We start from the raw sequence: 72,089 nt of genomic DNA, 5'->3' as shown, positions 1-72,089 counted from the left end.
CTTCCCCTTCCCGTGCCTCAGCATCCCTGGTTTCATCTGTCCATTGATTTTGTCACTGATCTCTCCTCCTCTGATAGTTTCACCACGATTTTGTTGGTTGTGGACAGATTCTCAAAATAATGCTGTTTTATCCTTCTCTCTGGTCTCCCTACCGCTCTCCAGGTTGCTGAGGCACTGTTCCAGCAGGTCTTCTGGCACTATGGCCTTCCTGAGGATATTGTCTCCGATCATGTCCCCCGATTCACATCACTTGTATGGAAGGCTTTCATGAAGAAGCTGGGAGTCACTGTCAGCCTCACGTCAGAGTACCGGCCTCAATCTAACGGGCAGGTGAAGAGGATGAACCAGGAGCTGGGGAGGTTCCCGAGGAGTCACTGCCAGGACCGGCCGGGGGAGTGGGCCCGATTACTTCTTTGGGCTGAATACGACACTCCTCTACCGAGCTGACTCCTTTCCAGTGTGTGCTAGGCTATCAGCCGGCCCTGGCTCCGTTGACTCCGAGCCAGACCAAAGCAACTGCAGTAGACGAGTGGTTCAGGCATGCAGAAAAGGTATGGAACGATGCCTACGTGAGTCTCCAGCGCGCCGCCACCCCGGTGAGGCTCCCGTGTTCCATCCTGGTGATCGCATCTGGCGCTCTACCAGGAATCTGGTTTTTGGGGCCATTCATGGTACTTAGGAGGGTCAACAATGTAATTTACAGATTACAACTCCCCACTAACTACCGGATCTCACCATCTTTTCATGTCTTTTCATGTTTCCCTCCTCAGGCCGGTGGTTCCTGGTCCCCTGGTTGATGCCATCCCCCACGACACCCCTCCGCCTCCCTTGGACATCGAGGGGAGCCCCGCCTATGCCGTTTGCTCAATCCTGGACTCCTGATGCCGTGGGGGTCCGCTCCAGTTCCTGGTGGACTGGGAGGAGTACGATCCCATGGAGCGGTGCTGAGTTCCGGCGGACAACATTCTAGATACCAACATCATCTGAGAATTCCACCTTCGCCGACCGTCCTCCTCCTCGCCCTCGGGGCCATCCTCCTGGCCGGTGTCATATGTTAAGCACACAAAGTAACCAGTGATCTAAAGTTTAAATGCAACAATGTTTCCCACAAGTTATTTTCAAAGAGATGGCTAACAGCATGCGAGCTGCAATAACAAAAAATTACACTCACCATATGATGATCATTTGAAACTTAGCTTCTTCCTTTTCAAGAATAACTTTCAAAATAAGTTAACAAATCAGCAACACCATCCTCTTCGATAACACCTGCTACAGCCGCTGCAAACTGACCCACAACAAAAGCTAGCTAGCTAGACCATGGTAAAACTACTGCTCGCTATTGCACAGTGACCTGTTGGCCTTCAAGAAGGCAAAAGTTTCAATTTTTGTGGAAACGGTCCCACTTATTACAAGTAAATATGATTGGTTGATTCCACTCTCACTCCAAAATCTTCCCCTCATACAGTTAAACCTTCTATCAAGGTTCTGATGGCCTAGCCAATGGCTGACTTAGCTAGCTAGATTTATCTCCCCAAAAAACGCCAAAGAAAAATGCTGATTGGATATTTTTCTCTCTTCAGTGTTAACTCTTTCCTTTCTAACAAAAATTGAAGATTAAATCAGAACATCATTGAAAATAATAATATAATAATTATTATATAAATCCTTAGCCTTTCTATTAAAGCGTAGAAGGCCCTGATTGTTCCCCACTGTGTTTTGGTTAGTAAAGATTTGTGGCCCTATTTGCCCTCAGCATGCCTTCAGAATGTCTAAAGAATCCATGTGTTCTTCTGAAATATGAACACAGAAATACTGGACACTTTGAACTCATATGGTGACAAAATTACAATCAATCATGGTCTTGAATTGGACTTGCATTTTTCTGGTCTTGACTCTGTCTCAGACTTCTCTTCCCCCTCCCGGTCTTGACTCGGTCTTGCCCCTCCCCCCTCCCTCCGGTCTTGGTATTGACACGGACTCGGTTTGCTCTGGTCTTGAATCGGTCTCGCTTTAGGTGGTATTGAACACCACACTACTAAATAGCCACTGCAGCTAGCTAGACTGGTTCTTCCTAGCTAGCTGACTTGCATCACCACCTACTTATGTTAAGGTTACATACATTAATGTACATACAAATAGCTAGCTAGCTAACTACCAAACATACTTTCCCATACTTATGTACTCAAATACCAGTCTGAAAATCTCATGGATTTGTATAGAGGAATGGTCATTCAAAGTTTTGTGTGGAGGATGCAGCATAACTGGAAAGAATGACTCCATATTTTCACCCTACCCATGCATTTTTTGGAAATTCCCCCAGCTCCACATATTACACTAGCAATGGCATTGATGGTATTGGGAAAGACAGTACCTGTTACCAGATGGCTAACATGAATGACTTGCTATCTATTGTACTTTGACAGATATTTGTTTTGTTCTTTTAGACAATTCGTCCCTGCTTGGCGAGCGGCAGGGGCCACACATCAGAGGTGGTGCTGCTGGGTCTCCCTGCGAGGAGAGTGGCTGGGGCTGGGGGCAGACAACAGAGTGGTTCTGCCGGCATGTGTTGTCAGCTCCACCAGGAGTAGTCACAATATATAATATCTATTCAATGTTTAATCAAACAAATGTTGTTTGCTACATCACTTGCAGTTGAACAGGTTTAGAGGTTTAATATATCAGAGGCCACAAAAGTAAAATGCTGGCTTTATTCAGTTATATGGTTGTCTCCAAATAACATTTTATTTGTCACATGCACCGTACACAACAGGTGTACCGTGAAATGCTTACTTAGGAGCCCTTAACCAGCAATGCATAGTAAAAAAAAAAAAGTAAGAACAAGTTGTAAATAAACTAAATGAAAAATAGGAACACAATAAAAAAACAACAACAAGGCTATATACACAAGGGGTACCGGAACCGAGTCAATATGCAGGGGTACGGGTCAGTCAAGGTAATTCAGGTAATATGTACATGTAGGTAGGGGTAAAGTGACTATGCATAGATAATAAACAGAGTAGCAGCTGCGTCTGTATGTGTGTCAGTGTGCGTGTGGCATCAACATGCACGCATGTGTGTTTTGGAGTGTAGTTTAGTATGTGTGAACATCAAGCCTGAGTCAGTAGAAAAAATTCTAGTAAATAAGAATGCAAATAGTCCGGGTAGCCATTTTATGAACTGCTCAGCAGTCTTTTACCTTGGGGGTAGAAGCTGTTAAGGAGCCTTTTGGTCCCAGACTTGGCGTTCCGGTACCACTTGCTGTGTGGTACCAGAAAGAACAGACTATGTTCTTTCTGGTACCAGACTACTAATTTTTAAGGTGGTACCGGACAACGCTTGGTATAGAAGTCCTGGATGGCAGGAAGCTCGGCCCAAGTGATGTACTGATCCATACGCACTACCCTATGTAGCGCCTTGCGGTCGGATGCCGAGGAGTTGCCATACCAAGCGGTGATGCAAACAGTCAGGATGCTCTTGATGGTGCAGCTGTATAACTTTTTGAGGATCTGAGATCCCATGCAAAATCTTTTCAGCCTCCTGAGGGGGAATAGGTATTGTTGTGCCCGCTTCACAACTGTCTTAGTTTGTTTGGCCCATGATAGGTCCTTAGTGATGTGGACACCAAGGAACTTGCAGCACTCAACCCGATCCACTACAGCCTTTTCGATGTGAATGGGGGTGTGCTCGGCCCTCCTTTTCCTGTAGTCCACGATCATCTCCTTTGTCTGGATCACGTTGAGGGAGAGGTTGTTGTCCTGGCACCAGGTCTCTAACCTCCTCCCTATAGGCTGTCTCATTGTCATCGGTGATCAGGCCTACCATCGTCATGTCGTCTGCAAACTTAATGATGGTGTTTGAGTTGTGCATGGCCACGCAGTCGTAGGTGAACAGGGAGTACAGGAGGGGACTAAGCACGCACCCCTGAGGGGCCCCCGTGTTGAGGGTCAGCATGGCAGATGTGTTGTTGCCTACTACCCTCACCATCTGGGGGCGGCCAGTCAGGAAGTCCAGGATCCAGTTGCACAGGGAGGTGTTCAGTCCCAGGGTTCTTAGCTTAGTGATGAGTTTGTAGGGCAACTACAGAGTTGTGCTGTGAACTGCAGGTAGCCACTATTCGTGGAGGAGGGCAGGATAACCGCAGGGTGACCCTAACCCTACTGTGACGACCAGAGGTACCTACAGGGAAGAAAATGCAAATAGAGAGAAAAGTCAGGTGGTAATAAATGAATGAGTCTTACCAGGTTCCATGGGTCAATCAATCCATTCCGTCCTCCATCCTCATCTGAGACCGGGTAATCAATACATTGATGCAATATGTAAGCTAATGAAAATATTTTTATAACAGAAAGTTGTATAGAGTATTTGTATCAATCAGTTCATGAATCATTTGAACTTTAACAAAAAGTAACTGCCCAACTATACACACTTCAGTTGTAACACTGTAATAACTCACTCAGAGAAGTCACATGTCTGGTCAGTGAGATTAGAGAGGAATGATATGACTAAAATGAGATTCTCAATAATGTAGGTAGAGGACTAAAAAAGTAATTACCTGTTGATGAGGAGCTCACAGAACTTGTAATTGCCCGTCTGCAGTGATGGTGAGCGCAGTGTCTCGAGAGTTCAGCTTAGCCATAGGTCAGCATAGCCACCCAACTATGCTTCATGAGAAGAATCTGAGCAAACGTTTGGGTCAGTGACGTACCGTGTCACACCTACACCACTCTGTCTAACACCACAGTTAATGTCTTTGACTCTAGCCCAGATAACATGACATGTCAGGTTCACCTTGGTGCGGTGCTCCACGCTGGCCTTGCGGTCCAACACTAGACTGACCACCTTTGCCTGGCCCTGGAAGCAGGCCAGGGTCAGGGGGTCAGTGGTTCCTGCTTCCTGCTGACTAGAGTAAGGCAAGATTTGTTTCTATAAAAAAGCCCACTTTAAATCTTAGCTTAATAACAAGCTCATTAGTATGCTTGTTAAACGTTAAATCATTGTCAATCCAAGTACCGTGGAATTGTATGCAGGGGCTCGTTCGGTTATAGAACCATCCGATGAGTGAAGATGTAATCAATCTGAGACAATCTTATGAGAACTTCAAAACAGTATATATTTCGTTTTGCCCGTATTAAATCAGCAAGGGGTTAATGTACAGCTGCAAAATCAGACTGTAGCCTCGTCACAGCCAGGACAGCAGTCGGGGCAATTCACATATTGCAGTGATGTTTTATTGTCCTTAGCACAAGTTGCACCTGTGTAATGATCATGCTGTTTAATCAGCTTATCGACATGCCACACCTGTCAGGTGGATGGATTATCTTGGCAATGGAGAAATGTTCACTAACAGGGATGTAAACAAATTAATGCACAACATTTGAGAGAAATAAGCTTTTTGTGACTATGTGTCACGTTCCTGACCTGACCTGTCTGCCAAGCGCCATCTGAGCCATCCGTCTGCCACGAGCCATTAGAGCCGCCCGTCTGTCCCGAGCCGTTAGAGCCGTCCGTCAGTCAGGAGCCGCTAGAGCCGTCCGTCAGTCAGGAGCTGCCAGAGCCGCCAGCCAGTCAGGAGCTGCCAGAGCCGCCAGCCAGTCAGGAGCTGCCAGAGACGCCAGCCAGTCAGGAGCTGCCAGAGACGCCAGCCAGTCAGGAGCTGCCAGAGACGCCAGCCAGTCAGGAGCTGCCAGAGACGCCAGACAGTCATGAGCTGCCCTACGGTCATGAGCTGCCCTACAGTCATGAGCTGCCCTACAGTCATGAGCTGCCCTCCAGTCATGAGCGGCCCTCCAGTCATGAGCTGCCCTCCAGTCATGAGCTGCCCTCCAGTCATGAGCTGCCCTACAGTCGTGAGCTGCCCTCCAGTCGTGAGCTGCCCTCCAGTCGTGAGCTGCCCTCCAGTCGTGAGCTGCCCTACAGTCGTGAGCTGCCCTACAGTCGTGAGCTGCCCTACAGTCGTGAGCTGCCCTACAGTCATGAGCTGCCACCCAGTCATGAGCTGCCACTCAGTCCGGAGCTGCCACTCAGTCCGGAGCTGCCACTTAGTCCGGAGCTGCCCCTTATCCCGGAGCTGCTGCCCCTTATCCCGGAGCTGCTGCCCCTTATCCCGGAGCTGCTGCCCCTTATCCCGGAGCTGCTGCCCCTTATCCCGGAGCTGCTGCCCCTTATCCCGGAGCTGCTGCCCCTTATCCCGGTGCTGGCCCTTATCCCGATGCTGCCCCTTCATTTAGGTGGGTTGAGTTGGAGGGTGGTCATTGGGAGGGGGATACGGAAGCGGGGAGTGACTATGGTGGGGTGGGGACCTCGCCCAGAGCCTGAGCCACCACCGTGGTCAGATGCCCACCCAGACCCTCCCCTAGACTTTGTGCTGGTGCGCCCGGAGTTCGCACCTTAAGGGGGGGGTTATGTCACGTTCCTGACCTGTTTTCTCTTGTTTTGTATGTCTTTATTGGTCAGGGCGTGAGTGTTGGGTGGGCAGTCTATGTTTTATATTTCTATGTTGGGTTTTGTGTTCGGCCTGGTATGATTCTCAATTAGAGACAGGTGTGTATCGTTTGTCTCTGATTGAGAGTCATACTAAGGCAGCCAGGGTTTCACTGGTGTTTTGTGGGTGTTTGTTTCCTGTGTTAGCGTTTGGGCCACACAGGACTGTTGCAGGTTAGTCACGTTTGTTGTTTTGTTAATTTGTTAGTGTTTGTTGGTTTGTCATTAAAATCATGAATACCTCCTACTCCGCATCTTGGTCCGATCCATGCTCCTCCTCGTCTGAGGAGGAGAACGACATTGACAGCCGTTACAGAAACACCCACCAAACCAGGACCAAGCGGATTGGAGAAGGACGGCAAGAACCAAAGCAATGGAGAGAAGAGGAATGGACTTGGGAGGAGATCCTAGACGGTAAAGGACCCTGGGCACAGCCAGTGGAGTGTCGCCGCCCCAAAGCGGAGCTGGAGGCAGCGAAAGCGGAGAGGCGGCATTATGAGGCGCTTGCAAGGCAGAGTGGCTGGAAACCCGAGAGGCTCACCCAAAAATTTCTTGGGGGGGAGCTAAAGGGGAGTGTGGCGAAGCCGGGTTGGATACCTGAGCCAACTCCCCGGGCTTACCGTGGAGTGAGAGGGCGTCGTACTGGTCAGACACCGTGTTATGCGGTAAAGCGCACGGTGTCCCCAGTACGCGTGCTTAGCCCAGTGCGGGCTATTCCACCTTGCCGCACTGGGAGGGCTAGGTTGGGCATCGAGCCGGATGTCATGAAGCCGGCCCAACGTATCTGGCCTCCAGTACGTCTCCTCGGGCCGGCGTACATGGCACCAGCCTTACAGGTGGTGTCCCCGGTTCGCCTGCATAGCCCAGTGCGGGCTATTCCACCTCGCCGCACTGGCAGGGCTACGGGGACCATTCAACCTGGTAAGGTTGGAGAGGCTCGGTGCTCAAGAGCGCGTGTCCTCCTTCACGGTCCGGCATATCCGGCGCCACCTTCCCGCCCCAGCCCAGTACCACCAGTGCCTACACCACGCACCAGGCTTCCAGTGCATCTCCAGAGCCCTGTTCCTCCTCCCCGCACTCGCCCTGAGGTGCGTGCCCTCAGCCCGGTACCTCCAGTTCCGGCACCACGCATCAGGCCTATTGTGCGTCTCAGCCGGCCAGAGTCTGCCGTCTGCCCAGCGGTGCCTGAACTGCCCGTCTGCCCAGCGGTGCCTGAACTGCCCGGCTGCCCAACGCCGTCTGAACTGCCCGGCTGCCCAACGCCGTCTGAGCCATCTGTCTGCCCAGCGCCGTCTGAGCCATCCGTCTGCCCAACGCCGTCTGAGCCATCCGTCTGCCCAACGCCGTCTGAGCCATCTGTCTGCCCAACGCCGTCTGAGCCATCTGTCTGCCCAACGCCGTCTGAGCCATCTGTCTGCCCAACGCCGTCTGAGCCATCTGTCTGCCCAACGCCGTCTGAGCCATCCGTCTGCCCAGCGCCGTCTGAGCCATCCGTCTGCCAAGCGCCATCTGAGCCATCCGTCTGCCACGAGCCATTAGAGCCGCCCGTCTGTCCCGAGCCGTTAGAGCCGTCCGTCAGTCAGGAGCCGCTAGAGCCGTCCGTCAGTCAGGAGCCGCCAGAGCCGCCAGCCAGTCAGGAGCCGCCAGAGCCGCCAGCCAGTCAGGAGCTGCCAGAGCCGCCAGCCAGTCAGGAGCTGCCAGAGACGCCAGCCAGTCAGGAGCTGCCAGAGACGCCAGCCAGTCAGGAGCTGCCAGGGACGCCAGCCAATCAGGAGCTGCCAGAGACGCCAGACAGTCATGAGCTGCCCTACGGTCATGAGCTGCCCTACAGTCATGAGCTGCCCTACAGTCATGAGCTGCCCTCCAGTCATGAGCTGCCCTACAGTCATGAGCTGCCCTCCAGTCATGAGCTGCCCTCCAGTCATGAGCTGCCCTACAGTCATGAGCTGCCCTCCAGTCATGAGCTGCCCTCCAGTCATGAGCTGCCCTCCAGTCATGAGCTGCCCTCCAGTCGTGAGCTGCCCTCCAGTCGTGAGCTGCCCTACAGTCGTGAGCTGCCCTACAGTCGTGAGCTGCCACCCAGTCATGAGCTGCCACTCAGTCCGGAGCTGCCACTCAGTCCGGAGCTGCCACTTAGTCCGGAGCTGCCCCTTATCCCGGAGCTGCTGCCCCTTATCCCGGAGCTGCTGCCCCTTATCCCGGAGCTGCTGCCCCTTATCCCGGAGCTGCTGCCCCTTATCCCGGAGCTGCTGCCCCTTATCCCGGAGCTGCTGCCCCTTATCCCGGAGGTGCTGCCCCTTTTCCCGGAGCTGCTGCCCCTTATCCCGGAGCTGCTGCCCCTTATCCCGGAGCTGCTGCCCCTTATCCCGATGCTGCCCCTTCATTTAGGTGGGTTGAGTTGGAGGGTGGTCATTGGGAGGGGGATACGGAAGCGGGGAGTGACTATGGTGGGGTGGGGACCTCGCCCAGAGCCTGAGCCACCACCGTGGTCAGATGCCCACCCAGACCCTCCCCTAGACTTTGTGCTGGTGCGCCCGGAGTTCGCACCTTAAGGGGGGGGTTATGTCACGTTCCTGACCTGTTTTCTCTTGTTTTGTATGTCTTTATTGGTCAGGGCGTGAGTGTTGGGTGGGCAGTCTATGTTTTATATTTCTATGTTGGGTTTTGTGTTCGGCCTGGTATGATTCTCAATTAGAGACAGGTGTGTATCGTTTGTCTCTGATTGAGAGTCATACTAAGGCAGCCAGGGTTTCACTGGTGTTTTGTGGGTGTTTTGTGGGTGTTTGTTTCCTGTGTTAGCGTTTGGGCCACACAGGACTGTTGCAGGTTAGTCACGTTTGTTGTTTTGTTAATTTGTTAGTGTTTGTTGGTTTGTCATTAAAATCATGAATACCTCCTACTCCGCATCTTGGTCCGATCCATGCTCCTCCTCGTCTGAGGAGGAGAACGACATTGACAGCCGTTACACTATGAAACATTTCTGGGATTTAAAAAAAAATTCAGCTCATGAAACAAACACTTGACATGCTGCATTTATATTTGTGTTCAGTGTGCAGTGACCCCTGCGGAGCACCTTTATGTACTTCAAGAAATTCGGAGTTAACCACATTAATCACGATGAACTGAGTTCTATCGCTAAGATAATCATGAAACCATGAACGGGTGTCAGAGGCCATGCCAATCGAGGACAACTTGTTCAATACAATTGCATGATCAACAGTATCAAAAGCGTTTGACAGGTCCACAACAAGGCAGCACAATTCATTTTAGCATCTAAAGCATTGACAATATAATGAACAACTAATGTGGTTTCTGTGATACTGCTGTTCCCTGGCCTAAACCCAGATTGATTTATATTCAAAATACCATGGTCAGATAAAAAAAAGGAGCGAAGTTGCTTATTTACAAAAGATGAGAGAATCTTAACTAGATATGGAAGCCTGGAGATGGGACGATAGTTATCAAGATCACTACTATCCTCGCTCTTATGGAGTGGCAGCACATAAGCTGTTTTCCCGATAACAATGTTATATTTTAGATATGGGTTACAGAGCCAGCAATGAAAGGGGCGGAACATTTGAGCATACCTGGCTCCAATTGGTCAGCCCCTTTATATGTATCAATAGCTAGTAAGGCACCAAAGGACATATTTTTCTGTGAATTGACAAAATGCTAAAACTTGACTACCCTTCTCCGAGTGTCACGCCCTGACCTTTTGGTTGGCCAGGGCGTGAGTTGGGTTGGGGTGGGCATTCTATGTTTTGTTATGTGTGTTGTATTTCTATGTGTTTGGCCTGGTATGGTTCCCCAATCAGAGGCAGCTGTCAATCGTTGTCTCTGATTGAGAACCATACTTAGGTAGCCTGTTCCCACCTGTGTTTGTGGGTAGTTGTTTTCTGTTTTGTGTACTGCACCTTGCAGAACTGTTCGTTTGTCGTTTTGTTGTTTTTTGTTCAAGTATTCATATTTTATTAAAAGTATTATGAATACTTACCACGCTGCACCTTGGTCTTCTCCTTCTCCCGACAACAGCCGTTACACCGAGTCAATCTGCAAAATACCCGAATCAGCATTTAGTCTACTCTTATAAATAGTAGGGCTTCACGCTCTTTCAAAAAGGTAGTCTGCTGCAATAAAATGATGATTAAAATTATCTCTGATGGCATTTTTGTCCATAATGGGGCCAGAGTCTAAATTAATTTGTTGGGGCACAGAGGAGGAAGTACAACCCTTTAGAGATTTGACAGTTTTCCAGAATATAGCCGGATTCCCCGTACAATCAGAAATAGTGGTTACATAATAATCAGATTTAGGGCTTTCTGATTCGTCTTATACATTGAAACCTCAGTTGCCTAAAATATTGCCAATCTGGGCCTAAGCCTGTGTTCCTGGCCTTGACCTAGGTAACATTTCTATTACGAATGACTTCAGATAATTTTGTTTCTCTTTGTGATGACACGAGGCTTAGATTTATGCATTCTCACATCTCCAACACAACTGGGCAATCGTCACTGATGTCTTGGGTGAAGACACCAGTAGAAACTATATTTCTCTGGTCTGTTCGTTAAAATAAGATCAATTTGAGTAGGCTTGAAAGGATCTTTAGGGTTGGGCCGTGTAGGCTTTGTCACTAGCTGGGTTAGGTTTCAAATCAAATCAAATTTTATTGGTCACATACACATGGTTAGCATGTGAGTGTAGCGAAATGCTTGTGCTTCTAGTTTCGACCATGCAGTAATATCTAACAAGTAATCTAACAATTTCACAACAACTACCTTACACACACAAGTGTAAAGGAATGAATAAGAATACGTACATATAAATATATGGATGAGCGATGGCCAAACGGCATAGGCAAGATGCAGTAGATGGTATAGAGTACAGTATATACAGTACATATGAGATGAGTAATGTAGGGTATGTAAACATTATATAAAGTGACATTGTTTAAAGTGACTAGTGATACATTTATTACATCCAATTTTTAATTATTAACTTTTACTGCCTCAGAAACCCGGATCCGGGAGCACCCCCCACCCCCCCACACTGATTAGCATAGCTAGCATAGCTTCACAAGTAAATAGTAGCATCTAAATATCATTAAATCACAAGTCCAAGACACCAGATGAAAGATACAGATCTTGTGAATAAACCCATCATTTCTGTTTTTTAAAATGTTTTACAGGGAAGACACAATATGTAAATCTATTAGCTAACCACGTTAGCAAAATACACCATTTTTCTTTGTCCACCATTTTTTCTCAACACCACTAGCTATCACCAATTCGGCCAAATAAAGATATTGATAGCCACTAACCAAGAAAAATCCTCATCAGATGACAGTCTGATAACATATTTATGGTATAGGATAGGTTTTGTTAGAAAAATGTGCATATTTCAGGTAGAAATCACAGTTTACAATTGCACCCACCATCACAACTCGACTAGAATTACTACAGAGAGCAACGTGTATGACCAATTTACTCATCATAAAACATTTCATAAAAATAGACAAAGCATAGCAATGGAAAGACACAGATCTTGTGATTTCAGACAATATTTCAGATTTTCTAAGCGTTTTACAGCGAAAACACAATAAATCGATAAGTTAGCATACCACATGTGCAAACGTCACCCAGCATGAATTCAAGCCAAAGGGAGCCATATCGTTATCATCGCCAAAAGATATACATTTTTCACTAACCTTTTCAGAATTCTTCCGATGACACTCCTGGAACATGATATTACAACATACATATATTGTTTGTTCGAAAATGTGCATATTTAGCCATAAAAAAACGTGGTTATACAATGAAAATAGTAGCAAATCAAGCCTCAACATGTCGGACGCCATCTTTCATAGTGATCTAGTTTAATCGAAAGCTAATCATATACTTGACTAAAAAATACAGGGTTGACAGGAATCGAAAGACAAATTAGTTCTTAATGCAATCGCTGATTTACATTTCTAAAATTATCCTTACTGTGCAATACAGGGTTCGCCAAGCGAAGCTATAGCAAACAAAATGGCGGAATATGCGTTTAAAATATTTCGACAGAACAACGATTTATCATATTAAATATTTCTTACTATGAGGTGATTTTCCATCAGATTCTTGGGCAATGTATCCTTTCTTGGGTCTAATCTTCTTTTGGTCGAAAGATGTCCTCTGTCCGTCGAAATGCCCACTAACGTTCGACCGGGACCCCGAAACGTGCCCAAAGCTTCAAAGAGCATCACATAGAAATTCCTCAAAATCGCACTAAACGGATATAAATTGCTATAAAACGGTTTAAATTAACTACGTTATGATGTTTCTAACTCCTATATCGAATTAAATTACAGACGGATACATTTCACGTTGATAACCGAGCCTTTGAAAATGGCATCCCGAGGTCCTGTTCTGCGTAATGGTCAGAGTCGAAAGGGGGGCTACCCTCACTCCTTGGCCTTTTATAACCTCTGAGAGCTATGCAAAAAGCCCATTCCACTTCTCATTGGTTACTGACATCCAGGGGAAGGCGGGTGCAGTTCATGTCGTTCCATAGGATACACACAGACCTTAAAAACTGATCTGAAACCAGAGCTTCGCTCTCAGACCTTCGCACTATCTGTCATGGATTTCGCTGTAGAAAGAGTTCTGGGTCACCCACAGACATAATTCCAACGGTTTATGAAACTAGAGAGTGTTTTCTATCCAATAGAATTTATAATATGCATATTGTACGAGCAAGAATTGAGCACGAGGCAGTTTAATTTGGCGACACCCAGAAAAAATAAATGCTAACTGCTCCCCCTATTGACAAAAGGTTTTAAAGTGGCTAGAGATTTGAGTCAGTATGTTGGCAGCAGCCACTCAATGTTAGTGATGGCTGTTTAACAGTCTGATGGCTTTGAGATAGAAGCTGTTTTTCAGTCTCTCGGTCCCAGCTTTGATGCACCTGTACTGACCTCACCTTCTGGATGATAGCGGGGTGAACAGGCAGTGGCTCGGGTGGTTGTTGTCCTTGATGATCTTTTTGGCCTTCCTGTGCCATCGGGTGCTGTAGGTGTTTCCTGTAATGGTATGTTAGTCTTATGGCCTTTTTACAAAGGATAGATTTTTCAATCAGTTTGGCTTCAGGTGAAGCCAATTTACTGGAGAATATATTAACCTTTTTTTATCTTTGGAAAATCTGTCTTTATCGCAAATGTGATGTCTCACCCTGGTGTCTTTGAGCTGATAAGGCACAAACTGTTTCCTAGACCTATCTATTTGTAGCTGTGTGTGTGTTTGTGTGTTTGTCATACATCACAGGTGCTGTGTAAGACAAGGAACACAGAGACACACTGGGAGCAAGGGATCAGGAGATAATTGCAAAACAGACTGGGAGAAGAACAGAGGATGAAAGAAAGAGAGCAGTGGAGGCTCCTCAGAGGAGCAAAGGGAGGACCATCCTCAGTGAAGTTCATTAAAAAAAACAGTGAAACATTAAAAAAGTTATCCTTTTTAGATAAAAAAACGAAATATATTCAAATCACCAAATAATTGGTTAAAACACACTGTTTTTCAATGAACGTCTACAGTAGCCTCAGCAGCACTCAAGGGTAGTACCATGGTGTAGTTGGAGGACAGCTAGCTTCTGTCCTCCTCTGGTTACATTGACTTCAATGAAAAACCTAGGAGGCTCATGGTTCTCACCCTCTTCCATAGACTTAGACAATAATTATGACAAGTTCCGGAGGACGTCCTTCAACCTGTCTGGGCTCTTGCAGCACAAACTGACATGTTGTTCACACAATCAAAGGATCAGAGAATGAATCTAGTACTGAAAGCATAAGATACAGCTAGCTAGCACTGCAGTGCATAAAATGTGGTGAGTAGTTGACTTAAAGAGAAAGACAATAATTTAACAGTTTTTTAAAAAGTATTTCTTCCAAAATTTTGAAGTGAGAGAGAGATAGCTACAGTATATTTCTTAGTATTTTTTAAAACTGTAACTCTTTCTTAGCTAGTTAGCTAGTCCAACTGAAACACCCGGCTCAAACAGAGAGGGATGTTATGTTAGCTAGCTGGCTATGGCTATCCAACACTGTAACTCTTCCAAGTCAAGGTACGCTTTTGGTTTCATTAATTTATTGCCACTGTGGTCCATCGGTGTACTGCTAAACTGCTTTCTGACTGTACACTGTACTGCATTATTATAGTGTGTTTACTAACGTATTAGGTCTGGTAGCGATGTTGACTAAGATGTGACAACGATGTAGTCTGTGTGTAGTGGTTAGCTATCATGAAATGAAGGTGGTCACAGACAGCTGATGTGTTGTGCACTAAAGTCCACAAGCGAAGCGGAAAAGGAGAGAGGAGGAGAGTGCATGGATGGTTGTGAGATGGAATAATATATACAACGAGTGAGTATGCTGTTTTGTAGCTGCTATGAAAGTGAACTGTGTTTGCGTATGATCAGGAGTGAATTTATTTAGCCGATTCTGTTGAAAAACTTTTATTTATATGTATTGTTTGTTATTAAGATCCCCATTAGCTGTTGCAAAAGCAGCAGCTACTCTTCCTGGGGTCCACATAAAAACATGACATAATAATAGACAACAGTTCAAGGACAGAACTACACTAAAAAAATGTTTTTACAAAAGGCACATGTAGACTACATATCAATACATACACACAAACTATCTAGGTCAAATAGGGGAGAAGCGTTGTGCCGTGAGGTGTTGTTTTATCTGTTTTTTGAAACCAGGTTTACTGTTCACTTGAGCAATATGAGATGGAATGGAATTGGAATGCAATAATGGCTCTATATAATACTGTACGCTTTCTTGAATTTGTTCTGGATTTGGGGACTGTGAAAAAAAAACCTGGGGGCATGTCTGGTGGGGTAAGTGTGTGTGTCAGAGCTGTGTGTAATTTGACTATGCAAAAAATGTGTTTCTTATAAAAAGAAGTAATGCAGTCAGTCTCTCCTCAACTCTTAACCAAGAGAGATTGGCATGCATAGTATTATATCAGCCCTCTGATTACAATGAAGAGCAAGATGTGCCGCTCTGTTCTGGGACAGCTGCAGCTTAACTAGGTCTTTCCTTGCAGCACTCGACCATATGACTGGACAATAATCAAAATAAGACAAAACTATAGCCTGCAGGACTTGCTTTTTGGAGTGTGGTCAAAAAAGCAGGGCATCTCTCTACTACAGACAGATCTCTCCCCATCTTTACAACCATTGAATATGTTTTGACCATCACAGTTTACAATCTAAGGTAACGCCAAGTAATTTAGTCTCCTCAACTTGTTCAACAGCCACACCATTCATTACCAAATTCAGCTGAGGTTGAGAACTTAGGGAAGGATTTGTACCAAATACATTGCTCTTAGTTTTAGAGATGTTCAGGACCAGTTAATTACTGGCCACCCATTCCAAAACAGACTGCAACTCTTTGTTAAGGGTTTCAGTGAGTTCATTGGCTGTGGTTGCTGATGCGTGTATGGTTGAATCATCAGCATACATGGACACACATGCTTTGTTTAATGATGTTAATAACATCAAATGATATTACTAATGCCTTAGATAAAAGAAAGTACTGTGTTGCCTTGTTCATAGATTTGTCTAAAGCTTTTGACAATGTAGACCATGCGATATTTTTGGGTAAGCTGTCTTTAATAGGACTGGGATTGGATGCCTGTCGTTGGTTTCATGACTATCTAAAGGATAGAAGTCAGGCTGTTAGAGTCGACGGCATCCAGTCGGAGCCATTGGAGTTGGTTAAAGGGGTCCCACAAGGTTCTATACTTGGTCGATTACTGTTTACTCTCTACATAAACAATATCGGTGATGAGATAAGAAAGTGTAAAATGTATTTATATGCTGATGACACTGTTATGTACTCTATCGCTTCAACGGCTGACCAAGCATTATCACTATCGGAGACAGATTTTAAAATATTACAAGGGTATTTTATACAGCCAAAACTGGTTTTAAATGCAAAGAAAACACATTTCATGATTTTTCATAGATTCAAAAAGTTGGTTGAAAATACACTTGCACTTACGAGCTTAGATGGCTCTCGAATTAATCAGGTCTCGGCATATAAATACTTAGGGATATGGTTGGATGATAAACTGTCTTTTAAAATGCATGTTGAAGAACTTGTAAACAGCTAAAAATCAAGCTAGGCTTCCTTTATAGAAACAATACATGCTTGTCCTCTACAAATAGAAAACAAATGGTGCAAGCTGCTTTTATGTCTGTTATAGATTATGGGGATATTATCTACATGCATGCTACGGCATCAACACTTAAATCGCTGGATGCTACTTATCATTGCGCACTTAGGTTTATTACGGGTGCTAGCTACAGAACTCACCACTGTGTTTTATATCAAAATTTGGGTTGGACTTCGCTGTCCATGAGATGAGAACAACATGCTCTCGTGGTTGTATATAAAGCACTTCTGAATAAACTACCTTCTTATTTATCATTACTCATCAACATTCGAATTATAATACCTAAAACCAGGTCTCAAGCATTTATTACACTTGAGGCCCATGTGATTTCCACAGAGTTGGGTATGGCTGCCTTTTCCCGTTATGCTCCTTGCCTATGGAATAGCCTGCAGACTAAACTTAAACTTGAGACTCTTGTCCCCCTTGCCCATTTAAACATTTATTGGAGGATTTTAATTTTTGTATTGCTTGTAACTGTTTCGGGTAATGCAAGTTATTGTGCTGTTAGGGGAATAACCTATGTGTAAATTTAACAATCTGCTGCTGTATTTTTTGTGTTATCTGTGATCATTTTGTTTTGTTTTTCTTGTGTAGTTTCTTAACTTCTTGCCGCTTTGATCCCTTTAGCGGGATCATTTTCGTAAACAACCGCTGAATTGCTGAGCTCCAAATTCAAAGAAAATACTAAAAATATTTCTAATCATGAAATCACAAGTGAAATATACCAAAACACAGCTTAGCTTGTTGTTAATCCACCTATTGTTTCAGATTTTGAAAATATGCTTTACAGCGAAAGCAATCCAAGCGTTTGTGAGTTTATCAATCACTAGACAAAACAGTAAGAACAACTAGCCTCAAATTAGCTTGGTCACGAAAGTCAGAAAAGCAATAAAATTAATCGCTTACCATTAATAATCTTCGGATGTTTGCACTCACGAGACTCCCAGTTACACAACAAATGTTCTTTTTGTTCGATAAATATTACTTTTATAACAAAAAAACGCCATTTGGGTTGCGCGTTATGTTCAGAAAACTACAGGCTCGTTCCGGTCCTGAAAGGCAGACGAAATTCCCCAAAATATCCGTAATGTTCGTAGAAACATGTCAAACGTTTTTTATAATCAATCCTCAGGTTGTTTTTAACATACATAATCGATAATATTTCAACCGGACGGTAACCTATTCAATACTACAGAGAAAGAAAATGTCGAGCTACATCTCTCGCGCGCATGAACTAATCAAAGGACACCTGACGCGTTTTGAAAAATCTTGCTCATTTTTCAAAATAAAAGCTTGAAACTATGTCTAAAGCCTGGTCACAGCCGGAGGAAGCCAATGGAAAAGGAATCTGGTTGATACCCCTTTAAATGGAGGGGCAGGCAACGGAACAGGGATTTTGCCAAATAAAAGGCACTTCCGGGTTAGATTTTCTCAGGTTTTCGCCTGCAAAATCAGTTCTGTTATACTCGCAGACAATATTTTGACAGTTTTAGAGTGTTTTCTATCCTAAACTGTCAATTATATGCATATTCTAGCATCTGGACCTGAGAAATAGTCTGTTTACCTTGGGAACGTTATTTTTCCAAACATAAAAATTCTGCCCCCTAGCTGAAAGAAGTTAATCATTGTACGTGTAAACATGTATACACAGGGCCCAGCTGTAAAAGAGACCTTGGTCTCAGTCTGTATTCCTTGTTAAAATAAATGTATAATAATAATAATGCTAGTGGCAGGTCATTGGTAAAAATAGAAAACAGTACAGGGCCTAGAGAGCTGCCCTGCAGTACACCACACTTTACATGTTTGACATTAGAGGAGCTTCCATTAAATAAAACTCTTTGAGTTCTATTAACCTTTCTAGGACACACGTTCCGCTAGCGGAACCCCCTCCCAACATTCCGCTGAAACGGCAGCGTGCGAAATTAAAACATATTTTTTAGAAATATTTAACTTTCACACATTAACAAGTCCAATACAGCAAATGAAAGATAAACATCTTGTTAATCTACCCATCGTGTCTGATTTGTAAAATGTTTTACAGCGAAAACACAACATATATTTATGTTAGATCACCACCAAATCCCAAAAACACAGCCATTTTTCCCAGTCAAAGATACAAAGGAAGAGATAAGCTTTTGTGAGTGTATCAATCAATGCTAGAACAGTTAGCCTTATATTAGCTTGGTTAGCTTGGTCACGAAAGTCAGAAAAGCAATAAATCAGTTCTGTTATACTCGCAGACAATATTTTGACAGTTTTGGAGTGTTTTCTATCCTAATCTGTCAATTATATGCATATTCTAGTATCTGGACCTGAGAAATAGTCTGTTTACCTTGGGAACGTTATTTTTCCAAACATAAAAATTCTGCCCCCTAGCTGAAAGAAGTTAATCATTGTACGTGTAAACATGTATACACAGTGCCCAGATGTAAAAGAGACCTTGGTCTCAGTCTGTATTCCTTGTTGAAATAAATGTATAATAATAATAATGCTAGTGGCTTTTATTTGTAAAATTTCATTTTACAAATACGAATTTCACAAAGGAAGAAAGAGATAAAACTAATCACTAACCTTTGATAATCTTCATCAGATGACACTCATAGGACATCATGTTACACAATACATTTACGTTTTGTTCGATAATGTGCATATTTATATCCACAAATCTCGGTTTACATTGGCGCCATGTTCAGAAATGCCTCCAAAATATCCGGAGTAATTACAGAGAGCCACGTCAAATAACAGGAAATACTCATCATAAACTTTGATGAAAGATACATGTTTTACATATAATTAAAGATACACTGGTTCTTAATTGCAACCGCTCTGTCAGATTAACCCTTTCACACGTACCATCACACGGGTGTGATCGTTCTACAGTGGTCCCTGAAGCGTACGATCACACCCGTGTGATTAGAACACTCATTTAGAACGCTCGTTTAGAACGGCCAGTTTCGAATGACGCAACAATCAGCGTTTGAGCTGGCCACACTTTTTTCAGAAACTATTTACACAAACACAGTCCTTACAAAGTTATGTCCAGAATGTGAGCAGTTTATTTTTGGATTCAATGTTCAGATATTCACAGAAGAATATATAGCATAACACAATCATCCTAACCGGAAAAATGTAGGCTACATTTGTCCTAGCGCTGAGGAAAGATTGACCCAACACAAGCAGTCATATTTTCTAACTCTCGGCTGACATAAACTACAATATGAATTAGCTAATAGCAATTACTATGTATAATTAATCACATCACGGGTGAGCACACCATTGATCGAAATAATTAGGTAAAGCATTTTTTAGAAATCGAAAGTAATCCGACGATTAGTTTCAGCGCGCAGCCATGCATTTTTTTTCCTCACAGAAACCGAAGATAATAAGAGAAGACGAGATGAGTTTGGTCTGTTTATAGTATGCATGTTGAAGGGGTGTGTCGTCTACCGTCGTTCACATCCCACCATTCATTTCCGGAAGTCCTCAAAAAACGAGTGAACTCTTACTCACCTCATTTTGTTATAACATCTTTGGTCAAACAGACGATTACGTGAACCCAGAATGCATTGAATGTCAACAAACATGACTACACAGCTGGAATTAGCTTAGCTCATCATAATCAGTACAACCTTCAAAAAAGTATTTTACACACATAATATGTGCCCATTACAATCTGTGCAAGAATCGGAATGCATGATTTGTCACCTAGATTTGAAAACATGTGAATAAAACCGTAAATACACAAATAATTGCCACACAAAACATTTTCTGATAGTGATTTATTGATACAAGTGGCGCGTGCCGGCAGTCAACCACGTACCCTCTCACTCTAAACCATTCAGTGTTGTTGTTTATGTATGTAGCTAGTGAGATGAGCTGAAGCATTAGCAATGTCTTTCAAAAGGAGACAACAAACAAATGTGGAAATTCTGGAGATTTTTTTAAATTCTGACAATGAGTCTGAGTATGAAAGTCAGGAATCAGATTCTGACAGTGACAGTGAGGAGCTGCCCCCCAACCTTGTAGCCATTGAGAACCCTGAATCTGAATTTCCCTTGTCCACTGACAAAGTCCCAGTTCCCTTTGAAGATGCTGGTGGTGATGGAGGCATACCAACAGTGGATGAAGTACAGGAGTTCTGTGGTAGCTGGAAGGCCACCAGTCATTTCACCCCTCCTGGCCCTGCTGTTTCACCCCTCCTGGCCCTGCTGTTTCACCCCTCCTGGCCCTGGTGTTTGCTTTGATGAGTCCCAGTCTGGAGTGCAACGCCCCTTGCCATTTCCAACTGAGGCAGAGTGCTTCAAGTTGTTTCTGACAGAGGAGCTGGTGGGAGACATAGTAGAGACCAATCGCTATGCCTTGGAGCTACAGGATAAGAGAGAGCCAGGAGTGGGGGACAACCACAATTAGTGAAATGTATACATTCCTGGTGACAGTAAAGACTGCTTTCTAGTTCTGCTGCTATGACTGCATTTCATCAACGCTACTACCATCCTAAATAACCCGTTATACAAAATAAGAAATGTTAACAGCTGGCAGTAAAGTGGCATGACAAACGAGACGTCCATGTCCGGGTGGGTATAATTTGTGGAACGTTCCAACAGGAATCTGTTCCAAAAACGTAAAGTACAAGGTTGCCAACAAACAACGCATACAAAGTAGCACGATCAATTCACCTGGCTAACTAGCTGCCGAATAGGCATCAACCCACCACGTAGCTTATTCTTAATGTTTGTCCACAGGCTACCAGAGTGAGGACAGACATTTTTCGGAATAAACGTGGTGAGTGAAAAACGTAATGAAATAGCCCACTCCATACCCGGTATTTTATTCTGCCGCTATACGACTTTGTATGTGTTGTTTGTTGGAAACCTTGTTATTTACGAAGTTTTCGGGAACAGATTCCTGTTGGAACGTTCCACAAATTATACCCACCCTCCATGTCCTCTCCACTGTCCATACAGCAACCATGTCGGCCACAGGGAAGGTGGACCACCTGACGGGAGAGAGAAACAAACCAGACAGAGAAACATGAAACCAGACTGCGTGCTTGACTATTACCTCAAAATGGGGGCAGTGGATGATAAACAGCTTTGTGGAATGCACTCAGAAAACGACCAAGTGGTATAAGATATTTTTCAATTTTTCCAGGGTAGCGTCAAAATACAACATGCCAATACTTCTGACGCATTTAGCATTGTTTTACAGAACTAATAGAATAATGTAACTAGCTACATAAGCACGATTGAATATAACACCATAAAAGGTGAGTAACGTTACCTCGCGTGTCCGCGGTTATAAGGAATATATACAAATATATTATGCTCCATTCACACAGTGAGCTGTAGTAGAAACGGTATAACACGACACAATAACGTAATTAGGCACTTACTTTGATAGAAACGCAGTCTTGATTTGAAGATGGGTGTCTGGAGTGACGCCTCTAGCACTGAGACGCTGTGCCACTTGGGAGTCATAAGGCCAGGGTAGCTTCAAAATTCAACACATGCTAATACTTCCCTGACGCAATTAGCATTGTTTTCCAGAGCTAATAGGAGAATGTAGCTAGCTACCTAAGCATTGAGTATAACACCATAAATGTTATGAAATGAGTAACGTTACATCGCGTGTCCGCGGTTATAAGGAATATACACAAAAACATGATGCTACAGTAGAAACGACATAACACGACATGCAGAAACTATTATAACGTAATAAGGCACTTTGATAGAAACGCACACATTTCCAAAGGTATTATTGGTAACGAAAACAACTTTGATTTCGATGCAGGCGACAGGTGGAATAATATGAACACGTGTATGCAGGACGGCAGATGAGTAAATGTCCTGCACAAACAATTGAGAAGTGTTTGGGGAATTTTGTCCGGGTCAGAAATGTCCAAAAAATTAATTGGTCCGCAAAAGTAAAAATGACTACTTTTATGTGAATGAATGAGGCGGAACACACCTCATTTCAAACTGTTATTAGAAAATAAAAAACTTGTTAGAAAATAATTTAAAATTGACAAATAAAAACAGGCTGCGTGCTTTTGTTTGAGGGCAGCGCGGATGAAATGTACTGTTACATAACAAACACATTCTGGAATGGAGAGAACTTTCTAATATCACGTGCATAAAAAAACTCACGCTGGGGCGACCGTTAGAGATATTTGGAACTCACGCATGAAAGGGTTAAAAAAAAACTTTTGTAAAAAGCACACCATGCAATAATCTGAGACGGCGCTCAAATATAAATAACATTTCTCCGCCATGTTGGAGTCAACAGAAATACGAAATTACATCATAAATATTCCCTTACCTTTGATTATCTTCATCAGAATGCAATGCCAGGAATCCTATTTCCACAATAAATCGTTTTTTTTGTTCGATAATGTCCATTACTTATGTCAAATTAGCAACTTTAGCTAGCATGTGTAGTACACGTGTCCAAACACTGGCGCAAGTGAAGGCAAACGTCGGACGAAAACTTCAAAAAGTGATATTAAAAGTCGAATAAACTGGTCAAACTTAGTAGAGAATCAATCTTCAGGATGTTGTTATCATATATATCCAATAACGTCCCAACCGGAGCATTTCTACATGTCTGTATAAGTAATGGCACACATTGCCATTCCATGACTAGCGCGCATGACCAGGAACTGGCAATCTGCCAGACCAGTGACTGAAACACCTCCAATCCGGTCCCACATCACACTAGTGGCTTCATTCCACGTTCTACTGACTGTTGACATCTAGTGGAAGGCGTATGAAGTGCAAACAGATCCATAAATTACAGGGAATTGAATAGGCGATGACTTTCACATCGACCCTTTTCAGAATTCTCACTTCCTGTTTGGAAGTTTGCCTGCCATATGAGTTCTGTTATACTCGCAGACATAATTCAAACAGAAACGTCAGTGTTTTCTATCCAATAGTAATAATAATATGCATATATTATCATCTGGGACAGAGTAGGAGGCCGTTCAATTTGGACACCAATTCATCCTAAAGTGAAAATGCTGCCCCCTATCCCTAAAAGTTATCAAACACAATTTTTCAAACAGTTTGCTAAGAGCTGGCAGCAAGCTTATAGGTCTGCTGTTAGAACCAGTAAAGGCCGCTTTACCACTCTTGGGTAGCGGAATTACTTTGGCTTTCCTCCAGGTCTGAGGACAAAGACTTTACTCTAGACTCAGATTGAAGATATGACAGATAGAAGTGGCTATATGGTCAGCTATAGTCCTCAGTATCTTTCCATCTAAGTTGTCAATGCCAGGGGGTTTGTCATTATTGATCGATAACAAAAATGTTCCACCTCTCCCACACAAATTGGTCAAAATTCAAACTTGCAATGCTTTTCTTTCATTATTAGTTTATTATGCATGAATACGATGGCTCACTGTTCATTGTTGGCATTTTCTGCCTAAGTTTGCCCACTTTGCTAATTAAGTAATCATTCAAATAATTGGTAACATCAAATAGCTTTGTGATGTACAGTGGGGAGAACAAGTATTTGATACACTGACGATTTTGCAGGTTTTCCTACTTACAAAGCATGTAGAGGTCTGTAATTTTTATCATAGGTACACTTCAACTGTGAGAGAAGGAATCTAAAACAAAAATCCAGAAAATCACATTGTATGATTTTTAAGTAATTAATTTGCATTTTATTGCATGACATAAGTATTTGATACATCAGAAAAGCAGAACTGAATATTTGGTACAGAAACCTTAGTTTGCAATTACAGAGATCATACGTTTCCTGTAGTTCTTGACCAGGTTTGCACACACTGCAGCAGGGATTTTGGCCCACTCCTCCATACAGACCTTCTCCAGATCCTTCAGGTTTCGGGGCTGTCGCTGGGCAATACGGACTTTCGGCTCCCTCCAAAGATTTTCTATTGGGTTCAGGTCTGGAGACTGGCTAGGCCACTCCAGGACCTTGAGATGCTTCTTACGGAGCCACTCCTTAGTTGCCCTGGCTGTGTGTTTCGGGTCGTTGTCATGCTGGAAGACCCAGCCACGACCCATATTCAATGCTCTTACTGAGGGAAGGAGGTTGTTGGTCAAGATCTCGCGATACATGGCCCCATCCATCCTCCCCTCAATACGGTGCAGTCGTCCTGTCCCCTTTGCAGAAAAGCATCCCCAAAGAATGATGTTTCCACCTCCATGCTTCACGGTTGGGATGGTGTTCTTGGGGTTGTACTCATCCTTCTATTCCTCCAAACACGGCGAGTGGAGTTTAGAGCAAAAAGCTCTATTTTTGTCTCATCAGACCACATGACCTTCTCCCATTCCTCCTCTGGATCATCCAGATGGTCATTGGCAAACTTCAGACGGGCCTGGACATGCGCTGGCTTGAGCAGGGGGACCTTGCGTGCGCTGCAGGATTTTAATCCATGACGGCGTAGTGTGTTACTAATGGTTTTCTTTGAGACTGTGGTCCCAGCTCTCTTCAGGTCATTGACCAGGTCCTGCCGTGTAGTTCTGGGCTGATCCCTCACCTTCCTTATGATCATTGATGCCCCACGAGGTGAGATCTTGCATGGAGCCCCAGACCGAGGGTGATTGACCGTCATCTTGAACTTCTTCCATTTTCTAATAATTGTGCCAACAGTTGTTGCCTTCTCACCAAGCTGCTTGCCTATTGTCCTGTAGCCCATCCCAGCCTTGTACAGGTCTACAATTTATCCCTGATGTCCTTACACAGCTCTCTGGTCTTGGCCATTGTGGAGAGGTTGGAGTCTGTTTGATTGAGTGTGTGGACAGGTGTCTTTTATACAGGTAACGAGTTCAAACAGGTGCAGTTAATACAGGTAATGAGTGGAGAACAGGAGGGCTTCTTAAAGAAAAACTAACAGGTCTGTGAGAGCCGGAATTCTTACTGGTTGGTAGGTGATCAAATACTTATGTCATGCAATAAAATGCAAATTAATTACTTAAAAATCATACAATGTGATTTTCTGGATTTTTTTTTTTAGATTCCGTCTCTCACAGTTGAAGTGTACCTATGATAAAAATTACAGACCTCTACATGCTTTGTAAGTAGGAAAACCTGCAAAATCGGCAGTGTATCAAATACTTGTTCTCCCCACTGTATAAGCCATCTCATCTGATGAAAGATTGAGTTGAAAACAGCTGCATGTTTATCAATAATTGGAAGAAGCAATTTCATAAATGAATCAAGTGCAGCGCCTGGATGCTCCTTATTAATCACATCAGGCCATCAAATATTTTTAACATCATCCACATAAGAGTCACAGCAAAATCCTTTATATGATCTCTTATACACTATTTTAGGGCCAGTTTTTGAAACTTTGGCTTTCCTGGATATAGCCACTATACTGTGATCACTGCATCCAATGGGTACGGCTACAGCTTTAGAAAAAAGTTCTACAGTATTAGTAAACATGTGATCAATACATGTGGATGATCTTGTTTCTATAGTGTTTGTAAACACCCTGGTAGGTTGAATAATAACCTGAACCAGATTACCAGCAACAGATTCCAAATTAATCTTTATGTCAGGAGATTATCCCGCGATTTGGACTGCCTGAGACTATATATAGCGACAACGTTCCCATTTTTCCAATCAGGTAATAAATAATATAGGTCAGAGATTAAACATAAACATGAAGAAACATTGTTCCTGTCATCCGCAGAGTGCGGGTTTGATTGAATGCATTAATTCCACGATTAAGAGTAGATTAAGGAAAACACATTTAAGTACTGGAATGAATTGGGTGAAGTGTTTGCCCATAGTGTTAATGACTATTAGAATAACCCCTGATAAGGAGGGACTGTCTCCGTTTGAGAAGGTTTTTGGTAGACCCTACAGAATGCCCGAATTAGGACGATGTGAACAAGCAGACATAGAAGTAGAGAATAGCATGGTTGAACACATGAGGAGGTTGTTCATTAACCTGTCTAGGCCACGGGTGCCGCTAGCGGCACTCCTCCCACATTCCACTGAAAAGGCAGAGCGGCAAATTCAAAAAAAACATTTTTTTTAAATATTTAACTTTCACACATTAACAAGTCCAATACAGCATATGAAAGGTACACATCTTGTGAATCAAGCCAACATGTCCGATTTTTTTAATGTTTTACAGGGAAGACAAAATATGTAAATCTATTACACCACTTTTCTACCTCCATCAGTGTTTTACTCCATCACCAGCTATCACTAATTCGACCAAATAAAGATATATATATAGCCACTAACCAAGAAACAACTTCATAAGATGACAGTCTGATAACATATTTATTGTATAGCATATGTTTTTTTGGAAAAATGTGCATATTTATGGTATAAATCATAAATTACATTTCAGCTACAATCAGAAATTGCACCGAAAGCAGCCATAACATTTACAGACACCAACGTCAAATAACTAATTACTCATCATAAAACATATCTGAGAAATACATACTGTGCAGCAATTGAAAGACAGGATTCTTGTGATTCCAGACAATATTTCAGATTTATTAAATGTTTTATAGCGAAAACAAAATGTAGCGCTAAATTAGCATAGCCACGCCAGCCAGAACCAGCTGGGCGCCCACGACCAGTTCACATGCACGACCGATATATGAAATAGCATTATAAATTGGATCTTACTTTTGCTGAAATTTCATCAGAATGTTGATCAAGATGTCCTTAGTCCAGATGAGTCGTTCATTCCATTCAGAATGGTACCTTTCCCACTTCATTTAGCATGGGTACTAGTCGCGTGGCACGGATCTCTCCAAGTAAACAAAGTCACACGACGGAACACGGCAAAACTCCCGAAATAATTCAAATAATCTGATTAAACTATATTGAAAAAACATACATTACGATGATATGGTCTCATTTATCAAATCAAATCCGAGCCGGAGATAGTTGACATCCGAAACGGCAGCAAAACAAAACACAATCTCTCTTCAAAGTCGCGCACTTCAGACTTCCGGAAATGGACGGTCACGTCAAAGAAATAGGTCTTATTTCACGTCAGAACAAGATAAACACAAAATTTCTCCTCTGACGTCCTCTTGACACCCAGAGGAAGGCGTATGAGGTGTGTTTCGGGTCATAGGTGGCATGACCATGTATAGGCAGAGCGTTGAAGCGAGCATAGACATCTTGCATTCTACTTCCTGCTCAGGGAAAGTGCTGCCAAATGACTTGTGTTCCACTCAGAGAAAAAATTCAAACGTTTTTAGAAACTAGAGGTTGTTTTCTATCCAATGGTACTAAAAATATGCATATTGTACTAGCAAGAATTGAGTACGAGGCCGTTTAAAAATCATACGATTTTCACCAAAAGTGAAAATATCACCCCTTGTCCCCAACAGGTTAACCTGTTGTCAAAGATTTTATGCCCAACAGGAGAACTACAGAAGGAAACTACACACAAGATTGGGCCAGGAGACTGGGTCTGGGTCCAATCACTAAAGAAAAAGGACTGATAACAGCCTTCGCGGTGAGAATAGCTGAAAGAGCTACCTGGGTTCATATCACACATTGCAAGAGGGTAAGACACACTGACACTGTCGAACAATCACAGTGATGGAGAAGAACCGAAACCAATGGGGTTTGGGGGTTACCTCTCTAACGAAGATTCCCTAAACCCGACCTCTCCTCCCTGTGTGCGTTCATAGAAGTGAAAGTGTGGGCTGGCCTCTAGCTGATGATATGTTCTCCGGGAAAGGGTGGGGCTTTACAGGAGTGCTGATCGGTCTGAGCTGTCTTATTGTGGGAGACATATTCCTAATAGACCATGAACAACCCGAAAAGGCAGAAGGTGGACATTTGACCCAAAGTGTAGAGAATGGGGATGTTGTATTCACCAAATACAAAAGGTCATTGGATCTGGGTAAAGAGGAAGTGAGATTAGGGCTAGGGAAAGATGTCTCCATTGAGTTCTATATAGACAAAATGGGGTATCTGACCCATTGGCAGTCTAGGACTATAGGCCTTTATGGAAGATATCTGTGTAGGTCCCCGTGTAATTCATGGAAACAGGTCATAGCTCACACCGAGAGAGGGGGTTATAGAAACAGATACTGACCGTGGAGTCGTCCAGAGCCAAGGACCGGTGCGAATAGTCCAGACGAAAGATCTTAAGGAAGTGATTGAGGTGGAAACCGGTTATGGGGATTCCAACCTCTGGTTGGAACCTCTGGTTGGAATGGATACAGTATACAGCCCGATCAGTATCGAAAGAAGAATATTATGCCTGTGCCACAGCCAAACCTCAGTTGACAACCATACCCTTTCCACTAGATGGAATTGAGTCGCCCAGGGGACTGGCCTGTATGGTGAAGCTGTTCATGAAGGCAGGGAAGCCAGACAATGACAGTTGCATTGATCTGCATTTTTTCTGTATCCCCATGTGCCCCTTACATACCTTAAGGGACATCTAGTACGGGAACCGTATGATCGGTGAAGATTCTCCCATTGGAAATGTACGGTCCCTTACCTGACGTCCGACTTCGTCTCGGAAAATCGCGGACGGCGTCGGGCCGAGGGCGGGGGGGAGCTCTTTCGGGAAGTCATCTCGGAAATCGTTTCGGACGTTCGGTCGCCGTTTTATAAAAATAACAAATTTTTTACTTGCACTCCGCATTCTCGAAAATTCCCACAAGGGGGAAAATAAATCATATTGCAGGCGCACGAACACGGGGCAAACGAGCGCGGCCTTTTCTCCTAAACGGAAAATATTTCGAAGACGAAACTCGGCGAGCGTAGGTTTGGAGTAAAGGGAAGTTGGCCCCGAACAAGATGGCGTCGAGACCTCGGCGCTTTTTGAGTTATGGCCATTTTGCTGGGATCAAAGGTCAAAAACGAAAAGTAGGGTGCAATTTGACCGCTTCACGTCAAAGTACATAGGCATACGGTGTCAGGAAAAAAAAAACTGCCGTTTATCTATCGTAATTTAACCTTTACCGAACCTCAACCCCGTATCCGGGATCACCCCCCACCCCCCACACACTGATTAGCATAGATAGCATAGCTTCAGAAGTAGATAGTAGCATCTAAATATCATTAAATCACAAGTCCAAGACACCAGATGAAAGATACAGATCTTGTGAATAAAGCCACCATTTCAGATTTTTAAAATGTTTTACAGGGAAGACAAAATATGTAAATCTATTAGCTAAACACGTTAGCAAAATACACCACTATTCTAACTCCATCAGTTTCTTACTCCTTCAGGTGCTATCACCAATTCGGCTCAACTAAGATATTGATATCCACTAACCAAGAAAAAACCTCTTCAGATGACAGTCTGATAACATATTCATGGTATAGGATAGTTTTTGTTAGAAAAAAGTGCATATTTCAGGTAGAAATCACAGTTTACAATTGCACCGACCATCGCAAATCGACTAGAATTACTAGATAGAGCAACGTGTATGACCAATTTACTCATCATAAAACATTTCATAAGAATAGACAAAGCATAGCAATGGAAAGACCCAGATCTTGTGATTCCAGACAATATTTCAGATTTTCTAAGCGTTTTACAGCGAAAACACAATAAATCGATAAGTTAGCATACTACATGTGAAAACGTTACCAGAGCATCGATTCCAGCCAAAGAGCGCTATAACGTAATCACCGCCAAAAGATATTAATTTTTTCACTAACCTTCTCAGAATTCTTCCGATGACACTCCTGTAACATCATTTTACAACATACATATACAGTTTGTTCGAAAAGGTGCATATTTAGCCATACAAAACCGTGGTTACACAATGAAAATACTAGGAAATCAAGCCTCAATATGTCTGACGTCATCTATCAGAGTGATCTAGTTTAATTAAAAGCTAATCATATACTTGACTAAAAAATACAGGGTTGACAGGAATCGAAAGACAAATTAGTTCTTAATGCAACCGCTGATTTACATTTTTAAAATTATCCTTACTTTTCAATACAGGGTTGGCCAAGTGAAGCTATACAAAACAAAATGGCGATGTATGCGTTTAAAATATTTCGACAGAAACACGGTTTATCATATTAAATATTGCTTACTTTGAGCTGATCTTCCATCATATTCTTGGGCAATGTATCCTTTCTATGTTATAAACGTCTTTTGGTCGATAGATGTCCTCTGTCCTTCGAAATGTCCACTAACAACGACCGAGACCGCGAAACGTTCCCAAAGCTAGAAAGTGCACGACAAAGAAATTCCTCAGAATCGCACTAAACGGATATAAATTGCTATAAAACGGTTTAAATTAACTACCTTATGATGTTTCTAAGTCCTATATCGAATTAAATTACAGACGGATACATTTCAAGTTGATAACCGAGCCTGTGAAAATGGCGTCCGGAGGTCCCATCCTGCGTAAGGGCTTGCGTCGAAAGGGGGGCTACTCTCACTCCTTGGTGTTTTATAACCTCTGAGAGCTACCTAGAAGGCCCATTCCACTTCTCATTGGTTACTGACATCCAGGGGAAGGCGGGTGCAGTTCGTGTCGTGCCATAGGATAGACAGAGACCTTAAAAACTGATCTGAAACCAGAGCTTCGCTCTCAGACCTTTCACTGTCTGTCATGGATTTCGCTGTAGAAATTTTTCTGGGTCACCCACAGACATAATTTCAACGTTGTATGAAACTAGAAGGTGTTTTCTATCCAATATAATTAATAATATGCATATTGTACGAGCAAGAATTGAGTACTAGGCAGTTTAATTTGGAGACGACAAAATGCTAATTCGGAACAGCACCCCCTGTAGTCGCAAGAAGTTTTAAGAGAAATAGTACATTGTCCATTTGGTGATGTTCACGAAGAGGAATTTTTTTTCCAAAAAAATCACAGATCCAGTTGCAGTTTGTTCACACGAACATTTTTAAAGTGGGTCTCGAAGCTCTGCGAGAATTCTGTGATTTTATGTGATTTTATGAAGTAACACACACTCATTTAACCCTCTGTTAATAAGTCAGTTCTTAACATAAAGACTTAAAGCTCAATATTATATAAGAGCCTACCCCAAGGAGGGTATGTGTTCACGTTCAACTTCCTATGTCAACTGGAAGTACCTTAAACTGGTGCATAGGGTCAGGTTTGAAGGGTAATAAAGGTCAGATCTTTTCAAAACTTCACTTGTGTGATTAGACAACCCTCATGAACTGTAATCAGTCATTTTTCCCAACAGATGTCAAAGAAAAGCTTTCTCACACAAACACACACACACAAAAAGGAAGGATGGAGTGAAAAAGTACGGTGCTTAAAGACACACAAAGCCTGCAACGGTATTACTATTATCTCCAGGCCGTGCCGAGTTCAACGAGATGCCCCGCTTGACCGTAGCTCGCTCGGTCTGAGCGCAGCGACCGTTACAAGAAGACAGAGCAAAATGACCCTTTGACCTCAATGTCAATTTGATTTGCTTTTGGGAGACAGAGAGAGAACCGTTAAGGTTAGAAGCACAATTTGACCTCAGGAATGTTCTTTAGGTCCTCCCGATCTGTGCAAGCCTAACCTTGACCTTGTGGCATTAACCCTTAACAGTTAAAAGAAGGTGTTTACATCAAACACTTTACAATGACATGTCTCCCCATTGGAATACATTGACTGCGCCTCTAAATTCAACCTGAAGCCTATGTGGGTTATGAATGTCTTATGAACCTGTCTTTGATGTCAGTCCATCAGGCCACCATGAGGTCTACCTGTGTCGATTCTAAGCTTCCTGGAGCAACGGGAAGTGATTAAATTCACCCTAAAAGTGTTTTGATTTACATAGCCTGCAATTGTGAAAATCACTGCATTCAAACCAATGTAGATCAGTCAATTTTTAACATACAGACTTAAAATTCAGGATTCTGTAACAACATACTCCATTCAAGATATGTGTTTAATTATAGCTTCCTGTGACCACCGGAAGTGCCTTAAGATGGTGTCATAGATGCAGTATTGAAGGGTTAAAAGGTCAGAACTTTTCAAAACTTCATATATGTGATTAGACAACCCTCATGAAGTGTAAATCAGTCATTTCTCCCAAAAGATGTCAAAGAAAAGCTCTCAAACACACACACAGCAGGGATGGAGTGAAAAAGTACGGTGCTTAAAGACACACAAAGCCTGCAACGGTAATTACTATTATCTCCAGGCCGTGCCGAGTTCAACGAGATGCCCCGCTTGACCGTAGCTCGTTCGGTCTGAGCGCAGCGACCGTTACAAGAAGACGGACACAAATGACCTTTTGACCTCAATGTCAATTTGATTTGCTTTTGGGAGACAGAGAGAGAACCGTTAAGGTTAGAAACACAATTTCACCTCAGGAATGTTCTTAAGGTCCTCCCGATCTGTGCAAGCCTAACCTTGACCTTGTGGCATTAACCCTTACCAGTTAAAAGAAGGTGTTTACATCAAACAATTTACAATGACATGTTGCCCCTTAGGAATACATTGACTGCACCTCTCAATTCAACCTGAAGCCTATGTGGGTTATGAATGTCTTATGAACCTGTCTTTGATATCAGTCCATCAGGCCACCATGAGGTCTACCTGTGTCGATTCTAAGCTTCCTGGAGCAACCGGAAGTGGTTAAATCACCCTAAAAGTGTTTGCCATAGCCAACCTGCAGTTTGAGAGAAATAGTGCATTCAGCCCTATGTAAATCAGTCAATTTTTAACATACAGACTTAAAACTCAGGATTCTGTAACAGCATACTCCAGTGAGTGTATGTGTTTATTTATAGCTTCCTGTGACAACCGGAAGTGCCATAACTGGTGTCAAATGGGCTGTTTCGAAGGGTTAAAAATGTCAAATCTTTCCAAAACTTCATATATGTGAATAGACAACCCTCATGAACTGTAAATCAGTCCTTCATCCCATCAGATTTCAAAAAAAAAAAACACAGACACAGAAATGATGGAGGGACACACTGAGGGGCTAAGAGGCAGACAGTGCCTGTAGTAGTTACTTTTGTTCCTACTTTTAACTTCTCACGAGTCACCAACCCTGATCCGGGAGCACCCCCCACCCCCCCCCCCCACTGAGTAGCATAGCTAGCATAGCGTCACAAGTAACTTGTAGCATCTAAATATCATTAAATCACAAGTCCAAGACACCAGATGAAAGATACAGGTCTTGTGAATAAAGCCACCATTTCAGATTTTTAAAATGTTTTACAGGGAAGACACAATATGTAAATCTATTAGCTAACCACGTTAGCAAAGGACACGATTTTTTTACTCCCAATAGTTTTTTCCTGCGTCAGTAGCTATCACTAATTCGACTAAATAAAAATATATATAGCCACTAACCAAGAAACAACTTCATAAGATGACAGTCTGATAACATATTTATGGTATAGCATAGTTTTTTTTTTGAAAAATGTGCATTTTTCAGGTATAAATCACAGTTCTACATTGCAGCTGCAATCTGAAATAGTGCTGACCCAGCCAGAACAATTACAGAGACCAACGTCATATAACGAATTACTCATCTTAAAACATTTCAGAAAAATACACAGCGTACAGATATTGAAAGCCCAACATCTGGTGAATCCAAACAATATTTCAGATTTATTAAATGTTTTATAACGAAAACAAAATGTAGCGCTAAATTAGCATAGCTATACCAGGCAGATTCGGCTAGGCGCCCACGGCCAGTTCACATGCACAACAGATATGATATAACATCGTAAATTGGGTCTTACTATGGCTGATCTTTCATCAGAATGTTGATCAAAGTGTCCTTTGTCAAGATGAGTCGTTGGTTCCGTTCAGAATTGTTCCTTTCCCACTCCATTTAGCACAGGTACTGGTCGAGTGGCACGGATCTCTCAAACGTAAATAAAATCAGACAACGGAACACCACAAAACTCCCGAAAAAATTCAAATAATCTGATTAAACTATATTGAAAAAACATACATTACGATGATCTGGTCACATGTATCAAACAAACTTCGAGACGGAGATAGTTTTCATCCATAATGGCCGCACAACAGAAGACAATCGCAGCTACAAGTCGCACGATTTAGAGAACCGGAAGTTGTCGGTCACGCCAAAGAATTAGCTCTCATTTCACGTCAGTCCCAGATAAACAAGATATTTTTCCTCTGACGTCCTCTTGACACCCAGAGGAAGGCCAATGAGGTGTGTTTCGGGTCATAGGGGGCACGACCATATATAGGCAGAGCGTTGAAGCTGGCATACACATCTTGCTTTTTTCTTCTTGGTCATGGAAAGTGCTGTCAAATGACTTCTGTATCACTCAGAGACAAAATTGAAACGGTTTTAGAAACTAGAGATTGTTTTCTTTCCAATGGTATTATTTATATGCATATAGTAAGAGCAATAATTGAATAAGAGGCAGTTTAATCTGTAGAGCAAATTATGCTAATGGGAAAATAGCACCCCCTGTATTCTCAAGAATTAAAGAACCGTCAGACCTAGAGTTCTGAAAATTTACAAACCTGTTCTAGACCTCAGGTCGATTGTGCACAGTGAATTATGTGGCTCTAGAAGGTTCTCGGATCGATAAAAAGCCTCGTGTATTTGCCATGTTTTCAATTCATTTTGACCTCAACGAAACGGACGACATTTAGAAAAGTCCCAGAGTCTCAAGACTAGGTGCGTTGAAACCGGCTCGGCCCATAGAGACAGACTCCAACAAGCCTGTTTGATTGCTCATTCAAGGACCCCGTAGCAAGGCAATGAAAAAAGTGGAATTTCAGCACCAATTAGGGTTTTGCTCGGGCACCGAATGACCTATCGAGCCGAAACTTTGGATTCGAGGTCGCTTCACATAGGGCTAAACATAATGGGTGAACTGGACCCGCAGCTAGAACATAACTACGTATTATTTGTTTTATTATGGTTTAAATAGAAGGCGCTGTGAATTTTGGGCCTGCTCTGAAATATGTTATAGTTGGCATCTAAAGGAGTTGGAAAAAGTGAGTTTAGAGTCAGATGGTATCAGTTTGGTGTCTGGAAATATCTATTTGACTAATGGACACTGACTTGCTCGTTGACTTTTGTACATTTGCAATATGTTTCAACGGGGAGGTACCATGAGGAAAAAGCGACACGATGAAATTTCACGAAACGAGCGATGGAGAGGAACCACTATCACTGCCCGGCCATCCTGAGGTCATCAGACCGTTGACTTTTGCATTTGTAAAGTATTTAAAGAATGCCCGTTAGATTTGCAATATGATTCAACATCACATCATATTGCAAATGCCCGTTATATTTGCAATATGATGTGATGTTGAATCATATTGCAAATGTAACGTGCATTCTTTAAATACTTTAGAAAAAAGTCAACGTCCTGATGACCTCAGGATGGCCGGGCAGTGATAGTGGTTCCTCTCCATCGCTCGTTTCGTGAAATTTCATCATGTCGCTTTTTCCTCATGGTACCTCCCCGTTGAAACATATTGCAAATGGACAAAAGTCAGCTAGCAAGTCAACTAGCAAGTGTCAACAAAAGTCAACTAGCAAGTGTCCATCAGTCAATTACATCTTTTCAGACACCAAACTGATACCATCTGACTCCAAACTCACTTTTTCCAACTCCTTTAGAAGCCAACTGTCAAATATTTCAGAGCAGGCCCAAAGTTCACAGCGCCTTCCATGAATGCACCAAAATAGCATTCTGAAATCACCACTAAAATGACATCACCATAGTCTCCAGGCCGTGCCGAGTTCAACGAGATGCCCCGCTTGACCGTAGCTCGCTCGGTCTGAGCGCAGCGACCGTTACAAGAAGATGGTCCCAAATGACCCTTTGACCTCAATGTCAATTTTATTTGCTTTTGGGAGACAGCGAGAGAACCGTTAAGGTTAGAAGCACAATTTAACCTCAGGAATGTTCTTAAGGTCCTCCCGATCTGTGCAAGCCTAACATTGACCGTGTGGCATTAACCCTTAACAGTTAAAAGAAGGTGTTTACATCAAACAGTTTACAATGACATTTCGCCCCATAGGAATACATTGACTGCTCCTCTAAATTCAACCTGAAGCCTATGTGGGTTATGAAGGTCTTATGAACCTGTCTTTGATAACAATCCATCAGGCCACTATGAGGTCTACCTGTGTTGATTTTAAGCTACCTGGACCAACCGGAAGTGGTTAAAACCACCCTAAAATGTGTCCTGATATACATGACTTGCAATTTTGAAAATCACTGCATTCAACCCTATGTAGATCAGTCAATTCTTAACGTATAGACTTAAAATTCAGGATTATGTAACAGCATACCCCAATCAAGATATGTGTTTACCTATAGCTTCCTGTGCCAACCGGAAGTGCCTTAAAATGGTGTCATGGGTGCTGTTTCGAAGGGTTAAAAAAGTCAGATCTTTCCAAAACTTTAAGTGTGTGATTAGGCAACCTTCATGAACTGTAAATCAGTCATTTCTCTAAACAGATGTCAAAGAAAAGCTCTCACACACACACACAGCAGGGATGGAGTGAAAAAGTACGGTGCTTAAAGACACACAAAGCCGACAATGGCATGACCATTATCTCTAGGCCGTGCCGAGTTCAACGAGATGCCCCGCTTGACCGTAGCTCATTCGGTCTGGCCACAGCAACAGTGACAAGAAGGCAGAGCAAAATGACCTTTTGACCTCAATGTCAATTTCATTTGCTTTTGGGAGACAGAGAGAGAACCGTTAAGGTTAGAAACACAATTTCACCTCTGGAATGTTCTTAAGGACCTCCCGATCTGTGCAAGCCTAACGGTTAGAAGCACAATTTTACTTCAGGAACACTCCTAAGGTCCTCCCGATCTGTGCAAACCTTGACGGTGTGGCATTAACCCTTAACAGTTAAAAGAAGGTGTTTACATCAAACAGCAATGACATTTCGCCCCATAGGAATACATTGACTGCACCTCTAAATTCAACCTGAAGCCTATGTGGGTTATGAATGTCTTATGAACCTGTCTTTGATAACAATCCATCAAGCCACTATGAGGTCTACCTGTGTTTATTCTAAGCTTCCTGGAGCAACCGGAAGTGATTCAATCACCCTAAAAGTGTTTTGCCATACCCAACCAGCAGTTTGTGATATATAGTGCATTCAACCCTGTGTAAATCAGTCAGTTCTTAACGTATAGACTTAAAACTCAGGATTCTGTAAAAGCATACCCCGATCAGGATATGTCTTTACCTATAGCTTCCTGTGCCAACCGGAAGTGCCTTAAAATGGGGTCATAGGTGCGGTTTCGAAGGGTTAAAAAAGTCAGATCTTTCCAAAACTTTAAGTGTGTGATTAGGCAACCTTCATGAACTGTAAATCAGTCATTTCTCTAAACAGATGTCAAAGAAAAGCTCACACACACACACACAAGTCCAAACTGTTCGTGCACCTGGTATTTTTTTTAGGTTACCAGATGCCCTGTTTCAAGACGGTTGAAATTGCTGTTAGGGGGCATCCCGACTTCCATACCCGCTCTGGGAGCACTATTCTACGGACAAAAATCAATGGGTGTTGGCCTGAGTGATTTATGGAGGTTTTCCAAAAAAGTCAGAAAATATTCTGTTTTTTTTTCTGAAAAATATTTTATGTTTTTTATTCTCGAGTCAATGGGGTCTGGCCTGAGTGATTTAAGGAGGTTTCCAAAAAAAGTAAAAAAAAAAAATAAAATATTTTCATGTTTTCATGTCATTTTTCAAAACGGTTTTAAATGCTTTTAGGTGTCATCCAGACGTCCATGGGAGCACTATACTACGGCCCCAAATCAATGGGTGCTGGCCTGAGTGATTTATGGAGGTTTGGGGGGTGATAAGTACAAGTAAACATTTATAAAAAATTATGATAGTAAAATGTGACTAAAGTATTTTCATACAGTTCTTATACATGTGTAATTGACGTAAAAATCGAAAGAATTTCAAAAAACGGTCCAGAAAGCACTTTTTTAAATGGAATATATGTTTTTTCCACATTTTTAACATTTTTGACTTTTAACTTTTGACTTTTGACTTCCTATGAAATCACATTCCAAATGCACAAAACATATTCCTTAAGTACAAGTAAACATTTATAAAAAATTATGATAGTAAAATGTGACTAAAGTATTTTCATACAGTTCTTATACATGTGTAATTGACATAAAAATCGAAAGAATTTCGAAAAACGGTCCAGAAAGCACTTTTTAAAGGGGGTGATACGTTTTTTCCAAATATTTGACATTTTTGACTTTTGACTTTTGACTTCCTATGAAATCACATTCCAAATGGACAAAACATATTCCTTAAGTCCAAATAAAAATGTCCAAAAAATTATGTTAATAAAATTTGACAAAAGTATTTTCATACAGTTCTTACACATGTGTAATTGACATAAAAATCGAAAGAATTTCGAAAAACGGTCCAGAAAGCACTTTTTTAAAGGGGGTGATACGTTTTTTCCAAATTTTTGAAATTTTTGACTTTTGACTTCCTAAGAAATCACATTCCAAATGCACAAAACATATTCCTTAAGTCCAAATAAAAATGTCAAAAAAATTATGTTAATAAAATTTGACAAAAGTATTTTCATACAGTTCTTACACATGTGTAATTGACATAAACATCGAAAGAATTTCGAAAAACGGTCCAGAAAGCACTTTTTTAAGGGGGTGATAAGTTTTTGCCAAAACTTTCAAAATTTCAAAATTTGGCTCTGGGGTCTTGACTTGCGTTACAGTAAGCCTATGAAAAATTAAGATGGAACTCACTCGCCCACTATAGGATTTTTGGGGTGTTACACAGCTCATTTACAATATGGCATTTGCCACCAACTTTGGACGAAACACCGCCGGTTGCAATGTGAAATCCCACACAATCCCATCGTGTGTATGGTTCGCTCTCTGCCAATAAGTTGCCATGTTATTTTGTACAATTGGGGGGGGGTTCCCTTACATCCAGACTTCCCCCTTTCACAGTTGCAGGAGGAAACTATTATTGTATGGCTCGATACACCACCCACGGCCTGGACGTAGGGGAAGTAAGAACATGCAATAGGACAGAGAATGTTACAACCGACGAGACAATGAAGGATCTGACGGGGTGGGTGAGTTCAGAGGACTTTAGCAAGATAATAAGGCCTAGAGTGGACGTCTGGTGGTTATGTGGAGAGATGAAGCTGTGGCCTAACCTACCTATCAATTGGACCGGTGTTTGTGCATTGGTACAGTTGGGCATACCCTTCACCTTTATCCAACACAAAGACCTAGGGCCAGGTCGAAGAGAAAGAAGGAGTGTTCCGTCAGGGTCCTTTGATAATAGTGTACATTGATAGCATTGGGGTTCCAAGGGGGGTGCCGGAGGAGTTCAAAGCTAGGAATCAGATATGGGCTGGATTAGAATCCAGCATCTTCTGGTGGTAAACTCCCAATAAAAATGTAGATTCGATCAATTATATCTATTATAACCAACAGAGTTTCATTGTGATATTTGGAGCAGAATGTTGCACTTTTATCCCCAATAACACAGCTCCAGACGGATCAGTGACAAAGGCCCTGGCTGGTTTGACAACATTAGCTTACGAATCAGCAGAGAACTCTGGGGCGGATAATTCTCTTACAAATTGGTTTGACAGTATGTTTGGGAAATGGAAAATTGTCATAATCACTGTGTTGTGGGCCACTTTCACCTGTATGAGTGTTTGATTCCGTGTATGCGAGGTCTCATTTCCAGGACTCTGGAGAGGTTGATGACGCAACAGATGGTGAGATACGGAACGATTTCAAGCTCCGGCCAGTGGGATGAAGAATACAGACTTCCAGGCCTAGGAGAAAACTCTGTGTCTTTTAATTACGAGTAGCCAATGTTAGATGAGACTGTTTTCAATGTTTAGTTAAAGGCTGTTCCTTTCATGAAGATTATGATGAAAATCCTACACCGGAAGAGTTATAATTGGATTTATTCGTAGAACAGTCATTGATGAGGAATCGAATGTAAATACATGTATTGTTTTGGTATATTCTTGTATAATACAATGTTTACATATAGTGTTTGATATGTCAGGATGAATTATTTAGTCATTAAGGGTGGATTGTTGAAATATTTTATCAACGTTTCAGATAAATGATTAAATGATTAGGATTAGAGGTTATGTAGCATGGACAAGGGGTAATTAAAAATGATAACCATTGTGGAAGAAAGGAATGTATGTGTGTGCCGAAAGAAAGCAAAGAGACTCCTTAAAACCTTTTCTCAATAGGGGGGCGCCATTTCGACTTTGTAAAAATTCGTTCCCAAATTAAACTGCCTCGTACTCAATTCTTGCTCGTACAATATGCATATTATTATTACTATTGGATAGAAAACACTCTCCAGTTTCTAAAACCGTTTGAATTATATCTGTGAGTACAACAGAACTCATTTTGCAGCAAACTTCCTGTCAGGAACTGAAAAATCTGAAATCGGGGGCTCAGTTACAGGGTCAGTTTATAAATTTGCATGTAATCTATGGGTCTACATGCACTGCATACGCCTTCCCCTAGATGTCAGTAAGCAGTGAGAATTGGAATGGGGTGTCTGGGTAGTTCTGAGGCCGTATAAAAGCTCTTGGAACCGGGGGTGCAATCTTTTCAACGTTCGTCATGACGCAAGACAGACCTCAGGATTGCATTCTGAAAAGCTCTCGTTATAGGCTTTAGATATATCCGGCTCTGATTTTATTCGATATAGATGTTAAAAACATCATAATGTAGTTATTTTAAACCGAGTTATATCAGTTTATATCAGTATATTGCGATTTTCGGTATTTCATTTGTGCTGCGTTATAGTGAGTTGGACACGTCTTCGCCACATGGCTAATGTTTGCTGCTAATTCCAAAGTTGAAGACGACAATCTACAACCGAGCAACGATTTTTCTGGACAAAGGACAACTTGCACAAGATTCTGATGGAAGCTCATCAAATAGTAAGAACTATTTATGATGTTAATTCGTTGTTCTGTTGAAAAATGTTAAACTATTATTCCGCCATTAATTTCGGTGCGGTCTCGCTTTAACGCACGCTGTATGTCGTAGTAACGTTAATTTTAAAAATCTAACACAGCGGTTGCATTAAGAACTAATGTATCTTTCATTTGCTGTCCAACCTGTATTTTTTTGTCAAGTTTATGATTAGTTATTAATTAGATTAGGTGCCTCTCCCAAGATTTCTCCCGACATTTTGTTTGCAGCTTGGCTACTATTCTCATTGTATAACCACGATTTGTGCCGCTAAATATGCAAATTTTCGAACAAACAATATATGTATTGTGTAATATGATGTTATAGGACTGTCATCTGATGAAGTTTTGAGAAGGTTAGTGAAAAATGTAATATCTTTTGCTGGTTTATTCGCTATCGCTAACGTGCATGAATCAATGCTGCTGTGTAGTTGGCTATTGTAGTCAGCTAATATAATGCTAAATTGTGTTTTCGCTGTAAAACACTTAAAAAATCTGAAATATTGGCTGGATTCACAAGATGTTGGTCTTTCATTTGCTGTACGCTGTGTATTTTTCATAAATGTTTTATGATGAGTATATAGGTAATTCACGTTGCTCTCTGTAGTTATTCTAGTTGCTTTGGTGATAGTTGTGATGGCGGCTGCAATGTAAAACTATGATTTATACCTGAAATATGCACATTTTTCGAACAAAACATATGCTATACAATAAATATGTTATCAGACTGTCATCTGATGAAGTTGTTTCTTGGTTAGTGACTATTTATATCTTTATTTGGTCGAATTTGTGATAGCTACCTATGCAGTAAAAAAATTGTGGGAATAAAAGTTGTGTCTTTTGCTATCGTGGTTAGCTAATAGAAATACATATTGTGTCTTCCCTGTAAAACATTTTAAAAATCAGAAATGATGGCTGGATTCACAAGATGTGTATCTTTCATCTGGTGTCTTGGACTTGTGATTTCCTGATATCTAGATGCTAGTATTTACTTGTGGCGCTATGCTAGGCTATGCTAGTCAGCTTTTTTACTGATGAGGGTGCTCCCGGATCCGGGATTGGGACCAACTAGAAGTTAACCGATGTTTGAACTGACCCAGCTATAACTCTGGGGAGATAAGATAAGACAGGGAGAGCCCTTCCCATATCTGGGAGGGACTGGAGCTGTCAGCGGAGTGGTAATAAACAGTGGTGAGACTTCAGGGGAAAATCCCATATATTAGTGTGTATGTATGTGTGTAGGTTAAGAGCAAAGTATAAAAGGAACGTTTTTGTATATGCACGGGAGAGTTCTCGCAAATAAATTTGTATCTGACTAATTGTGAGATGGGAATTCGGTCTGTTTCATTTAAACCAGAACTTTACAACCTCTGGGTTTCAGACCTAAAAAGATAATTGCAATGTATGAACATTCATTACTAAATTACATAACAAATTGATCCTTCGAGCGGATTTCCAATATCTGTCCCTGTTGGGTATTTCGGTATTTGACGTTGGTCTCTGTAATTATTCTGGCTGCTTCGGCACTATTTCAGATTGCAGCTGCAATGTAGAACTGTGATTTATACCTGAAATATGCACATTTTTCTAAAAAAACATATGCTATACAATAAATATGGTATCAGACTGTCATCTGATGAAGTTGTTTCTTGGTTAGTGGCTATTTATATCTTTATTTGGTCGAATTTGTGATAGCTACTGATGGAGTAAAAAACTGGTGGAGTAAAAAAAGTGGTGTCTTTTGCTAACGTGGTTAGCTAATAGATTTACATATTGTGTCTTCCCTGTAAAACATTTTAAAAATCAGAAACGATGGCTGGATTCACAAGATGTGTATCTTTCATCTGGTGTCTTGGACTTGTGATTTAATGATACTTAGATGCTAGTATTTACTTGTGACGCTATGCTAGGCTATGCTAGTCAGCTTTTTTACTGATGGGGGTGCTCCCGGATCCGGGTTTGGGAGGAATTAGAGGTTAACCACCTAACTGAGGAACTCAATTTAACCTTGCACAATACCCTAGATGCAGTTGCACCCCTAAAAACTAAAAACACTTGTCATAAGAAACTAGCTCCCTGGTATACAGAAAATACCCGAGCTCTGAAGCAAGCTTCCAGAAATTGGAACGGAAATGGCGCCACACCAAACTGGAAGTCTTTCGACTAGCTTGGAAAGACAGTACCGTGCAGTATCGAAGAGCCCTCACTGCTGCTCGATCATCCTACTTTTCCAACTTAATTGAGGAAAATAAGAACAATCCAAAATTTCTTTTTGATACTGTTGCAAAGCTAACTAAAAAGCAGCATTCCCCAAGTGAGGATGGCTTTCACTTCAGCAGTAATAAATTCATGAACTTCTTTGAGGAAAAGATCATGATCATTAGAAAGCAAATTACGGACTCCTCTTTTAAATCTGCGTATTACTCCAAAGCTTAGCTGTCCTGAGTCTGCAATACTCTGCCAGGACCTAGGATCAAGAGAGACACTTAAGTGTTGTAGTACTATATCTCTTGACACAATGATGAAAATAATCATGGCCTCTAAACCTTCAAGCTGCATACTGGATCCTATTCCAACTAAACTACTGAAAGAGCTGCTTCATATGCTTGGCCCTCCTATGTTGAACATAATAAACGGCTCTCTATCCACCGGATGTGTACCAAACTCACTAAAAGTGGCAGTAATAAAGCCTCTCTTGAAACAGCCAAACCTTGACCCAGAAAATATAAAAAACTATCGGCCTATATCGAATCTTCCATTCCTCTCAAAAAAAATTGAAAAAGCTGTTGCGCAGCAACTCACTGCCTTCCTGAAGACAAACAATGTATACGAAATGCTTCAGTCTGGTTTTAGACCCCATCATAGCACTGAGACTGCACTGAAGGTGGTAAATGACCTTTTAATGGCGTCAGACCGAGGGTCTGCATCTGTCCTCGTGCTACTAGACCTTAGTGCTGACTTTGATACCATCGATCACCACATTCTTTTGGAGAGACTGGAAACCCAAATTGGTCTACACGGACAAGTTCTGGTCAGGTTTAGATCTTATCTGTCGGAAAGATATCAGTTTGTCTCTGTGAATGGTTTGTCCTCTGACAAATCAACTGTACATTCCGGTGTTCCTCAAGGTTCCATTTTAGAACCACTATTGTTTTCACTATATATTTTACCTCTTGGGGATGTCATTCGAAAACATAATGTTAACTTTCACTGCTATGCGGATGACACACAGCTGTACATTTCAATGAAACATGGTGAAGCCACAAAATTGCCCTCGCTAGAATCCTGTGTTTCAGACATAAGGAAGTGGATGGCTGAAAACTTTCTACTTTTAAACTCGGACAAAACAGAGATGCTTGTTCTAGGTCCCAAGAAACAAAGAGATCTTCTGTTAAATCTGACAATTAATCTTGATGGTTGTAAAGTCGTCTCAAATAAAACTGTGAAGGACCTCGGCGTTACTCTGGACCCTGATCTCTCTTTTGACGAACATATCAAGACTGTTTCAAGGACAGCTTTTTTCCATCTACGTAACGTTGCAAAAATCAGAAATTTTCTGTACAAAAATGATGCAGAAAAATTAATCCATGCTTTTGTTACTTCTAGGTTAGACTACTGCAATGCTCTACTTTCCGGCTTCCCAGATAAAGCACTAAATAAACTTCAGTTAGTGCTAAATATGGCTGCTAGAATCCTGACTAGAACCAAGAAATCTGATCATATTACTCCAGTGCTAGCTTCCCTACACTGGCTTCCTGTTAAGGCAAGGGCTGATTTCAAGGTTTTACTGTTAACCTATAAAGCGTTACATGGGCTTGCTCCTACCTATATTTCCGAGTTGGTCCTGCCGTACATACCTACACGTACGCTACGGTCACAAGACGCAGGCCTCCTAATTGTCCCTAGAATTTCTAAGCAAACAGCTGGAGGCAGGGCTTTCTCCTATAGATCTCCATTTTTATAGAATGGTCTGCCTACCCATGTGAGAGACGCAGACTCGGTCTCAACCTTTAAGTCTTTACTGAAGACTTATCTCTTCAGTAGGTGAGCCCAACCGCTGTGTTGCATTAAATCTATGGATATACATGCACTTCATACGCCTTCCACTAGATGTCAACAGGCAGTGGGAGGTGGAATGGGGTGTCTAGCTTGATCTGAGGTCGAACAAGAGCTCTTGGAATGACGTGACCACTATTTCCTTTGTCTACCAAGGCGCGGGAAGGACATCAGCATTGGCTTCTGAAAAGCGTTCGGTATAGACAGGTAATATCTCCGGCTTTGATTTTATTTCATACATGTGATAATATCATCGTAAAGTATGTTTTTTCAATATAGTTTTATCAGATTATTCAACGTTTATCGGGAGTTTTGGAGTTTTCAGTTCTCTGCGTTAGGTGAAGATGGACATCTTCGCGCCACTTGGCTAGCTAAGGTTGCTAATTCGACAGGAGAAGAGGACATTCTAAAACCAAACACCGATTTATTCTGGACAAAGGACTCCTTGTACAAGATTCTGATGGAAGCTCAGCAAAAGTAAGAACCATTTATGATGTTATTTCGTATTTCTGTGGAAGATGTTTAGTCGTATTTTCCTTCCTTTTTGCGGGCGCTGTCTCGCTATAACGTAAGCTGTTTGTTATGGTAAAGTTATTTTTTTAAATCTAACACGGCGATTGCATTAAGAACTAGTGTATCTTTCATTTGCTGTCCAACATGTATTTTTTAGTAAAGTTTATGATGAGTTCTTTGATTAGATTAGGTGACTGTCCAAAATTTCTCCGGAGATTCTGGTGAATCGATGCTACATATTCACAATGTATAACCACGCTTTGCAGCTCAAAATATGCACATTTTCGAACAAAACATAAGTGCATTGTATAACCTGATGTTATAGGACTGTCATCTGATGAAGTTGGTCAAGGTTAGTGATTCATTTGATATCTTTTGCTGTCTTTTTGCGATCGCTACCTTTGCGGTGAATGAATGCGGTTGTGTGGTTGGCTATTGTGGTAAGCTAATATAAAGCTATATTGTGTTTTCGCTGTAAAACACTTAAAAAATCTGAAATATTGGCTGGATTCACAAGATGTTTATCTTTAATTTGCTGTACACCATGTATTTTTCATAAATGTTTTATGATGAGTATTTAGGTATTTCACGTTGCTCTCTGTAATTATTCTTGCTGCTTCGGTGCTATTTGTGATTGTAGCTGCAATGTAAAACTATGATTTATACCTCAAATATGCACATTTTTCGAACAAAACATAAATGTATTGTATAACATGTTATAAGACTGTCATCTGATGAAGTCGTTTCTTGGTTAGTGACTAATTATATCTCTATTTGGTCGGTTTTGTGATAGCTACCTATGCGGTAGAAACATGGTGAAAATATGCGGTTGAGTCTTTGGCTATTGTGGTTAGCTAATAGAAATACATAGTGTTTTCGCTGTAAAACATTTTAAAAATCGGAAACGATGGCTCGATTCACAAGATGTTTATCTTTCATTTGCTGTATTGGACTTGTGATTTCATGAAAATTATATTATATGATATCCCTGTCCCGTTAGGCTAGGCTATGCTAGTCAGCTTTTTTGATGAGGATGCTCCCGGATCCGGGATGGGTATCACTGAAAGGTTAATTAAGGTCCTAAACAATATCATAACCTCCATCCATAAGAGACAATACTGTGCAGCTGTAATCATAGACCTTGGCAAGGCTTTCGACTCTGTCAATCACAACATTCTTATCGGCAGACTCAACAGCCTTGGTTTCTCAAATGATTGCCTTGCCTAGTTCACCAACTCCAGCATCACTACTCTGGATGGTTCTGACTTAGAATATGTGGACATCTACAAATACCTAGGTGTCTGGTTAGACTGTAAACTCTCCTTCCAGACTCACTTGAAGCATCTCCAATCCAAAATTAAATCTAGAATCGGCTTCCTATTTCGCAACAAAGCATGCTTCACTCATGCTGCCAAACATATCATCGAAAAACTGACTATCCTACCGATCCTTGACTTGTCATTTATATGTAATTTACAAAATAGCCTCCAACACTCGACTCAGCAAATTGGATGCAGCCTATCACCGTGCCATCCGTTTTGTCACCAAAGCCCCATATACTACCCACCGCTGGCTTGAATCTAAACATATTTTTTTATTTTCTTGCCCCACCAAGATTTACATGCTAAAATTGCCACTGTTTACCAGGTTAATTTGCCATTAAGTAATATGTTTTATTTGAGTTTAACCTGTTGTTTGTCTTCAAAAGTAAAAGATCGTATTCCTGCTTAAATTAAATATATTTTTCTAAGATAGTCATTTATTTTTGTTAAATTTAAATTTCTATAACAGTCTTATATTTTGCCTAGTATGAGATTATCATTCCCATATTGTACATTTTAAAGGCTTCCCAGATTATTTTGGGGTTTGGGTTTTCTCTTTCTTCTAGTCTACATTTCTAATGGTAAAGGTTTTTAGATTTTTGGGGGATTTAGGCTACATTATTGCATGCTAAATGTTTCTGATCAGTAATAACCAAACAAATAAACGAGCCATCACCTCCACTTATTTACCCAGCCAAAGATCAATTAGCCTAACCAAATATACAGTACCAGTCAAAAGTTTGGACACACATACTCATTCAAGGGTTTTTAAGGGTCTGCCATCTTCCTGGTACAGTTGAAACTGTGATTCATCCGTAAAGAGCACACTTCTCCAGCGCGCCAATGGCCATCGAAGGTGAGCATTAGCCCACTGAAGTCGTTTACGACAGCTTGCTGTGCCAAAGCAGAAAAATTTAACTAGTTTTAGAGAAACTTACCCCAACCAGCGAATCACTTCCTCGTCCTTGTATTGCAGTACAGGAGCCCTGAAAAAACATGAACAATTTCACCCAAATGCGTCCTTTTAGAAATGGGAAAGCTTTCAGTATAGTGATGCAGATTTTTAGATGTTGTACACATGAAATTGTGTCATTCTGAACTTTATCTACAACGTTATATTCCATTTTGTTAAACTCAAGCGATAATTTGATGTGTGTGCATATTGGCGTGCAAGCGTTTACTTCCTGCATGCCTGTACTTCCTCAATCATTTGACTAATATCAATAAAAAGGATCATAAAAATACAAGCATTGTAATTTTGAATTTCGTAAATGACTGTGGAAGAGGTGAAACAATTACTTTTGTCTATTAACAATGACAAGCCACCGGGGTCTGACAACTTGGATAGAAAATTACTGAGGATAATAGCGAACGATATTGCCACTCCTTTTTGCCATATCTTCAATCTAAGGCTATTAGAAAGTGCCCTCAGGCCTGGAGGGAAGCAAAAGTAATTTTGCTACCCAAGAATAGTAAAGCCCCCTTTACTGGCTCAAATAGCCGAGCAATCAGCCTGTTACCAACCCTTAGTAAACTTTTTGAAAAAATTGTGTTTGACGAGATACAATGCTATTTTACAGCAAACACATTTCAGCACGCTTAAAGGGAAGGACATTCAACAAGCAGGGCACTTACACAAATGACTGATGATTGGCTGAGAGAGATTATTGTGGGAGCTGTGTTGTTTGACTTCAGTGCGGCTTTTGACATGATCGATCATAGTCTGCTGATGGAAAAAAACGTATGTCTTATGGCTTTACATCCCCTGCTATATTGTGTATAAAGAGTTACCTGTCTAACAGAACACAGAGGGTGCTCTTTAATGGAAGCCTCTCCAACATAATCTAGGTAGAATCAGGAATTCCCCAGGGCAGCTGTCTAGACCTATACTTTTTAAAATCTTTACTAATGACATGCCACTGGCCTTGAGTAAAGCCAGAGTGTCTATGTATGCAGATGACTCCAGACTACACACGTCAGCTACTACAGGGAGTGAAATCACTGCAACACTTAACATAGAGCTGCAGTTAGTTACAGAATGGGTGGCAAGAAATAAGTTAGTCCTAAATATTTCAAAACTAAAAGCATTGTAAATAATGTGTAAATTGAGCAAGTTGAGGTGACTAAACTGCTTGGATTAAGGATTCTAAACTGTCACGGTCAAGACATTCTGATACAACAGTAGCTAAGATGGGGAGAAGTCTGTCCATAGTAAAGCGTTACTCTACCATTTTTAACAACACCATCAATAAGGCAGGTCCTACAGGCTCTAGTTTTGTCGCACCTGGACTATTGTTCAGTTGTGTGGTCTAGTGTCGCAAAGAGAGACCTCAGAAAATTAGAATTCGCTCAGAACAGAGCAGCACGGCTGGCCCTTAATTATACACGGAGAGCTAGCAATAATATACATGTCAATCTCTCACGGCTCAAAGTGGAGGAGAGATTGACTTCATCACTACTTGTTTTTGTAAGAAGTGTTGACATTCTGAATGCAGCGAGGTGTCTGTTTAAAATACTATCACACAGCCTGGACACCCATGTATACCCCATAAGACATGTCACCAAAGGTCTCTTCGCAATCCCCAAGTCAAGAACAGACTATGGGATGCGCACAGTACTATGGGAGGCTTCATAGAACTCTATACCACATCAGGTAACTGAATCAAGCATTAGAATCAGCTTTAAAAAACACATACAAATACATCTTATGGAACAGCAGGTACTGTAAAAAGATGCACACAGAGAAACAGATACACATATACATGATAAGGCACACACGTATACATGGATGTTGTATTGTAAATGTGTAGTAGTGGCCTAAGAGAACACACTAAATGTATTGGGTAAAGTGTTATGAAATGTAATGTCATGTAATATTTAAAATTGTATATAGTGTAATTCAAACAGGCAAAGCCTCAATACAGGACTAAGATCGAATTGTACTACTCCGGCTCCGACGCTTGTCGGATGTGCCAGGGCTTGTAAACTATTACAGACTACAAAGGGAAGCACAACCGAGAGCTGCCCAGTGACACGAGCCTACCAGACGAGCTAAATAACTTCTATGCTCGCTTCGAGGCAAGTAACACTGAAACATGCATGAGAGCATCAGCTGGTCCGGATGACTGTGCTATCACGCTCTCCGCAGCCATTGTGAATAAGACCTTTAACTTCTAATTGGTCCCAATCCCGGATCCGGGAGCACCCCCCACAGTAAAAAAGCTGACTAGCATAGCCTAGCATAGCGTCACAAGTAAATACTAGCATCTAAATATCATTAAATCACAAGTCCAAGACACCAGATGAAAGATACACATCTTGTGAATCCAGCCATCATTTCTGATTTTTTAAATGTTTTACAGGGAAGACACAATATGTAAATCTATTAGCTAACCACGATAGCAAAAGACACAACTTTTTTTTCACACCATTTTTTTCCTGCATAGGTAGCTATCACAATTTCGACCAAATAAAGATATATATAGCCACTAACCAAGAAACAACTTCATCAGATGACAGTCCTGTAACATCATATTACACAATGCATATAGGTTTTGTTCGAAAATGTGCATATTTAGCAGCACAAATCGTGGTTATACAATGTGATTAGTAGCAACATTTCAGGCAATCTGGCCGGCGCCATCTTGGAGAGGCACCTAATCTAATCGATAACTAATCGTAAACTTGACAAAAAAATACAGGTTGGACAGCAAATGAAAGACACATTAGTTCTTAATGCAACCGCTGTGTTAGATTTTTTAAATTAACGTTACTCGACATTCAGCGTGCGTTACAGCGAGACCATGCCTAAATCAATGGCGAACTAATCATTTTACATCTTTCCACAGATATACGAATTAACATCATAAATAGCTCTTACTTTTGGATGATCTTCCATCAGAATCTTGGGCAAGTGGTCCTTTGTCCAGAACAATCGTCTTTTGGTTGAAAGATGTCCTCTACTCCTGTAGAAATTAGCTGCTAACGCCGATGTACCGGAGAGGTGCCCAACTCGTGATAACGCCTGACAAAGAAACTCCAGAAAATCGCAATAAACTGCTATAAACTGCTATAAGTCGGTTTAAATTAACTACCTTATGAAGTTTTTAAGACAAAAAACAAATTAAATCAGAGCCGGAGATAAAGAACTGCTAAAACGAAAGCTTTTGAAGACGCCATGCCGGTTCCCCTCCTGCGTCAGGCGCCTCGTCGAAAAGGTCGGTACTTCCGTTCCAAGAGGTTTTATACTCCCCCAGATGGTGCTATCCGCTCCATTCAAAGTCTTACCGCTTACTGACATCTAGGGGAAGGCGTATGCAGTGCATGTAGCCCCATAGCTTATAAGGGAATTTATAAACCGACCCTGGAACAGAGACCTCAATTTCAGAAATCTTACTTCTTGACAGGAAGTGAGCTGCAGAATGAGTTCTGTTTCACTCAGAGAAATAATTCAAACGGTTTTAGAAACTAGAGAGTGTTTTCTATCCAATAGTAATACTAATATGCATATTGTACAAGCAAGAATTGAGTACGAGGCAGTTTAATCTGGGAACGAAAAATCTTCAAAGTGTAAACAGCACCCCCTATTGAGAAAAGGTTTTAAACAGGTCAACATTCACAAGGCCGCTGGGCCAGACGGATTACCAGGACGTGTACTCCGAGCATGCGCTGACCTACTGGCAAGTGTCTTCATTGACATTTTCAACCTCTCCTGTTTGTGTCTCTAATACCAACATGTTTCAAGCAGACCACCATAGTCCCTGTGCCCAAGAACACCAAGGTAACCTGCCTACATGACTACCGACCCATAGCACTCACGTCTGTAGCCATGAAATGCTTTGAAAGGCTGGTAATGGCTCACATCAACACCATTATCCTAGAAACCTTAGACCCACTCCAATTGGTAAACCGCACAAACAGATCCACAGATGATGCAATCTCTATTGCACTCCACAATGCCCTTACCCACCTGGACAAAAGGAACACCTATATGAGAACGCTATTCATTGACTACTGCTCAGCGTTCAACACCATAGTGCCCTCGAAGCTCATCACTAAGCTCAAGACCCTGGGACTAAACACCTACCTCTGCAACTGGATTCTAGACTTCCTGACGGGCCGCCCCCAGGTGGTAAGGGTAGGTAACAACACATCCGCAACGCTGATCCTCAACACTGGGGCCACTCAGGGTTGCGTGCTCAGTCCCCTCCTCCTGTACTCACTGTTCACTCATGACTAGATGACCAAGCACAACTACAACACCATCATTAAGTTTGCTGATGACACAACAGTGGTAGGCCTGATCACCGACAGCGATGAGACAGCCTATAGGGAGGAGGTCTGAGACCTGACCGTGTGGTGGAAGGACAACAACCTCTCCCTCAATGTGATTAATACAAAGGAGATGATTGTGGACAACAGGAGGACTGAGCACGCCCAGATTCTCATCGACGGGGCTGTAGTGGAGCAGGTTGAGAGCTTCAAGTTCCTTGGTGTCCACATCACCAACAAACTAACATGGTCCAAGCACATCAAGACAGTCGTGAAGAGGGCACGACAGAACCTATTCCCACCTCAGGAGACTGAAAAGATTTGGCATGGGTCTCAAAAGATTTTACAGCTGCACCATCGAGAGCATCCTGACGGGTTGCATCACTGCCTGGTATGGCAACTGCTCGGCCACCGACCGCAAGGCACTACAGAGAGTAGTGCGTACGGCCCAGGACATCACCGGGGCCAAGCTTCCTGCCATCCAGGACCTCTATACCAGGCGATGTCAGAGGAAGGACCTAAAAATTGTGAAAGACTCCAGCCACCCAAGGCATAGACTGTCTGCTACCGCACGGCAAGTGTTGTCAGAGCTTCAAGTCTAGGTCCAAGAGGCTTCTAAACAGCTTCTACCCTCAAACCATAAGACTCCTGAACAGCTAATCAAATGGCTACCCAGACTATTTGCACCCCCCCCCCCTTACGCTGCTGCTACTCTGTTATTATGCATAGCCACTTTAATAACCCTACCTGCATGTACATAATTACCATAATTACCTCAACACCGGTGCACCCGCACATTGCCACATTGACTCTGAACTGGTACCCCCTGTATATAGCCCCGCTATTGTTATTTACTGCTGCTCCTTAATTATTTGTTTTTCATATCTCTTACTTTTTTAAAGGTATTTTCTTAAAACTGCATTTTTGGTTAAATAAGCATTTCACTGTAAGGGCTACACATGTTGTATTTGGCGCATGTGACAAATAAAATGTGGTTTGATTTGAATTCCATAATAAATACAACCACAAATGCATGCAGCGGGTGTCAGAGCATGTGTAATATGATTCCACCTTTTTAGTATATTGTCCTTTTGCTAGTTTGATGACTCTGTGCAGATCATAGCAGGAATCCTTGGACTTGTCCGTGTCTTCAGCTGTTGCCTCACTGCTGTCTGCGATAGCTCTGTGTGCAGTCGCCCTGTCCTTTAGTTTAGCGCCAACCTCTGTTAACCAGGGCTTTGATTGGGAAGGCAGTGAACTTTCACCGTGGGGACAACGTCGCCGATGCATTTCTTAATGAAGCGTTGATGGAGTTTGTTAGCTCGTCGATTTTATCGGCAGAGTCTCAAAACATATTCCAATCAGCACTAGTAAAGCAGTGTAGCATAATCTCTGATTCTGGTGACCATTTCTCAACAGAGCAAGTCGCGGGTACTTTCTTTATGAGCTTCTGCTTATAAACAGGAAGTAGGAGTACGGAGTCTTGATCTGATTTGCCGAAGGGCGGACGAGGGAGGGCCTTGTATGCTTGCTTGTGGGTAGAATAATAGTGGTCTAGAACTTTATCACCCCTAGTGGTGAAGGAGACGTGTTGATGGGAGTTGGGCATCGCATGTCTTAATGACGCGGAATTAAAAAAGTTGGCATCAGAAAAGCAGAGGTATGTTTTTCTGCTTGTTTATAGCCTCGTACAGTTCGTTAAGTGCCAGCTAGTTATGTTTCTTGTCGGCGCATGTATACAACAGTCACGATAAAATGAAAAGTCCCTTGGGAGGTAGAAGGGTCAGCATTTGACCATCAGGTATTCCAAGACGGGCGAACATGACACTTTCACCACGTTTGAGTCAGCACACCAGTTGTTAAAGAAGATACAAACCCCTCGCCCTCTCGATTTCCCTGACTCCACTGTCCTGTCTGCAAAGTGAAGAGAAATAGAGAATCGATTTGAGTTGGATAGACATGGGGGTATCTTGTCCAAGAGCCATGTTTCAGAAGATCCGAGAATATTGCCGTTTCGAGAGTCCTGTTGGTAGCAAATCCGCGATTGGAGGTCATCCATCTTATTAATGGAAGGAAGAGGTCGCCTTAATCTCGCCAGGATATACACCCCCCCCCCCCCCCCCCCATTGCTTCTGTAATGCTGGCATTTCCTCTTGGGTCAGAATTACAGAAAAAGCCCAGGGGCATATGTCATTTCTATGTAATTTCAATGTGCTTATGTATTGTTGGCATCCGTGGTATAAGCACGATAAACTCCTCCGCTCTGTACATTATCAGGAAATAATGGACGAGGCGGCAAGACACGCAGAGAGCGTCAGCGTTTATCCCTTACTTAATCTCCATTGTCATCTTCAGCGGGATTTTGCATAGACAGTTAGCTCTCTCTCCAAATTAAAGTCTTCCATGTGAGAACTGATAGTTATTGATTCGTGTACATGACACACACATTCCTGTGATCGCACAGGCTGTGATTTAGAGCCCATACTATTGGGCACACGCACTCACACAAATACACACATACCAGGGCTCATATCTGATCAGTTTGATAAAGGAGCCTACATTGATCTGTCTGTAGGTTTATGTGTTGATATCTGGTCGCAGAGGCTGGCCAATTATTTCTCCCCACCCAAGTCTTATATCACTCCCTGAACTGTAATGACCAAGCCGGGTGCTGGGTGAGATTGATCGAGAACAAAAACAATAAGCTTGTATAAACGTTGATGTTTAATTAGCTCACTACCTTCTCTGTCATAACAACAGCACAGGAAATGAGAAGTATCTAACATCTATACAGCCTAATGTCACCGATTTATTTAAACAACTACAGTTTGGCTTGGCTTGTGGGTCTCAACCCCAGCCTGGTAAAATGTTGAGAGAGGGAGCGAGAGCAGGAGGGGAGGGGAAAGACAGAGAGGCCAGCCAGAGTACACAAACACAATTTGGTGTCAAATGTACCGCCGACAAAAACAGGGGATTAGTTGTGAAAGCAATCGGTGGTGAGAGTGGGAGAGAGGGAGGGAGAGAGAGAAGGAGGAGAGAGAGATGGACAGAGAGGAAGAGAGAGCGATAGAGAGACTGGAGGATGTATCATGTATTGTGGTTCTACTACCCTCTACTTCTCTACTGAGAAGGCTAATCCCCCACAATCCCTTAGGTGGATGACTGGAGGGTGGTAGAGGAGTGAGGAGAGGAGACAGGACACTGCAATGCCATTCTTTGATCCTAACTTCCTTGCCCCCCTAGGCCTGTCATGATTGGCTGATTAACATCCCCTTATCTACCAATGGAACGGCAGGCCTGTCCCTACCAAGAGTCGTGGTCTAACAGACACAAACATGTTTGTTCAAGCAAGCATTTTAATGACTAATCAGTTAGCACTTAATTGGTCAATTAAACAGCGTGCTAATATTGATAAATAAACTGGGGTGATCTGCATTACTGTCTGAACATTGGAGATAATGCCAACGCAGATCAGAGTCAAGAGAAGAGGGGGGAGATTGTGATAGCTGATGGAGAGATAGATTATGAATAAGGGTTGTGTTAATGGAGTGAGGGAGAGAGGGAAAGATGGATGAGGGTCATGAGAAGGGAGAGAGTGAGACTTAACTTTTTTTTTAATGAGCCATCTTCATTTGATTTGATTTATTTGATTTTAAGAGAGAGCCAGAGAAATAAAAATAAAAGGAGAGTGTGGCCATAACCATAGAGAGAGAGAAAAGGGAAGGATAGTTAGCTCAGGCGAGAGTGAAACTGAGAAGTGAAGCAGCTTGCTGCCCGAAGTGGAGAGAAGACGTGTGGATGTGACCGAAATAGCACGTGCATAGTAAGGACGCATCGTCTTAACATTCTGTACTTTGCACGTTTATTTATGCACAACTCGGCCACTTTAAAGTGCACCTGGGTTAACACACACTCTCACACATACACAAACCCTCTCGCACTCACACTTGGGTAGTGTGTCAGTCTGCTTCGCCAGTCTGACTTCATCTTCCGACGTTCTGGGACAAACGTCAAGTTTTGACGGTTAAATTTATGCATTCATTCTGACAGGTTAAGTTAAGGGCTAAGGTTTGGGATAGGGTTACAACATTTTTTAAATAAGTGCCTAGCAATGTATGCTCACGGCTTGCTATAGTGTTATGGATGGGGATGGCAGAGTGGTGTGAGCTCTGAAGGCTGCCGTTTCAGTCCCAGTGTGGGGCACTTGTTTTTTTTGTTTTTTTTTGCCTTTATTGGCCGGTATTGACGGCATCTTCCGACGTTCAGCGGACCTGGACGGACGTTGGATTTAGCTTTGGAGGTGGTGCGACCTAGCTGGATTTAATAGCCTCATCAATTTCCTGTGCTGTGTCAACGGTTGCTCATGACCACAATTAGATTTAGAGAGCTCAATCGCTGGCACTTTGTTTATGGCCACGGTAATGGTAATGACACACACACACAGACACGCATGCACACACACACACACGGGTGATGGCCTGCTCCATCATGACAGCATGACAAAACTAATGTCTGAAATTCATAAAGAAGAGAGATTGTTTTCTGATTAGGCATTACTGCTACTGGGTGGAGGAGGAAAGGAGAGATGGAGGGAGAGAAAATTACATAATTTTTTATAGGACTCCTTTTGAGGCTGACACAGTTGCTGACAGGAGGTGTTTTCTCTGCGATCAGAGAACTTAATCTGCTTGAAATAAGACAGCTGTCTTGACCACTGACAATTTATGGTCATATTTGTATATCTTATACTTGCTGGCTGTACCTGTACTTGTGCAGTTTTCTAACTTTTACTTTGCAGCTACAAAGTGATGGGTCTCCAATGTTCGAGGTAATACAGGGCTTTTTGAAAGATGTGTTTGTGTAGCATACTAACAAGTGGAGAGAGTTCTGCCAGAATTATTCTTTAAATCAGTGTTGTGTTGCTATGGAGACATACTGCTGTTTTATCTTTTAATAACAGTACGATTAGTGGATAACTTTGAAGAGCTTCTGTGTGTGTGTGTGTGTGTGTGTGTGTGTGTGTGTGTGTGTGTGTGTGTGTGTGTGTGTGTGTGTGTGTGTGTGTGTGTGTGTGTGTGTGTGTGTGTGTGTGTGTGTGTGTGTGTGTGTGCACGCACGTGCGCACGGTTGCATTCGTCACTGCGTCTGTGTGTTTGTTGTTTCGCTGGACAGACACGTATGCACGTTTAAGCCAATAATGATTGTTTTCTTTGTAAAGTGTCCTCACTCAGTTCCCTTACAAAATTGTACCATGGTAGTACAATGAAAAAAATACCATGGTACTATCATGTTTTTTGGTCACTACCGTGGCAGGAAAATACCATGGAGCTGGTGCAAATACCATGGTATTTTCCTGCCACGGTAGTGATCAAAAAACAGTACTGGCACAACTTTTGCCCAAATCTCTTATTCTAGCCAGATCTTCATCAGCTCTTATTTTGACTCATTGCTGATGGTGATGTGTTTTCATTTTCTTACTTTAAATACAGTGCATTTGGAAAGGACTCAGAATTTTTCCACATTTAGTTACGTTACAGCCTTATTCTGGAATGGATAAAAAAATATATATCCTCATCCATCCTACACACAATACCCCATAATGACAAACAGAAAACTGTTTATTTTTTTTATTTTGCAAAATTATTTAAAAAATAATATCATATTTACATAAGTATTCAGACCCTTTGCTATGAGACTCGACATTTAGCTCAGGTGCATCCTGTTTCCATTGATCATCCTTGAAATGTTTCTACAACTTAATTGGACATTATTTGGAAAGACACACCAGTCCATATAACGTCCCACAGTTGACAGTGCATGTCCGATGAAAACCAAGCCATGAGGTCGAAGGAATTGTCCGTAGAGCTCCGAGACAGGATTGTGTCAAGGCACAGATTTGGGGAAGGGTACCAAACCATATCTGCAGCATTGAAGGTCCCCAAGAACACAGTGGCCTCCATCATTCCTAAATAGAAGAGGTTAGCAACCACCAAGACTATTTCTAGAGATGGCCGCCTGGCCAACCTGAGCAAACGGTGGAGAAGGGCCTTGGTCAGAGAGGTGACCAAGAACCCGATGGCCTCTCTGACAGAGCTCTAGAGTTCCTCTTGGAGATGGGAGAACCTTCCAGAAGGACATCCATCTCTGGAGCACACCACCAATCAGGTCTTTATGGTAGAGTGGCCAGACGGAAGCCACTCCTCAGTAAAAGGCACATGACAGCCAGCTTGAAGTTTGCCAAAAGGCACCGAAAGACTCTCAGACAATGAGAAACACGTTTCTTTGCTCTGATGAAATCAAGATTGAAATCTTTGGCCTGAATGTCAAGCGTCACGTCTGGAGGAAACCTGGCACCAGCCCTCTGGTGAAGCATGGTGGTGGTAGCATCATGCTGTGGGAATGTTTTTCAATGGTAGGGACTCGGAGACTAATCAGGATCGAGGGAAAGATGAACAGAGCAAATTATAGAGCGATCCTTGATGAAAACCTTCTCCAGAGCGCTCAGGACCTCAGACTGGGGGGAATTTTCACCTTCCAACAGGACAACGACCCTAAGCTCACAGCCAAGACAACGCAGGGGTGACTTCGGGACAAGTCTCTGAATGTCCTTGAGTGGACCAGCCAGAGCCCAGACTTGAACCCGATCTAACATCTCTGGAGAGACCTGAAAATAGCTGTGTAGCAACGCTTCTCATCCAACCTGACAGAGCTTGAGAGGATCTGCAGAGAAAATGGGAATAACTCCCCAAATACAGTTGTTCAAAGCTTGTAGCTGTCACGTTCGTTGATGGAAGAATCAGACCAAGGTGCAGCGTGGTAAGCGCACATCATTTATTTGGATGAATATGAAAAAACAATAAACTACAACCGAACGTGAAGCTACATGCAGTGCAGAAAGCAACGAGACATAGACAAGATCCCACAAACTAAAGGTGGAAAAAAGGCTGCCTAAGTATGATCCCCAATCAGAGACAACGATAGACAGCTGCCTCTGATTGGGAACCATACCCGGCCAACAAAGAAATAGAAAAACTAGAATGCCCACCCTAATCACCCCCCGACCTAACCAAATAGAGAAATAAAAAGTCTCTAAGGTCAGGGCGTGACAGTCCCCCCCCCCAAAGGTGCGTACTCCGGCCGCAAAACCTGACTCTATGGGGGAGGGTCCGGGTGGGCATCTAGCCTTGGTGGCGGCTCCGGTTCGGGACGTAGACCCCGCTCCGCTCGCTGATCCCTCCGCTTCCGTGGAACCGGACCGTGGATCGTTGCCGGAGGCTCCGGACCGTGGATCGTCGCCAGAGGCTCCGGACCGTGGATCGTCGCCAGAGGCTCCGGACCGTGGATCGTCGCCAGAGGCTCCGGACCGTGGATCGTCGCCAGAGGAACCGGACCGTGGATCGTCGCCAGAGGAACCGGACCGTAGATCGTCGCCAGAGGAACCGGACCGTAGATCGTCGCAGGAGGAACCGGACCGTAGATCCCTCGCCGGGGACACTGGACCGTGGATCGCCGCTGGAGACTCCGGACTGGGAACCGTCGCTGGAGGCTCCGGACTGGGAACCGTCGCTGGGGGCTCCGGACTGGGAACCCTCACTGGAGGCTCTGGACTGCCGACCGTCGCTGGACACTCTGGACTGCAGACCGTTGCTGGAAACTCCGGACCTTGGAATGTCTCTGGAGGCTCCGGACCTTGGATCGTCACTGGAGGCTCCGGGCCATGGATCTTCACTGGAGGCTCCGGGCCATGGATCATCACTGGAGGCTCCGGGCCATGGATCATCACTGGAGGCTCCGGGCCATGGATCATCTCTGGAGGCTTCGTGCCATGGATCATCACTGGAGGCTCCGGGCCATGGATCATCACTGGAGGCTCCGGGCCATGGATCATCTCTGGAGGCTTCGTGCCATGGATCATCACTGGAGGCGCCTCCAGTGCGTCTCTCCAGCCTGGTACGCCCTGTGCCTGCTCCACGCACCCGGTCTCCAGTGATGATCCATGGCCCGAAGCCTCCAGTGATGATCCATGGCCCGAAGCCTCCAGTGATGATCCACGGCCCGACGCCTCCAGTGATGATCCATGGCCCATGGATCATCACTGGAGGCGTCGGGCCATGGATCATCACTGGAGGCTTCGGGCCGTGGATCATCACTGGAGGCTTCGGGCTGTGGATCATCACTGGAGGCTTCGGGCCATGGATCATCACTGGAGACCGGGTGCGTGGAGCAGGCACAGGGCGTACCAGGCTGGAGAGACGCACTGGAGGCCGGGTGCGTGGAGCTGGCACAGGATATACTGGGCCGTGTAGGCGCACTGGAGGTCTGGAGCTTAGAGCTGGCACAACCCGTCCTGGCTGGATGCTCACTTTAGCCCGGCAAGTGCAGGGCGCTGGCACCGGACGCACTGGGCTGTGAAGGCGCACTGGAAGCAAGCACAACACTCTAAATACATTATTACAAAATGCAATTTGATTAGGCTACCATATAGCTCACATTCTCCCACATTTCTGGTTCGCAACACAGGAACCCAAACATGAGCAAGAAAATGCACTATACTGCCATTGTACCATGGTAAGACACAATTAAGAAATGGTACCATTCATCATCATTGTGTATTACCATGGTAGAATGTATAAAGCAGGTTAAAACCATCGTATTTCCATGATCCACCTCTATGCTATGGTATAAATGATGCAATACCATGGTATTATTTAGATGCATGGCAGTACCATCATACTTCAAAGCTAAAACCATGGTGCAGTTCCATGATTCAGATCTATACCATGGTATAAACAATGCAATAACATGGTAATATTTGGGTACAATGGCAGTAACTTGGTAGTCCTATCATTCTTCAAGGCTAAAACCATGGTACTTTTCCATGATTCAGACTATGCCCTAGTATAAGGGAAAGTACCATACTAGTACCATGGTACAAATCAAAGTACAATAGTACATGTAGTACCATGGTACATTTTTGTGTAAGGGATACTTTCTGGCCATACTTGTGCAGTTTTCTAACTTTTACTTTGCAGCTACAAAGTGATGACTCTCCAATGTTTGAGGTAATACAGGGCTTTTTGAACGATGTGTCTGTGTAGCCTACTAACAGGTGGAGAGAGTTCTGCCAGAATTATTCTTTAATCAGTTTTGTGTTGCTATGGAGACACACCTACTGCTGTTTTCGCTATTAATAACAGTACTATTAGTGGATAACTTTGAAGAGCTTCTGTCTGGCACATGTGTGCATGCGTGACTGCGTCTGCTGTTTGGCTTAACAGACATGTATGCACATTTAAGCCAATCATTATGGTTTTGTTTGTACATTTTCCTCCCTCAGTTATGAAGCTTGATTGGTTGAAATAGACTTTCAAAGTTCTTTCCCTCTATTCTTTGTATATTGTGTTCTAGTACATAGGGTGAACAAGGTTCCTACTTTCAGATGGATGTCAGTGGATGTGTGGCATAACATGTGGGCGAGGAAAGGACAGAGTTAGAGAGAGGGAAGCAGGTAGAAAGAGAGATCGCTTAGTGTAGGAGGTTAAACAGTATACATGTTTAATGCATTAGACTGTGTGTGTGAGAGAGAGAGAGAGAGAGAGAGAGAGAGAGAGAGAGAGAGAGAGAGAGAGAGAGAGAGAGAGAGAGAGAGAGAGAGAGAGAGAGAGAGAGAGAGAGAGAGAGAGAGAGAGAGAGAGAGAGAGAGAGAGAGAGAGAGTTAAAGAAAGAGGGCCGTTGAGCAGGTGGTTAATGTTGGCCCAATTACATGCTCTGGAATGACTAAATACATTATCCTTGTTGTTGTTGATGATTATTCATATGTTGTTGACAACAAGTCATGTTTCTTTGTAACCAGCGATAATGATACCTGTCACACTCATATAATTTGGAGAAAGCGAGAGAGCGAGAGACAGTGGTCATCTGGCCAACAGAGACTTTCGAGGGTGGAAGCTGGGGGCTGAGAGGGGAGTGGGCCGGGGGTGAGAGGAGGGCGTCAGGGGCGGAGGTTGGTGTAAATCAGGTCTGAGGGATAGGAAGTTTGCCTTGGGCACTCATAACACACCACACTCTGGTCGTAACTTAGGAGATAAAGACGTGTTTTATAGTTTGTGTGTGTGCATGTGTGTGTGTGTGTGTGGATGAATAGCGTAGGTGTGTTTTTCAGATTTAGAACTCCTAATGGAAGGTGTGTGATCAGAGTTAGCCGGAGAGAGTGAGTGTGTATGTGTGAGTTAGAGTCCGTCGTAAAAGCGAACAAGGTGCTGCCAAGCTAATGGAGATCTAGTTATACAGCATGAGAATTCACTTTTAAGTGCAACCAAGCAAGCTTGCAAACACCCACGCGCACACACTTTAAACAAACATGGCCCACTAGCACAAGGCTGTGTGTGTGTCTGTGTGCATGCGAGTGTTATGATCATAATTACACATGTTAATTCGCAGATTTTTGCTAATGAAGGATGATTGTTAGTTAGAAGCAGGAAGTACTGCCTTTGGGTAAAGGTAAAATATAACACACACACACACACAAACATTATTTTCTAACAATACTATCAGCAAATTCTAAAAAAGCTGTGAAACACATTTCCTCATTCGAGCTCACCAAAGAGAAAAAGAGAGAAGTAAACTTGTTAAGTCTTCACTCCTGAAGAAAGTTGTCTTAGGAGACTGACAAATTGAGGCAGTGGAAATTGTTAAAGAATCCCATTCCTTAGGGTTTTCAGAGGGGGACCGAATGAGAGGGATAGAGAGATTGGATAAAGATGTGGAGTGGAAACAGGTTTTGAAGGAATAGAGGGAGACAGTGTGGGGTAGATAGACAGTGAGATAGAGGAGTGAGTGCAAGAGAGAAAGAGAAAGTGAGAGAGCGAGTTTAGCTAGCTCCTCATTAGCATATCAGTGCTGCTTGCTGAGTCTCATCTCCACGGTAACTATACGCGTGTCACACAGGTATCCCCTCTCTCCCACTTGCTTTACTCTTCTTTCTTTGTGCTGAGTCGACAGCTAAGTACCATAACCCCCCACCACACCCCCAACGTCAGCACCCCCTTGATAAGACCCAACTGTGCAGCCCTATGCAGTTCCAGCCTATAGTATTGTAATCAAGCTGAAAGGAAAGTTTCAGAGCGTATAACAAGTGTGTGAACTACTTATTCTATCACGTCTTCTCTTACATTCTCTTTTCAAGTTACCAACATTCCACCTCAACTCCACCCACTTTAAAAAGGCAGGCAAATCATGCCTGTCACACACACCCTACTCTTAAATTAAACTGTGTTTGTGTATACAGTATGTGTGTGTGCGCATTTGCGTGTGCGCGCATGTAGGAGTGTTTGTGTGTGTGGGCTGTTCCTTTGTAATTCATTCAGCCACCGGAGGTTCCTTTGTTCAGGGAATTATTTCTGATTATAATCTACTGTAGGCTAAATCTCAGACAGAGGATGAGTGGAATATAAGATATGGAATATAAGATATAACGGTGCAGACATTTTTATACATGTTATTATTCATCTTATCCACTGTAATATCATCAGGTTTAATTGGTGATAGTTTTGCAGTTGTATGTTACCCCCAAAAATATATAATTTGTGTGTTTAGTTTAATAGGATTGTCACGCCCTGGCCATAGAGAGGCTTTTAGTCTCTATTTTGGTTAGGCCAGGGTGTGACTAGGGTGGGCATTCTAGTTTCTTTATTTCTTGGCCGGGTGTGGTTCTCAATCAGAGGCAGCTGTCTATCGTTGTCTCTGATTGAGAACCATACTTAGGTAGCCCTTTTTTCCACCTGTCTTGGTGGGAAGTTGACTTTGTTTAGGGCACTTAGCCTTTTAGCTTCACGGTTTGTTTTTGTACTGTTTATTGTTGGATGGAACCAGAGCCAGTCGGGGTGAACTTGGAGGAGAGCGTAGGTAGTGAAGCAGAGACAGTGAAGGAGTTGATGGGGAGATTGGAGGAGAGAGCTGCTGTGTTGGTGTATGAGGCACGACATTCCTCGGTTTGATGTCACCTGAGTCAGCTCTCCATACTCGTCCTGAGGTGCGTGCTAGCCGTCTGGTGAAGACTGTGCCAGCCCTACGCACTAAGCCTCCTGTGCGCCTCCCCAGCCCTGCACGTCTTGTGCCAGCTTGGCGCTTCAGACCTCCAGTGCGCCTCCACAGCCCAGTGAGTCCTGCGCCGGCTCTACGCACGGTTTCCCCAGTTCGCCAGGAGAACCCAGTGCGGCCTGTTCCAGCTCCCCGCACGTCCCGAGCTAAAGTGGGCATGCAGCCAAGAGGAGCGGTGCAAGTACTAAGCACTAGAGCTCCAGTGCTCCCCTACAGCCCGGTTCGACCTGTGCCTGCGCTCTGGAGGTGCCGGGCTAGAGTGGGCATTCAGCCTGGAAGAGTGGTGCCAAAGTTACGCACCAGATCTCCAGTGCTCCCCCACAGCCCGGTTCATCCTGTGCCTCCTCTAAGGACCAGGCCTCCAGTAGGTCTCCCCAGCCTGGTCCATCCAGTGCCTCCTCCAAGGACCAGGCCTCCAGCGACTGTTTCCAGTCCGGAGCCTCCAGCGACGGCCTCCAGTCCGGAGCCTCCAGCGACGGCCTCCAGTCCGGAGCCTCCAACAACGGCCTCCAGTCCGGAGTAGCCATTGAGGGTCCCCAGTCCGGGGCCCGCAACGAGGGTGCCCAGTCCGGGGCCCGCTACGAGGGTGCCCAGTCCGTGGCCCGCAACGAGGGTGCTCAGTCCGGGGCCCGCAACGAGGGTGCCCAGTCTGGGGTCGGCGGCGAGGATCCCCGCACCAGAGGCGCCACCAAAGTGGGGAGAGCCAGAGGCGGAGGGGGGTCTACGTCCCGCACCAGAGCCGCCGCAGTAAAGGAGGCCCACCCGGACCCTCCCATTTAGAGTCAGGTTTTGCGGCCGGAGTCCGCACCTTTGGGGGGGGGGGGGAGGGAGGTACTGTCACGCCCTGGCCATAGAGGCTTTTATTCTCTATTTTGGTTAGGCCAGGGTGTGACTAGGGTGGGCATTCTAGTTTCTTTATTTCTATGTTTTCTATTTGTGTTTTTGTACTGTTTATTGTTTTGTTCGGCGTCATCTTTTATTCAATAAAAGAAAATGTATGCTCACCACGCTGCACTTTGGTCCTCTCCTTTCAACAGCCGTGACAAGGATCCCATTAGCTACTGCACATGCAGCAGTTACTCTTCCTGTGGTCCACAAAATATGTAGAAATACATGACAAAGTACAGAACAGTTAGACAGGAACAACATAAGATATATCAAATTCCAAATAAAATAAGTTATATTGGAAAAACACTAAGAGAAAACGAAAATACTATTTACAAACTATTCATATATACAGTACAGTTAAATTAGATATTTAGAAAGAGTAGAGGCACTTAAAAAAAAAAGTCTTTATCAGTTTATTAAAGCTAAACTTGTTTTGCCTGAGTAACCACTGGTGGCAGAGCATTCTATGATGACATGGCTCTATATATAACTGAGTGACGCATTAAATCTGTTTTTGGTTTGGGTTGGGTATGTACAGTGGGGAGAACAAGTATTTGATACACTGCCGATTTTGCAGGTTTTCCTACTTACAAAGCATGTAGAGGTCTGTAATTTTTATCATAGGTACACTTCAACTATGAGAGACGGAATCTAAAACAAAAATCCAGAAAATCACATTGTATGATTTTTAAGTAATTAATTTGCATTTTATTGCATGACATAAGTATTTGATACATCAGAAAAGCAGAAGTTAATATTTGGTACAGAAACCTTTGTTTGCAATTACAGAGATCATACGTTTCCTGTAGTTCTTGACTAGGTTTGCACACACTGCAGCAGGGATTTTGGCCCACTCCTCCCTACAGATCTTCTCCAGATCCTTCAGGTTTCGGGGCTGTCGCTGGGCAATACGGACTTTCAGCTCCCTCCAAAGATGTTCTATTGGGTTCAGGTCTGGAGACTGGCTAGGCCACTCCAGGACCTTGAGATGCTTCTTACGGAGCCACTCCTTAGTTGCCATGGCTGTGTGCTTCGTGTCGTTGTCATGCTGGAAGACCCAGCCACGACCCATCTTCAATGCTCTTACTGAGGGAAGGAGGTTGTTGGCCAAGATCTCGCGATACATGGCCCCATCCATCCTCCCCTCAATACGGTGCAGTCGTCCTGTCCCCTTTGCAGAAAAGCATCCCCAAAGAATGATGTTTCCACCTCCATGCTTCACGGTTGGGATGGTGTTCTTGGGGTTGTACTCATACTTCTTCTTCCTCCAAACACGGCGAGTGGAGTTAGACCAAAAAGCTCTATTTTTGTCTCATCAGACCACATGACCTTCTCCCATTCCTCCTCTGGATCATCCAGATGGTCATTGGCAAACTTCAGACAGGCCTGGACATGCACTGGCTTAAGCAGGGGGACCTTGCGTGCGCTGCAGGATTTTAATCCATGACGGCGTAGTGTGTTACTAATGGTTTTCTTTGAGACTGTGGTCCCAGCTCTCTTCAGGTCATTGACCAGGTCCTGCCGTGTAGTTCTGGGCTGATCCCTCACCTTCCTCATGATCATTGATGCCCCACGAGGTGAAATCTTGCATGGAGCCCCAGACCGAGGGTGATTGACCGTCATCTTGAACTTCTTCCATTTTCTAATAATTGCGCCAACAGTTGTTTCCTTCTCACCAAGCTGCTTGCCTATTGTCCTGTAGCCCATCCCAGCCTTGTGCAGGTCTACAATTTTATCCCTGATGTCCTTACACAGCTCTCTGGTCTTGGCCATTGTGGAGAGGTTGGAATCTGTTTGATTGTGTGTGGACAGGTGTCTTTTATACAGGTAACGAGTTCAAACAGGTGCAGTTAATACAGGTAATGAGTGGAGAACAGGAGGGCTTCTTAAAGAAAAACTAACAGGTCTGTGAGAGCCGGAATTCTTACTGGTTGGTAGGTGATCAAATACTTATGTCATGCAATAAAATGCAAATTAATTATTTAAAAATCATACAATGTGATTTTCTGGATTTTTGTTTTAGATTCCGTCTCTCATAGTTGAAGTGTACCTATGATAAAAATTACAGACCTCTACATGCTTTGTAAGTAGGAAAACCTGCAAAATCGGCAGTGTATCAAATACTTGTTCTCCCCACTGTATGTCTGTTTGAAGTCTATGCAAATAGATTAAAATGGTTAGGCATTTTCAATAAACAAATGTTTCTTAACAAAACGTGAGGCCCCTGTCATCACAGCAATGTTACTCCGACCTGCGAAAGGTAGCAATATGCAAGACAGCCTGCCTCAGCCATGGGGGACACACACTTTACATACTTAGCACTTTACATCCGGGCAATAACTGTCAATCTGGATAATAACACAAAACAAATCATAAGGCTAGAGAAATGTATGAACAAATATTACGAAAACAAGCAACACCCAAACATGACGCAATGTAAACAAGGAGAACCAACCTCCAAAATAAAACTCCTTGACGGACACAGACGATTTATGCTTTTCACCACCGGGAATGGTAAGGGTGGAAACCGATCTGTTAAAATCGATAAATGACAAACCGGGCGTACTTGACTTAGTCAGCAAAGATATAAAGGAGTTGAAGGCGAGCCTCGAGATGAGTGACGAAAAAGCTGTGACTATGAAGAAAGAAACAAGCAAGCTAACAGGGACAGTCAATAAGATTGAAACTGACGTTACTGAACTGAAGGAGAACATCCTTCTGAGAGAAGCCTTACTTGACATATAGTCAAGATCTATAAGAGAAAATCTGGTACTTACTGATATCCAAGAAAAAGAAGGCGAAGTTCCTGAAGATGTGGTGAAGGAATTATTTCTTTCAGTGCTTCAGATCCCATGCGAAGCTGTCGACAAAATCCAACTTGAACGTGTACATTGTTTTGGACAGAGATATGAGCTCCCAATCGTTGCCAAATTTGGTTTCTTTAAAGATAAAATAATGGTTAAAAGCCTGGGTAAAAGACTCGCTGGCATGAAAATAGGCATGAATAATCAGTTCCCGAAGGAAATTGCAGAACGGGGCAAAGTTCTGTACCCAATCTTCAAGGAGAATAGATTAAAAAGGAAACGTGTAGCTCTCGTAGTCAATAAACTGTATATTGATAACCACATGTTTAGAGACACGAAGATTACTCCATGGCTAATCTACATATTACAAAGTTCCCATAGAGGAGTCGAATAATGGAACACCCAATACTAGCCATGGTAGGGATTGTAATCAAAAGATCTCGATAAGCAAAAAATACAACAATTGTTAAAGAAGTAAACTACAAGTACAATATACCATTATAAACTCAGCAAAAAAAGAAACGTCCCTTATCCAGGACCCTGTCTATCAATGATCATTTGAAAAAATCCAAATAACTTCACAGATCTTCATTGTAAAGGGTTTAAACACTGTTTCCCATGCTTGTTCAGTGAACCATAAACAATTAATGAACATACACCTGTGAAACGGTCGTTAAGACACTAACAGCTTACAGACGGTAGGCAATTAAGGTCACAGTTATGAAAACTCAGGACACTAATAAAGAGGCCTTTCTACTGACTCTGAAAAACACAAAAAGAAAGATGCCCAGGGTCCCTGCTCATCTGCGTGAACGTGCCTTAGGCCTGCTGCAAGGAGGCATGAGGACTGCAGATGTGGCCAGGGCAATAAATTGCAATGTCTGTACTGTGAGACGCCTAAGACAGCGCTACAGGGAGACAGGACGGACAGCTGATCGTCCTCGCAGTGGCAGACCACGTGTAACAACACCTGCACAGGATCGGTACATCGAACATCACAACTGCGGGACAGGTACAGGATGGCAGCAACAACTGCCCGAGTTACACCAGGAATGCACAATCCCTGCATCGGTGCTCAGACTGTCCTCAATAGGCTGAGAGCGGCTGGACTGAGGGCTTGTAGGCCTGTTGTAAGGCATGTCCTCACCAGACATCACCGGCAACAACATCGCCTATGGGCACAAATCCACCATCGCTGGACCAGACAGGACTGGCAAAAAGTGTTCTTCACTGACGAGTCGCGGTTTTGTCTCACCAGGGGGTGATGGTCAGATTCGCGTTTATCGTCGAAGGAATGAGCGTTACACCGTGGCCTGTACTCTGGAGCGTGAACACTTTGGAGGTGGAGGGTCCATCATGGTCTGGGGAGGTGTGCCACAGCATCATTGGACTGAGCTTGTTGTCATTGCACGAAATCTCAATGCTGTGCGTTACAGGGAAGACATCATCCTCCCTCATGTGGTACCCTTCCTGCTGGCCATCCTTACATACCCTCCCTGACCAAGGCCCTTCTCCCCATATTGCTCAGTTTGTCCGGGCGGCCAGCTCTAGGAATAGTCTTGGTGGTTCCAAACTTCTTCCATTTAAGAAAAATGGAGGCCACTGTGATCTTGGGGACCTTCAATGCTGCAGATTTCTTTTAGTACCCTTCCCCAGATCTGTGCCTCGACATAACCCTGTCTCTGAGCTCTACAGACAATTCCTTCAACCTCATGGCTTGGTTTTTGCTCTGATATGCACTGTCAACTGTGGGGTGTTATATAGACAGGTGTGTGCCTTTCCAAATCATGTCCAATCAATTGTATTTACCACTTGTGGACTCCAATCAAGTTATAGAAACATCTCAAGCATGATCAATGGAAATAGGATGCACTTGAGCTCAATATCGAGTCTCATAGCGAAAGGTCTGAATACTTATATAAATAAGTTATTTATGTTTTTTATTTTAATGAATCTGTTTCGCTTTGTCATTATGAGGTATTGTGTGTAGATTGATGAGGATTTTTTTAAAATCCTACTTAGAATAAGGCTGTAACGTAACAAATGTGGAAAAGGTCAATGGGTCTGAACTTCCCGAATGCACTGTTTACTAAACCTTTTTGAGATATTCAGAGGACCGTTATTAGCATGTTAAAACCTTTTGTCAATAGGGGGGCGCTATTTTCACTTTGTAAAAAATCGTGCCCAAATTAAACTGCCTCGTACTCTATTCTTGCTCGTACAATATGCATATTATTATTACTATTGGATAGAAAACACTCTCAAGTTTCTAAAACCGTTTGAATTATATCTGTGAGTAAAACAGAACTCATTTTTCAGCAAACTTCCTGACAGGAAGTGAAAAATCTGAAATCGAGGTTCTGTTCCAGGGCCTTCCTATTAATTTGCCTGGAATCTATGGATATACATGCACTTCATACGCCTTCCACTAGATGTCAACAGGCAGTGGGAGGTGGAATGGGGTGTCTAGCTTGATCTGAGGTCGAACAAGAGCTCTTGGAATGACGTGACCCCAATTTCCTTTGTCTAGCAAGGCGCGGGAAGGACATCTGCGTTGGCTTCTGAAAAGCGTTCGGTATAGACGTCTAATAACTCCGGCTTTGATTTTATTTGATACATGTGATAATATCATCGTAAAGTATGTTTTTTCAATATAGTTTTATCAGATTATTGAACGTTTATCGGGAGTTTTGGCATTTTCCGTTCTCTGCGTTTGGTGAAGATGGACATCTTCGCGCCACTTGGCTAGCTAAGGTTGCTAATTCGACAGGCGAAGAGGACATTCTAAAACCAAACAACGATTTATTCTGGACAAAGGACTCCTTGTACAAGATTCTGATGGAAGCTCAGCAAAAGTAGGAACCATTTATGATGTTATTTCGTATTTCTGTGGAAAATGTTTAGTTCTATTTTCCGCCCTCATTGCAGGCGCTGTCTTGCTATAACGTAAGCTGTATGTCGTACTAAAGTTATTTTTAAAAATCTAACACGGCGATTGCATTAAGAACTAGTGTATCTTTCATTTGCTGTCCAACATGTATTTTTTAGTAAAGTTTATGATGAGTTCTTTGATTAGATTAGGTGACTGTCCAAAATATCTACGTATTCACATTGTAAAACCACGATTTGTACCGCTAAATATGCACATTTTAGAACAAAACATATATGTATTGTGTAACATGATGTTATAGTGATACTGATGAAGTTTGTCAAGGTTCGTGAATAATTTTATATCTTTTGCAGTTTTTTTGCGATCGCTACCTTTGCGGTGAATGAATGCGGTTGTGTGGTTGGCTATTGTGGTAAGCTAATATAAAGCTATATTGTGTTTTCGCTGTAAAACACTTAAAAAATCTGAAATATTGGCTGGATTCACAAGATGTTTATCTTTCATTTGCTGTACACCATGTATTTTTCATAAATGTTTTATGATGAGTATTTAGGTATTTCACGTTGCTCTCTGTAATTATTCCGGCTGCTTTGGTGATATTTTTTTATGGTAGCTGCAATGTAAAACTATGATTTATACCTCAAATATG

This window comes from Salvelinus alpinus, chromosome 32 (assembly GCF_045679555.1).
Source record: "Salvelinus alpinus chromosome 32, SLU_Salpinus.1, whole genome shotgun sequence".
NCBI classification, from domain to species: Eukaryota; Metazoa; Chordata; class Actinopteri; order Salmoniformes; family Salmonidae; genus Salvelinus; species Salvelinus alpinus.
Note: the sequence above shows the minus strand (reverse complement) of the source record.